We start from the raw sequence: 70628 nt of genomic DNA, 5'->3' as shown, positions 1-70628 counted from the left end.
TGAGGGATGGGAATCAGGCGATTGGGTGTGGATAGGTGAGAGTTACACAGTTTGGTGAGGGATGGGAATCAGGCGATTGGGTGTGGATAGGTGAGAGTTACACAGTTTGGTGAGGGATGGGAATCAGGCGATTGGGTCTTGATAGGTGAGAGTTACACAGTTTGGTGAGGGATGGGAATCAGGCGATTGGGTCTTGATAGGTGAGAGTATTGCAGTTGGGTGAGGGATGGGAACCAGACGATTGCGTGTGGATAGGTGAGAGTATTGCAGTTGGGTGAGGAATGGGAATCAGGCAATTGGGTATGGAAAAGTGAGGGTTAGGCAGTTAGGTTGAGGGTGAATGCTGGTTTGTTGACTACCATGAACCTCCCATGAATCTTTCTCAGATTGCTTTTTGAAAAAATTACTGTGGCTATAGAAATACTTCGGGGTTAATCATTAAACACCCTCAGATGCATAGAAAATCTTCATATGTCACTGGTTCAAATCCAAAAGTCCAAACTGAAAAATAAAATACTACTATATATAATTGACATACTGAAGTAAAATGAGGCTACATAAATTTTCTTGAGTGATCATAATTCAGTTCCATAAAACACAATTTCCATAATTTAGCACAAAATACCACTGTGAGAGAACGCAGGATGCACTATAAGAAACAATAGTATAATGATGTGTTATCTGTTTTTCATTGCATTTAGTAAAGACAAGGGAATATTATTCCATATCTATTGAGAGGATCTGACACTAAACTTGATACTGGGCTTTTAAAAATAGTGGAAACTGTCCCAGTCTTTTCAGGGTCTCAGGCTTGGCATAATATTTTACAGCCTGTGAAGTACATTTTTGAATCATTGCCACCTTTGGAAATATGTTCACCAACTTTACAATGGAAAAAAATAACACATTTTTTTGAAGAAATATGCCAGTCGCCAAACCCTTTGCAGAAAATGGAAGCTGAATGAAAATACATAGAACTGAGAAACCCTGAAAAATCTGCCAAGATGTACAACAGAAGATTTGGATCCTGATAACAAGTCGGTTATAGTATAAATCTGGTTGGCCCAGTTATAGAGTCATACAGTCATACAGTCATAGAGATGTACAGCATGGAAATAGACCCTTCGGTCTAATCCATCCATGCCAACCAGATATGCCAACCCAATCTAGTCCTACCTGCCAACACCCCGCCCATATCCCTCCAAACCCTTCCTATTCATATACAAATCCAAATGCTTCTTAAATGTTGTAATTGTACCAGCCTCCACCACTTCCTCTGGCAGCTCATTCCATACACGTACCAACCTCTGCGTGAAAAATTTGCCCCTTAGATCTTTTTTATATCTTTCCCCTCTCACCCTCAACCTATGCCCTCTAGTTCTGGATTACCCCACCCCAGGGAAAAGACTTGGTCTATTTATCCTATCCATGCCCCTCATGATTTTATAAATCTCTACAAGGTCACCCCTCAGCCTCCGATGCTCCAGGGAAAACAGCCCCAGTTGGTTCAGCGTCTCTTATAGTTCAAATCCTCCAACCCTGGCAACATCCTTGTAGTCATGATTTGGAGATGCCGGTGTTGAACTGGGGGGAACCACCTGATGAATGACCGGCGCTCTGAAAGCTAGTGCTTCCAATTAAATTTATTGGACTATAACTTGGTGTTGTGTGATTTTTAACTTTGAACATCCTTGTAAATCTTTTCTGAACGCTTTCAAGTTTCACAACATCTTTCTAATAGGAAGGAGACCAGAATTGCACACAATATTCCAACATTGGCCTAACCAATGTCCAGTACAGCCTCAACATGATCTCCCAACTCCTGTACTCAGTAATCTGACCAATAAAGGAAAGCAAACCAAACGCCTTCTTCACTATCCTATCTACCTGGGACTCTACTTTCAAGAGGATTTGAATCAGCACTCCAAGGTCTCTTTTTTTTCAGCAATACTCCCTAGGACCTTACCATTAAGTGTATAAGTCCTGCTAAGATTTGTTTCCCAAAATGCAGCACCTCACATTTATCTAAATTAAACTCCTCTGCCACTTCTCAGCCCATTGGCCCATCTGATCAAGATCCCCTTGTAACCTTCTTCACTGTCCACTACACCTCCAATTTTGGTGCCATCAGCAAACTTACTTAACTACACCACCTATGTGCACATCCAAATCATTTACATAAATGACAAAAAGTAGAGGATCCAGCACCGATCCTTGTGGCACTCCACTGGTCACAGCCCTCCAGTTTGGAAAAACAACCCTCCACCACCACTCTCTGTCTTCTACCTTTGAGCCAGTCCAGAAACCTAATGGCTAGTTCTCTCTGTATTCCATGAGATCTAACCTTGCTAATCAGTCTCCCTTGGGGAACCTTGTCGAACGCCTTACTGAAGTCCATATTGATCACATTTGCCGCTCTGCCCTCATCAATCCTCTTTGTTACTTCTTCAAAAAACTCAATCGAGTTTATGAGACATAATTCCCCACTCACAAAGCCATGTTGACTATCATTAATCAGTCCTTGCCTTTCCAAATACATGTACATCCTGTCCCTCAGGATTCCCTCTAACAATCTGCCCACCACTGAGGTCAGGCTCACAAGTCCATAGTTCCCTGGCTTGTCCTTCCCACCCTTCTTAAACAGTGGCACCACGTTAGCCAACCTTTAGTCTTCCGGCACCTCACCTGTGACTATCGATGATACACATATTTCAGTTAGAGGCCCAACAATCACTTCTCTAGCTTCCCACAGAGTTCTAGGGTACACCTGCTCAGGTCCTGGAGATTTATCCACTTTTATGAGTTTCAAGACATTCAGCACTTCCTCCTCTGTAATATTGATATTTTTCAAGGTGTCACCATCTATTTCCCTACAGTCTATATCTTCCATGTCCTTTTCCACAGTAAATACTGATGCAAAATACTTGTTTAGTATCTCCTCCATTTTCTATGGCTCCACACTAAGACCACCTTGCTGATATTTGAGGGGCCCTATTCTCTCCCTAGTTACTCTTTTGTCCTTAATGTATTTGTAAAAACCCTTTAGATTCTCCTTAAGTCTATTTGCCAAAGCTATCTCATGTCCCTGTTTTGCCCTCCTGATTTCCTTCTTAAGTATACCTCTACTGCCTTTATACTCTTCTGAGGATTCATTTGATCTATCCTGTCTATACCTGATATATGATTCCTTCTTCTTAATCAAACCCTCAATTTCTTTTGTCATCCAGCGTTCCCTATACCTACCAGCCTTCCCTTTCACCATGACAGGAATATACTTTGTCTGGACTCTCGTCATTTTATTTCTGAAGGCTTCCCATTTTCCAGCCGTCCCTTTACCTGCAAACATCTGGCTCCAATCACCTTTTGAAAGTTCTTGCCTATAACCGTCAAAATTGGCCTTTCTCCAATTTAGAACTTCAACTTTTAGATCTGGTCTATCCTTTTCCAACACTATATTAAATCTAATAAAATTATGGTCGCTGGCCCCAAAGTGCTCCCCCATTGACCTTCAGTCACCTGCCCTGCCTTATTTCCCAAGAGTAGGTCAAGGTTTGCACCTTGTCTAGTAGGTACATACTGAATCAGAAAATTGTCTTGTACACACTTAAGAAATTCCTCTCCATCTAAACCTTTAACACTGTGGCGGTCCCAGTCTATGTTTGGAAAGTTAAAATCCCCTACCATAACTACCCTATTATTCTCACAGATAGCTGAGATCTCCTTACAAGTTTGTTTCTCAATTTCCCTCTGACTATTAGGGGGTCTATAATACAATCCCAATAAGGGGATCATCCCTTTCTTATTTCTCAGTTCCACCCAAATAACTTCCCTGGATGTATTTCTGGGAAAATCTTCCCTCAGCACAGCTGTAATGCTATTCCTTATCAAAAACACCACTCTCCTCTTCTCATGCCTCACTTTCTATCCTTCCTGTAGCATTTGTATCCTGGAACATTAGGCTGCCAGTCCTGTACATCCCTGAGCCATGTTTCTGTAATTGCTGTGATATCCCAGTCCCATGTTCCCAACCATCTGCCTTCCCTGTTAGGCCCCTTGCATTGAAATAAATGCAGTTTAATTTATTAATCCTACCTTGTCCCTGCCTGCCCTGACTGTTTGACTCGCTTCTGTTCTCAACTGTACCAGTCTCAGATTGATCTCTTTCCTCACTATCTCCCTGGGTCCCACCACCCCCCATCCCCCCCCCCCCCACCCCCCACCTTTCTCTTTTAAATCCTCCCGAACAGCTCTAGCAAATTTCCCTGTGAGTATATTAGTCTCACTCTAATTTAGGTGCCATCCATTTTTCTTGTACAGGTAACTTCTACCCCAAAAGAGATTCCAATGATCCAAAAATGTGAATCCTTCTCCCATACACCAGCTCCTCAGCCATGCATTCATCTGCTCTATCCTCCTATTCCTGGCCTCACTAGCTCGTAGCACTGGGAGTAATCCAGTACCTGATCTTTTCCAGCCTGCCTTATAAGCTACCAAGAATGTCCATTCAATTGTAATGGGGATCTAGAAGCTGGTATGCACCATAGCATGAGGTTAATTGGCATCCAACCAGTAAGAATGGCACTCACAAGGAGTGTGAAGTGGCCAATACCCATAAAGGACCAATCACGCATCCTGAAGAAGGGCTTATGCCCAAAACGTCGATTCTCCTGCTCCTCAGATGCTGCCTGACCTGCTGCGCTTTTCCAGCACCACACTTTTCGACTCTGGTCTCCAGCATCTGCAGTCCTCACATTCTCCCAATCACACATCATGGCAGGCAAGAGCCAGACGCTGAAGGTCATGACCTTGCGCCTCTTGTGTCCCTTGTAAATAGATACCTTCCCATTGACCCACAAATATTGCATGGTTAGCACTGAAGCACATCGATCGCCAAATGTCCTGTGTTTATCCAATTGATTGCATTGTGCTGATCATTAGAGCCCATTTTAGGTGTCTTATGCATGGCTGATCTCCCCTTCACAATATTGTTTCTTAACAAATTAATGAATGCATTTGGTCGTTAACACTATAGAAACTTCCACATTTTATTCCAGATGCTAGCAATCTCCCCATTCTATTGAGACAAGTTCCCCTGAAGGCTCTGGCACTGAGGAAATTGGGGCATACAGACAGGAAGACTGAATAATTCACCAGCCATATTCAAGTAGTCATTAACTGAAGGCAACAATTTCATCCATTAACAGTGATCTCACAGTCCCTAGTTAACCATGAAATACATTCAGTCAACTTTCAGGTACGAGGAAATAGTTACCGCAAGATGTCAGCCAACTGGTTATCACGAGCTGCAACTTTGATGAGAGTCGAGTTGGTAATCACATGAATGATTGGGATTGGAAGGAAGTGGGTAAAATGCTTATGCTAAAATTGCAGCAGTGGAATCAAAACAGGATAGCAGGAGGAAGACCTGGCACAGGCAGGAGATGAGTAAACCTTGGGAGAGCTGGCACTGGGGGGCGTGAGGTGAAGATTGGGAAAGGGGGCACTGGGGAGAGTGGGGTGAAGATTGGGAGAGCTGGCACTCAGGGGGAGAGGAGTGAAGGGTGGGAGAGGGGCACTCGGGGGAGTAAGATGAAGAGTGGGAGAGGGGGCACAGGGAGTCAGGTGAGGAGTGGGAGAGGTGGCAAAGGGAGGAGTGAGGTGAAGAGTGGGAGAGGGTGAACTGGGGGAGTGAGGTGAAGAGTGGGACAGCTGGCACTGGGGGGAGTGAGGTGAAGAGTGGGAGAGCTGGCACTGGGGGGTGGGAGGTGAAGAGTGGGAGAGCTGGCACTGGGGGGAGTGAGGTGAAGAGTGGGAGAGGGGGCACTGGGGGGAGTGAGGTGAAGAGTGGGAGAGCTGGCACTGGGGGGTGGGAGGTGAAGAGTGGGAGACGGGGCACTGGGGGGAGTGCGGTAAAGAGTGAGAGAGGGGGCACTGGGGGGAGTGAGATGAAGAGTAGGATGGGGGCACTGGGGGGGAGTGCAGTGAAGAGTGAGAGAGCTGGCACTGGGGGGAGTGAGGTGAAGAGTGGGAGAGGGGGCACTGGGGGGAGTGAGGTGAAGAGTGGGAGAGCTGGCACTGGGGGGTGGGAGGTGAAGAGTGGGAGACGGGGCACTGGGGGGAGTGCGGTAAAGAGTGAGAGAGGGGGCACTGGGGGGAGTGAGATGAAGAGTAGGATGGGGGCACTGGGGGGGAGTGCAGTGAAGAGTGAGAGAGCTGGCACTGGGGGGAGTGAGGTGAAGAGTGGGAGATCTGGAACTGGGGGAGTGAGGTGAAGATAGGGAGTGGGGGCACTGGGGGGAGTGAGGTGAAGAGTGGGAGAGCTGGAACAGGGGAAGTGAGGTGAAGAGTAGGAGAGGAGGCACAGGGAGTAGTCAGGTGAAGAAAGGGAGTGGTGGCAAAGGGAGGAGTGAGGTGAAGAGTGGGAGAGGGGGCACTGGGGGGAGTGAGGTGAAGATTAGGAGAGGGGGAACTGGGGAGAATGAGGTGAAGAGTGGTAGCGGGGGCAGTGGGGGAGTGAGATGAAGTTTAGGAGAGGGGACACTCGGGGGAGTGCAATAAAGAGTGACAGAGCTGGCATTGGGGGGAGTGAGGTGAAGAGTGGGACATCTGGCACTGGGGGGAGAGGAGTGAAGGGTGAGGGGGGCACTGGGAGAAGTGAGGTGAAGAGTGGGAGAGCTGGAACAGGGGAAGTGAGGTGAAGAGTAGGAGAGGGAGCATAGGGAGGAGTGAGGTGAAGAGTGGGAGAGGGTGCACTGGGGGAGTGAGGTGAAGAGTGGGAGAGGGTGCACTGGGGGAGTGAGGTGAAGAGTGGGAGAGGGTGCACTGGGGGAGTGAGGTGAAGAGTGGGAGAGGGTGCACTGGGGGAGTGAGGTGAAGAGTGGGAGAGGGTGCACTGGGGGAGTGAGGTGAAGAGTGGGAGAGGGTGCACTGGGGGAGTGAGGTGAAGAACATAGAACATAGAACATAGAACATAGAACATAGAAGAATACAGCGCAGTACAGGCCCTTCGGCCCTCGATGTTGCGCCGATCAAAGCCCACCTAACCTACACTAACCCACTATCCTCCATATACCTATCCAATGCCCGCTTAAATACCCATAAAGAGGGAGAGTCCACTACTGCTACTGGCAGGGCATTCCATGAACTTACGACTCGCTGAGTGAAGAACCTACCCCTAACATCAGTCCTATATCTACCCCCCCTTAATTTAAAGCTATGCCCCCTTGTAATAGCTGACTCCATATGTGGAAAAAGGTTCTCACTGTCAACCCTATCTAACCCTCTAATCATCTTGTACACCTCTATCAAGTCACCCCTAAACCTTCTTTTCTCCAATGAAAACAACCCCAAGTGCCTCAGCCTTTCCTCATAGGATCTTCCTACCATACCAGGCAACATCCTGGTAAACTTCCTTTGCACCCGTTCCAGTGCCTCCACATCCTTCCTATAGTATGGCGACCAAAACTGCACACAATATTCCAGATGCGGCCACACCAGAGTCTTATACAACTGCAGCATGACCTCAGGACTCCGGAACTCAATTCCTCTACCAATAAAGCCCAGTACACCATATGCCTTCTTCACAGCACTATTTACCTGGGTGGCAACTTTCAAAGATCTGTGCACATGGACACCAAGATCCCTCTGCTCATCCACACTACCAAGTAGTCTACCATTAGCCCAGTAATCCATCTTTTTATTACTCTTACCAAAGTGAATCACCTCACACTTAGCTACATTGAACTCCATTTGCCACCTTTCTGCCCAGCTCTGCAGCTTGTCTATATCCTGCTGTAACCTGCCACATCCTTCCTCACTGTCTACAACTCCTCCGACTTTTGTATCATCCGCAAACTTGCTCACCCAACCTTCTAACCCTTCCTCCAGGTCATTTATAAAAATGACAAACAGCAATGGTCCCAAAACAGATCCTTGCGGAACACCGCTAGTGACGGCACTCCAAGATGAACCTTTGCCATCAACTACTACCCTCTGTCTTCTTCCAGCCAGCCAATTCCTAATCCAAACCTCCAACTCACCCTCAATGCCATATCTCTGTATTTTCTGCAGTAGCCTACCATGGGGGACCTTATCAAACGCCTTACTAAAATCCATATATACCACATCTACCGCTTTCCCCTCATCTACCTCCTTAGTCACCTTCTCAAAGGATTCAATAAGGTTTGTGAGGCACGACCTGCCCTTCACAAAACCATGCTGACTATCCCTGATCACATTATTCTTATCCAGATGTGCATAAATCCTATCTCTTACAATTCTCTCTAAGACTTTGCCCACAACAGAAGTGAGACTCACTGGCCTATAGTTACTAGACTCACTGGCCTATAGTTACTAGACTCACTGGCCTATAGTTACTAGCCTATAGTTACTAGTTACTAGCCTATAGTTACTAGTTACTAGCCTATAGTTACTAGTTACTAAGAGTGAGAGAGCTGGCACGGGGGGAGTGAGGTGAGGAGTGGGAGACAGGGCACTGGGGGGAGTGCGGTGAAGAGTGGGTGAGGGGGCACTGAGGAGAGTGAGATGAAGATTAGGAGATGGGGCATCGGGGGGAGTGAGATGAAGATTAGGAGAAGGGGCATCGGGGGGAGTGCAGTGAAGAGTGAGAGAGCTAGCACTGGAGGGATTGAGATGAAGAGTCGGAGAGCTGGCACTGGGAGGAGTGAGATGAAGAGTCGGAGAGCTGGCACTGGGAGGAGTGGGGTGAAGAGTGGGAGAGCTGGCATTGGGGGGATTAAGGAGAAGATTGGGAGGGGGGCACTGGGGGGAGTGAGGTGAAGAGAGGGACAGCTGGCACTGGGGTGAGTGAGGTGATGAGTGGCAGAGGGGCCACTGGGGGGAGTGAGGTGCAGGGTGGGAGAGCTGGCACTAGGGAGTGAGGTGAAGAGTGGGAGAGCAGGCACTGGGGTGAGTGAGGTGAAGAGTGGGAGAGCTGGCACTGGAGGTAGAGTGAGGTGAAGAGTGCGAAAGCTGGCACTGCGGGGGAGTGAGGTGAAGAGTAGGAGAGGGGGCACTGGGGGCAATGAGGTGAAGAATGGGAGAGGGGGCACTGGGTGGATTGAGGTGAAGAGTGTGAGAGAGGCACTGGGGGGAGTGAGATGAAGAGTAGGAGAGGGGTCATTGGGGGCAGTGAGGTGAAGATTGGGAGAGCTGGCTCTGGGGGGAGTGAGGTGAAGAGTGGCAGAGGCGTCATGGGGGGAGTGAGGTGAAGAGTGGGAGAGCTGGCACTGGGGGGAGTGAGGGGAAGAGTGGGAGAGCTGGTACTGGGGTGAGTGAGGTGAAGAGTAGAAGAGCTGGCACTGGGAGGAGTGAGGTGAAGTGTGGAAGAGGGCGCACTGGGGGGAGTGAGGTGAAGAGTGGGACAGCTGGCACTGTGGGGGAGTCAGTCGAAGAGTAGGAGAGCTGGCATTGGGGATGTGAGGGGAAGAGTGGGAGAGGTGGCACTGGGAGGAGAGAGGTGAAGAGTGGTAGAGGGGGCACTGGAGCTGTGAAGTGAAGAGTGGGTTTAGCTGGCACTGGGGAGAGTGAGGTGAAGAGTGGGAGAGGGGGCACTGGAGGGAGTGAGATGAAGATTGGGAGAGGGGGCACTGGGGGGAGAGGACTGAAGGGTGGAGAGGGGGCACTGGGGGGAGTGAGGTGAAGAGTGGGAGAGGGGACAAAGGGAGGAGTGAGGTGAAGATTGGGAGAGGACGCACTGGAGGGAGTGAGGTGAAGAGTTGGAGAGCTGTGACTGGGAGGTGTGAAGGCAAAAGTGGGACAGCTGGCACTGGGGGGAGTCAGGCGAAGAGTAGCAGAGCTGGCATTGGGGGGATATGAGGGGAAAAGTGGGAGAGGTGGTACTGGGAGGAGTGAGGTGAAGAGTGGTAGAGGGGGCACTAGGGGGAGTGAGATGAAGTTTAGGAGAGGGGACACTCGGGGGAGTGCGGAGAAGCGTGAGAGAGGGGGCACTGGGGGAGTGAGGTGAAGAGTGGGCGAGGGGGCACTGGGGGGAGTGAGATGAAAAGCAGGAGAGGGGGCACTGGGGGGAGTGAGATGAAGTTTAGGAGAGAGGACACTGGCGGAAGCGCAGTGAAGAGTGGGAGATCTGGAACTGGGGGAGTGAGGTTAAGATTGGGAGGGGGGCACTGGGGGGAGTGAGGTGAAGATTGGGAGAGCTGGCACTGAGGGGAGAGGAATGAAGAGTGGGAGAGGGTGCATTTTGAGGGAGTGAGATGAAGAGTAGGAGAGGGGACACTGGGGGGAGTGCGGAGAAGAGTGAGAGCTGGCACTGGGGGAGTGATGTGAAGAATGGGAGATGGGGCACTGGGGGAATTAAGGAGATGATTGGGAGGGGAATACTGGGGGGACTTAGGTGAAGTAAGGGAGAGCTGGCACTGGGATGAGTGAGGTGATGAGTGGCAGAGTGGCCACTGGGGGGAGTGAAGTGAAGAGTGGTAGAGCTGGCACTGGGGAGTGAGGTGAAGAGTGGGAGAGGGGGAACTGGGGGAGTGAGGTGAAGAGTGGGTGAGGGGGCACTGAGGGGAGTGAGGTGAAGAGTAAGAGAGGGGGCACTGGGTGGAGTGCGGTGAAGAATGAGAGAGCTGGCACTGGGGGTATTGCAATGAAGAGTCGGAGAGCTGGCACTGGGAGGAGTGAGTTGAAGAGGGGGAGAGCTGGCACTGGGAGGAATGAGTTGAAGAGGGGGAGAGCTGGCATTGGGGGGATTAAAATGAAGATTGGGAGAGCTGGCACTAGGGAGAGTGACGTGATGATTGGGAGAGGGGTCACTGGGGGAGTGAGGTGAAGATTTGGAGAGGGGTCACTGGGGGGAGTGAGGTGAAGATTGGGAGAGGGGTCACTGGGGGGAGTGAGGTGAAGATTGGGAGAGGGGTCACTGGGGGGAATGAGGTGAAGATTGGGAAGGGGGCACTGGGGGGAGTGAGGTGAAGAGTGGTAGAGGGCGCACGAGGGGAAGTGAGGTGAAGAGTAGGAGAGGGAGCATAGGGAGGAGTGAGGTGAAGAGTGGGAGAGGGTGCACTGGGGGAGTGAGGTGAAGAGTGGGAGAGGGGGCACTGGGGGGAGTGCGGTGAAGAGTGAGAGAGGGGGCACTGGGGGAGTGAGGTGAAGAGTGGGTGAGGGGTCACTGAGGGGAGTGAGGTGAAGAGTGGGTGAGGGGGCACTGAGGGGAGTGAGATGAAGATTAGGAGAGGGGGCATCGGGGGGAGTGCAGTGAAGAGTGAGAGAGCTGGCACTGGGGGATTGAGATGAAGAGTCGGAGAGCTGGCACTGGGAGGAGTGGGGTGAAGAGTGGGAGAGCAGGCACTGGGTGGAGTGAGGTGAAGAGTGGGAGGGGGCACTGGGGGGAGTGAGATGAAGAGTGGGAGAGGGGGCACTGTGTGGAGTGCGGTGAAGAGTGAGAGAGGGGGCACTGGGGGGAGTGAGGTGAAGATTGGGAGAGAGCGCACTTGGGGGAGTGAGGTGAAGAGTTGGAGAGCTGGCTCAGGGGGGAGTGACGTGAAGAGTGGCAGAGGCGTCATGGGGGGAGTGAGGTGAAGAGTGGGAGAGCTGGCACTGGGGGGAGTGAGGTGAAGAGTGGGAGAGCTGGCACTGGGGGGAGTGAGGTGAAGAGTGGCAGAGCTGGCACTGGGAGGAGTGAGGTGAAGAGTGGCAGAGCTGGCACTGGGGGGAGTGAGGTGAAGTGTGGGAGAGCTGGCACTGGGGGGAGTGAGGTGAAGAGTGGGAGAGCTGGTACTGGGGTGAGTGAGGTGAAAAGTGGCAGAGCTGGCACTGGGAGGAGTGAGGTGAAGAGTGGGAGAGGGCGCACTGGGGGGAGTGAGGTGAAGAGTGGGACAGCTGGCACTGTGGGGGAGTCAGGCGAAGAGTAGGAGAGCTGGCATTGGGGATGTGAGGGGAAGAGTGGGAGAGGTGGCACTGGGAGGAGAGAGGTTAAGAGTGGTAGAGGGGGCACTGGAGCTGTGAAGTGAAGAGTGGGTTTAGCTGGCACTGGGGTGAGTGAGGTGAAGAGTGGGAGAGGGGGCACTGGAGGGAGTGAGATGAAGATTGGGAGAGGGGGCACTGGGGGGAGAGGTGTGCAGGGTGGAGAGGGGGCACTGGGGGGATTGAGGTGAAGAGTGGGAGAGCTTGAACAGGGGAAGTGAGGTGAAGAGTAGGAGAGGGGGCACAGGGAGTAGTCAGGTGAAGAGTGGGAGAGGGGACAAAGGGAGGAGTGAGGTGAAGATTGGGAGAGGGCGCACTGGAGGGAGTGAGGTGAAGAGTTGGAGAACTTTGACTGGGAGGTGTGAAGTCAAGAGTAGGAGAGCTGGCATTGGGGGGATATGAGGGGAAGAGTGGGAGAGGTGGCACTGGGAGGAGTGAGGTGAAGAATGGGAGAGGGGGCACTGGGTGGATTGAGGTGAAGAGTGGGAGAGGGTGCACTGGGGGGAATGAGGTGAAGAATGGGAGAGGGGGCACTGGGTGGATTGAGGTGAAGAGTGGGAGAGGGTGCACTGGGGGGAATGAGGTGAAGTGTGGGAGAGGGGACACTGGGGGGAGTGAGGTGAAGAGTGTGAGGGGGTCACTGGGTGGAGTGAGGTGAAGAGTGGGAGTGGAGGCACTGGGGAGTGAGGTGAAGAGTGGGGGAGCTGGGTCTGGGGAGAGTGAGGTGAAGAGTGGCAGAGAGGACACTTGGGGGTGTGAAGTGAAGAGTAGGAGAGCTGCCACTGGGGGGTGAGGAATTAAGAGTGGGAGAGCTGGCACTGGGGTGTGAGGAGTGAAGAGTGGGAGAGCTGGAACAGGGGAAGTGAGGTGAAGAGTGGGAGAGCTGGCACTAGGGGGTGTGAGGTGAAGATTGGGAGAGGGTGCACTGGGGTGAGTGAGGTCAAAAGTGGGAGAGCTGTTACTGGGGTGAGTGAGGTGAAGAGTAGAAGAGCTGGCACTGGGAGGAGTGAGGTGAAGAGTGGGAGAGGTGGCACTGGGAAGAGTGAGGTGAAGAGTGGTAGAGGGGGCACTGGAGGTGTGAAGTGAAGAGTGGGAGAGCTGGCACTGGGGGGAGTGAGGTGAAGAGTGGGAGAGGGGGCACTGGAGGGAGTGAGATGAAGAGTAGGAGAGGGGCACTGGGGGAGTGAGGTGAAGAGTGGGAGAGCTGGAACAGGGGAAGTGAGGTGAAGAGTAGGAGAGGGGGCACAGGGAGTAGTCAGGTGAAGAGTGGGAGAGGGGACAAAGGGAGGAATGAGGTGAAGAGTGGGAGAGGGTGCACTGGGGGAGTGAGGTGAAGTTTAGGAGAGGGGACACTCGGGGGAGTGCGGAGAAGCGTGAGAGAGGGGGCACTGGGGGAGTGAGGTGAAAAGCAGGAGAGGGGGCACTGGGGGGAGTGAGATGAAAAGCAGGAGAGGGGGCACTGGGGGGAGTGAGATGAAGAGTAGGAGAGGGGACACTGGCGGGAGCGCAGTGAAGAGTGAGAGAGCTGGCACTGGGGGGAGTGAAGTGAAGAGTGGGAGATGGGGCACTGGGAGGATTAAGGAGATGATTGGGAGGGGAGTACTGGGGTGAGTGAGGTGAAGACAGGGAGAGCTGGCACTGGGGTGAGTGAGGTGATGAGTGGTAGAGTGGCCATAGGGGGGAGTGAAGTGAAGAGTGGTAGAGCTGGCACTGGGGAGTGAGGTGAAGAGTGGGAGAGCTGGCATTGTGGGGGAGTGAGGTTAAGAGTGGGAGAGCTGGCACTGGGGTGAATGAGGTGAAGAGTGGGAGAGCTGGCACTGGGGTGAGTGAGGTGAAACGTAGGAAAGCTGGCACTGGGGTGAGTGAGGTGAAGAGTGGGAGAGCTGGCACTGTGGGGGAGTGAGGAGAAGAGTGGGAGAGCTGGCCCTGGGGGGGAGTGAGGTGAAGAGTAGGAGAGGAGGCACTGGGGGGAATGAGGTGAAGAATGGGAGAGGGGGCACTGGGTGGATTGAGGTGAAGAGTGTTAGAGGGTGCACTGGGGGGAATGAGGTGAAGTGTGGGAGAGGGGACACTGGGGGGAGTGAGGTGAAGAGTGTGAGGGGGTCACTGGGTGGAGTGAGGTGAAGAGTGGGAGAGCTGGCTCTGGATGGAGTGAGGTGAAGAGTGGGAGAGCAGGCACTGGGAGGAGTGAGGTGAAGAGTGGGAGTGGAGGCACTGGGGAGTGAGGTGAAGAGTGGGAGAGCAGGCACTGGGAGGAGTGAGGTGAAGAGTGGGAGTGGAGGCACTGGGGAGTGAGGTGAAGAGTGGGGGAGCTGGGTCTGGGGAGAGTGAGGTGAAGAGTGGCAGAGAGGACACTTGGGGGTGTGAAGTGAAGAGTAGGAGAGCTGCCACTGGGGGGTGAGGAATTAAGAGTGGGAGAGCTGGCACTGGGGTGTGAGGAGTGAAGAGTGGGAGAGCTGGAACAGGGGAAGTGAGGTGAAGAGTGGGAGAGCTGGCACTAGGGGGTGTGAGGTGAAGAGTGGGAGAGGGGGCACTGGGGTGAGTGAGGTCAAAAGTGGGAGAGCTGTTACTGGGGTGAGTGAGGTGAAGAGTAGAAGAGCTGGCACTGGGAGGAGTGAGGTGAAGAGTGGGAGAGGTGGCACTGGGAGGAGTGAGGTGAAGAGTGGTAGAGGTGGCAAAGGGAGGAATGAGGTGAAGAGTGGGAGAGGGTGCACTGGGGGAGTGAGGTGAAGAGTAGGAGCGGGGGCACTGGGGGAATTAAGGAGATGATTGGGAGGGGAGTACTGGGGGGAGTTAGGTGAAGACAGGGAGAGCTGGCACTGGGGTGAGTGAGGTGATGAGTGGGAGAGCTGGCATTGTGGGGGAGTGAGGAGGTGTGGGAGAGCTGGCATTGTGGTGAGTGAGGTGAAACGTAGGAGAGCTGGCACTGGGGGGAATGTGGTGAAGAGGGGATAGCTGGCACTGGGGTGAGTGAGGTGAAGAGTGGGTGAGGGGGCACTGGGGGGGAGTGAGGAGGTGTGGGAGAGCTGGCATTGTGGTGAGTGAGGTGAAACGTAGGAGAGCTGGTACTGGGGTGAGTGAGGTGAAAAGTGGCAGAGCTGGCACTGGGAGGAGTGAGGTGAAGAGTGGGAGAGGGCGCACTGGGGGGAGTGAGGTGAAGAGTGGGACAGCTGGCACTGTGGGGGGGTCAGGCGAAGAGTAGGAGAGCTGGCATTGGGGATGTGAGGGGAAGAGTGGGAGAGGTGGCACTGGGAGGAGAGAGGTTAAGAGTGGTAGAGGGGGCACTGGAGCTGTGAAGTGAAGAGTGGGTTTAGCTGGCACTGGGGTGAGTGAGGTGAAGAGTGGGAGAGGGGGCACTGGAGGGAGTGAGATGAAGATTGGGAGAGGGGGCACTGGGGGGAGAGGTGTGCAGGGTGGAGAGGGGGCACTGGGGGGATTGAGGTGAAGAGTGGGAGAGCTTGAACAGGGGAAGTGAGGTGAAGAGTAGGAGAGGGGGCACAGGGAGTAGTCAGGTGAAGAGTGGGAGAGGGGACAAAGGGAGGAGTGAGGTGAAGATTGGGAGAGGGCGCACTGGAGGGAGTGAGGTGAAGAGTTGGAGAGCTTTGACTGGGAGGTGTGAAGTCAAGAGTAGGAGAGCTGGCATTGGGGGGATATGAGGGGAAGAGTGGGAGAGTTGGCACTGGGAGGAGTGAGGTGAAGAATGGGAGAGGGGGCACTGGGTGGATTGAGGTGAAGAGTGGGAGAGGGTGCACTGGGGGGAATGAGGTGAAGAATGGGAGAGGGGGCACTGGGTGGATTGAGGTGAAGAGTGGGAGAGGGTGCACTGGGGGGAATGAGGTGAAGTGTGGGAGAGGGGACACTGGGGGGAGTGAGGTGAAGAGTGTGAGGGGGTCACTGGGTGGAGTGAGGTGAAGAGTGGGAGTGGAGGCACTGGGGAGTGAGGTGAAGAGTGGGGGAGCTGGGTCTGGGGAGAGTGAGGTGAAGAGTGGCAGAGAGGACACTTGGGGGTGTGAAGTGAAGAGTAGGAGAGCTGCCACTGGGGGGTGAGGAATTAAGAGTGGGAGAGCTGGCACTGGGGTGTGAGGAGTGAAGAGTGGGAGAGCTGGAACAGGGGAAGTGAGGTGAAGAGTGGGAGAGCTGGCACTAGGGGGTGTGAGGTGAAGATTGGGAGAGGGCGCACTGGGGTGAGTGAGGTCAAAAGTGGGACAGCTGTTACTGGGGTGAGTGAGGTGAAGAGTAGAAGAGCTGGCACTGGGAGGAGTGAGGTGAAGAGTGGGAGAGGTGGCACTGGGAAGAGTGAGGTGAAGAGTGGTAGAGGGGGCACTGGAGGTGTGAAGTGAAGAGTGGGAGAGCTGGCACTGGGGGGAGTGAGGTGAAGAGTGGGAGAGGGGGCACTGGAGGGAGTGAGATGAAGAGTAGGAGAGGGGCACTGGGGGAGTGAGGTGAAGAGTGGGAGAGCTGGAACAGGGGAAGTGAGGTGAAGAGTAGGAGAGGGGGCACAGGGAGTAGTCAGGTGAAGAGTGGGAGAGGGGACAAAGGGAGGAATGAGGTGAAGAGTGGGAGAGGGTGCACTGGGGGAGTGAGGTGAAGTTTAGGAGAGGGGACACTCGGGGGAGTGCGGAGAAGCGTGAGAGAGGGGGCACTGGGGGAGTGAGGTGAAAAGCAGGAGAGGGGGCACTGGGGGGAGTGAGATGAAAAGCAGGAGAGGGGGCACTGGGGGGAGTGAGATGAAGAGTAGGAGAGGGGACACTGGCGGGAGCGCAGTGAAGAGTGAGAGAGCTGGCACTGGGGGGAGTGAAGTGAAGAGTGGGAGATGGGGCACTGGGGGGATTAAGGAGATGATTGGGAGGGGAGTACTGGGGTGAGTGAGGTGAAGACAGGGAGAGCTGGCACTGGGGTGAGTGAGGTGATGAGTGGTAGAGTGGCCACAGGGGGGAGTGAAGTGAAGAGTGGTAGAGCTGGCACTGGGGAGTGAGGTGAAGAGTGGGAGAGCTGGCATTGTGGGGGAGTGAGGTTAAGAGTGGGAGAGCTGGCACTGGGGTGAATGAGGTGAAGAGTGGGAGAGCTGGCACTGGGGTGAGTGAGGTGAAACGTAGGAAGGCTGGCACTGGGGTGAGTGAGGTGAAGAGTGGGAGAGCTGGCACTGTGGGGGAGTGAGGAGAAGAGTGGGAGAGCTGGCCCTGGGGGGGAGTGAGGTGAAGAGTAGGAGAGGGGGCACTGGGGGGAATGAGGTGAAGAATGGGAGAGGGGGCACTGGGTGGATTGAGGTGAAGAGTGTTAGAGGGTGCACTGGGGGGAATGAGGTGAAGTGTGGGAGAGGGGACACTGGGGGGAGTGAGGTGAAGAGTGTGAGGGGGTCACTGGGTGGAGTGAGGTGAAGAGTGGGAGAGCTGGCTCTGGATGGAGTGAGGTGAAGAGTGGGAGAGCAGGCACTGGGAGGAGTGAGGTGAAGAGTGGGAGTGGAGGCACTGGGGAGTGAGGTGAAGAGTAGGAGAGCTGCCACTGGGGGGTGAGGAATTAAGAGTGGGAGAGCTGGCACTGGGGTGTGAGGAGTGAAGAGTGGGAGAGCTGGAACAGGGGAAGTGAGGTGAAGAGTGGGAGAGCTGGCACTAGGGGGTGTGAGGTGAAGAGTGGGAGAGGGGGCACTGGGGTGAGTGAGGTCAAAAGTGGGAGAGCTGTTACTGGGGTGAGTGAGGTGAAGAGTAGAAGAGCTGGCACTGGGAGGAGTGAGGTGAAGAGTGGGAGAGGTGGCACTGGGAGGAGTGAGGTGAAGAGTGGTAGAGGTGGCAAAGGGAGGAATGAGGTGAAGAGTGGGAGAGGGTGCACTGGGGGAGTGAGGTGAAGAGTAGGAGCGGGGGCACTGGGGAAGTGCGGAGAAGAGTGAGAGAGGGGCCACTGGGGGAGTGATGTGAAGATTGGGAGATGGGGCACTGGGGGAATTAAGGAGATGATTGGGAGGGGAGTACTGGGGGGAGTTAGGTGAAGACAGGGAGAGCTGGCACTGGGGTGAGTGAGGTGATGAGTGGGAGAGCTGGCATTGTGGGGGAGTGAGGAGGTGTGGGAGAGCTGGCATTGTGGTGAGTGAGGTGAAACGTAGGAGAGCTGGCACTGGGGGGAATGTAGTGAAGAGGGGATAGCTGGCACTGGGGTGAGTGAGGTGAAGAGTGGGTGAGGGGGCACTGGGGGGGAGTGAGGAGGTGTGGGAGAGCTGGCATTGTGGTGAGTGAGGTGAAACGTAGGAGAGCTGGCACTGGGGGGAATGTGGTGAAGAGGGGATAGCTGGCACTGGGGTGAGTGAGGTGAAGAGTGGGTGAGGGGGCACTGGGGGGGGAGTGCGGTGAAGAGTGAGAGAGCTTGCACTGGGGGGATTGAGATGAAGAGTCGGAGAGCTGGCACTGGGGGAAGTGAGATGAACAGTGGGAGAGCTGGCATTGGGGGGATTAAGGAGAAGATTGGGAGGGGGGTACTGGGGGGAGTGAGGTGAAGACAGGGAGAGCTGGCACTGGGGTGAGTGAGGTGATGAGTGGCAGAGGGGCCACTGGGGGGAGTGAGGTGAAGAGTGGGAGAGCTGGCATTGGGGGGGGGGAGGGGTACTGGGGCGAGTGAGGTGAAGACAGGGAGAGCTGGCACTGGGGTGAGTGAGGTGATGAGTGGCAGAGGGGGCACTGGGGGGAGTGCGGTGAAGAGTGAGAGAGCTTGCACTGGGGGGATTGAGATGAAGTGTCGGAGAGCTGGCATTGGGAGGAGTGAGGTGAGGAGTGGGAGATCTGGCATTGGGGGGATTAAGGAGAAGATTGGGAGGGGGTACTGGGTGGAGTGAGGTGAAGACAGGGAGAGCTGGCACTGGGGAGAGTGAGATGATGAGTGGCAGAGGGGCCACTGGGGGGAGTGAGGTGAAGAGTGGGAGAGCTGGCACTTGGGGGAGTGAGGTGAAGATTGGGAGAGCTGGCACTGGGGGGAGTGAGGTATGGAGTGGGAGATCTGGAACTGGGGGAGTGAGGTGAAGATTGGGAGAGCTGGCACTTGGGGGAGAGGAGTGAATGGTGGGAGAAGGGGCACTGTGGGGAGTGAGGTGAAGAGTGGGAGAGCTAGAATAGGGGAAGTGAGGTGAAGAGCAGGAAAGGGGTACAGGGTGTAGTCAGGTGAAGAGTGGGAGAGCTAGCATTGGGGGGAGTGAGTTGAAGAGTGGGAGAGCTGGCACTGGGGATAGTGAGGTGAAGAGTGGGAGAGGGGGCACTTTGAGGGAGTGAGATGAAGAGTAGGACAGGAGGCCCTTGGGGGAGTGACATGAACAGTAGGAGGGGAGTCACTGGGGGGAGTGCGGTGAAGAGTGAGAGAGCTTGCACTGGGGGGATTGAGATGAAGAGTCGGAGAACTGGCACTGGGGGAGGTGAGATGAAGAGTTGGAGAACTGGCACTGGGGGAAGTGAGATGAAGAGTCGGAGAGCTGGCACTGGGAGGAGTGAGGTGAAGAGTGGGAGAGCTGGCACTGGGGTGAGTGAGGTGAAGAGTGGGAGAGCTGGCACTGAGAGGAGTGAGGTGAAGAGTGGGAGAGCTGGCACTTGGGTGAGTGAGGTGAAGAGTAGGAGAGCTGGCACTGGGGGGAATGAGGTGAAGAGTGGGACAGCTGGCACTGGGGGGAGTCAGGCGAAGAGTAGGAGAGCTGGCATTGGGGGGGATGTAATGGGAAGTGTGGGTGAGGTGGCACTGGGAGGAGTGAGGTGAAGAGTGGTAGAGGGGGCACTGGGGGGAGTGAGGTATAGAGTGGGAGATCTGGAACTGGGGGAGTGAGGTGAAGATTGGGAGATGGAGCACTGGGGGAGTGAGGTGAAGATTGGGAGATGGGGCACTTGGGGGAGTGAGGTGAAGATTGGGAGAGCTGGCACTGGGGGAGAGGAGTGAAGGGTGCGAGAGAGGGCACTGGGGGGAGAGGAGTGAAGGTTGGGAGAGGGGGCACTGGGGGGAGTGAGGTGAAGTGAGAGAGCTGGAACAGGGGAAGTGAGGTGAAGAGTATGAGAGGGGGCACAGGGAGTAGTCAGGTGAAGAGTGGGAGAGCTGGCACTGGGGGAAGTGAGGTGAAGAGTGGGAGAGGGGGCACTGGGGGGAGTGAGATGAAGAGTAGGAGAGGGGACACTGGGGGGAGTGAGATGAAGAGTAGGAGAGGGGACACTGGGGGGAGTGCGGAGAAGAGTGGGAGAGCTGGCACTGGGGGGAGTGATGTGAAGGTTGGGAGATGGGGCACTGGGGGAATTAAGGAGATGATTGGGAGGGGAGTACTGGGGGGAGTTAGGTGAAGACAGGGAGAGCTGGCACTGGGGTGAGTGAGGTGATGAGTGGCAGAGTGGCCACTGGGGGGAGTGAAGTGAAGAGTGGTAGAGCTGGCACTGGGGTGAGTGAGGTGAAGAGTGGGAGAGCTGGAATTGTGGGGGAGTGAGGAGGTGTGGGAGAGCTGGCATTGTGGTGAGTGAGGTGAAACGTAGGAGAGCTGGCACTGGGGGGAATGTGGTGAAGAGGGGTTAGCTGGCACTGGGGTGAGTGAGGTGAAGAGTGGGAGACCAGGCACTGGTGGGGAGTGAGGTGAAGAATAGGAGAGGGGGCACTGGGGGGAATGAGGTGAAGAATGGGAGAGGGGGCACTGGGTTGATTGAGCTGAAGAGTGTGAGAGGGGTCACTGGGGAGAGTGAGATGAAGAGTGGGAGAGGGCGCACTGGGGGGAGTGTGATGAAGAGTGGGAGAGCTGGCTCTGGGGGGAGTGAGGTGAAGCGTGGCAGAGGGGGCACTGTGGGTAGTGAGATGAAGAGTGGCAGAGAGGGTACTGTGGGGAGTGCAGTGAAGAGTGAGAGAGGGGGAACTGGGGGAGTGAGGTGAAGCGTGGGTGAGGGGGCACTGAGGGGAGTGAGATGAAGAGTAAGAGAAGGGGCACTGGGTGGAGTGCGGTGAAGAATGAGAGAGCTGGCACTGGGGGTATTGCGATGAAGAGTCGGAGAACTGGCACTGGGAGGAGTGAGTTGAAGAGGGGGAGAGCTGGCATTGGGGGGATTAAAATGAAGATTAGGAGAGCTGGCACTAGGGAGAGTGACGTGAAGATTAGGAGAGGGGTCACTGGGGGGAGTGAGGTGAAGATTTGGAGAGGGGTCACTGGGGGGAGTGAGGTGAAGATTGGGATGGGGGCACTGGGGGGAGTGAGGTGTAGATTTGGAGAGGGGTCACTGGGGGGAGTGAGGTGAAGAGTGGTAGAGGGCGCACGAGAGGGAGTGAGGTGAAGAGTGGGAGAGCTGGCTCTGGGGGGAGTGAGGTGAAGAGTGGGAGAGCTGGCACTGTGGGGTGAGGAGTGAAGAGTGAGAGAGCTGGCACTGGGGGAGTGAGGTGAAGATTGGGAGATGGGGCACGGGGGGATTAAGGAGAAGATTGGGAGGGGGGTACTGGGGGGAGTGAAGTGATGAGTGGTAGAGTGGCCACTGGGGGGAGTGAAGTGAAGAGTGGTAGAGCTGGCACTGGGGAGTGAGGTGAAAAGTGGGAGAGCTGGCATTGTGGGGGAGTGAGGTGAAAAGTGGGAGAGCTGGCACTGGGGGGGAGTGAGGTGAAGAGTGGGAGAGGGGGCACTTTGAGGGAGTGAGATGAAGAGTAGGACATGAGGCACTGGGGGGAGTGAGATGAAGATTGGGAGAGGGGTCACTGGGGGGAGTGAGGTGAAGATTGGGAGAGGGCGCACTGTGGAGAGTGAGGTGAAGAGTGGCAGAGGGGACACTGGGGGGAGTGAGGTGGCGAGTGGGAGAGCTGGCACTGGGCGAGTGAGGTGAAGAGTGGGAGAGGGTGCACTGGGGGGAGTGAGGTGAAGAGTGGGACAGCTGGCACTGGGGGGAGTCAGGCGAAGAGTAGGAGAGCTGGCATTGGGGGGATGTGAGGGGAAGTGTGGGTGAGGTGGCACTGAGAGGAGTCAGGTGAAGAGTGGTAGAGGGGCACTGGGGGGAGTGAGATGAAGTTTTGGAGAGGGGTCACTTGGGGGAGTGCAGTGAAGAGTGAGAGAGCTGGCACGTGGGGAGTGAGGTGTGGAGTGGGAGATCTGGAACTGGGGGAGTGAGGTGAAGATTGGGAGGGGGGTACTGGGGTGAGTGAGGTGAAGAGTGGGAGAGCTGACACTGTGGGGGAGTGAGGAGAAGTGTGGGAGAGCTGGCATTCGGGTGAGTGAGGTGAAGAGTGGGACAGCTGGAACTGGAGGGAGTGAGGTGAAGAGTGAGAGAGCTGGCCCTGGGGGGGGGGGGGGGGGGGGGAGTGAGGTGAAGAGTAGGAGAGGGGGCAGTAGGAGAAATGAGATGAAGAATGGGAGAGGGGGCACTGTGGGGAGTGCGATGAAGAGTGAAAGAGCTGGCACTGGGGGGAGTGAGGTGAAGAGTAGGAGAGCTGGCACTGGGGGAGTGAGATGAAGAGAGTGAGGTGAAGAGTGGGAGAGCTAGTACTGATGGGTGAGGAGTGAAGAGTAGGAGAGCTGGCACTGGGACGAGTGAGATGAAGAGTGGGAGAGGGCGCACTGGAGGGAGTGAGATGAAGAGTGGGAGGAGGGCACTGGGGTGAGTGAGGTGAAACTTAGGAGAGCTTGTGCTGGGGGGAGTGCGGTGAAGAGGGGAGAGCTGGCACTGGGGTGAGTGAGGTGAAGAGTGGGAGAGCAGGCACTGATGGGGAGTGAGGTGAAGAGTGGGAGAGCTGGCCCTGGGGGAGTGAGGTGAAGAGTGGGAGAGCAGGCACTGATGGGGAGTGAGGTGAAGAGTGGGAGAGCTGGCCCTGGGGGAGTGAGGTGAAGAATGGGAGATCTGGAACTGGGGGAAGTGAGATGAAGAGGGGTAGAGCTGGCACTGGGAGGCGTGAAGTGAAGAGTGGGAGAGCTGGCATTTGGGGGAGTGATGTGAAGATTGGGAGTGGGGGCACTGGGGGGCGTGAGGTGCAGAGTGGGAGAGGGAGTACTGGGAGAGTGAAGTGAAGCATGGGAGAGGGTGCACTGTGGGGAGTGAGGTGAAAAGCAGGACCGAGGGCACTGGGGGGAGTGCAGTGAAGAGTGAGAGAGCTGGCACTGGGGGGAATGAGATGAAGAGTGGGAGAGCTGCCACTGGGGGAAGTGAGGTGAAGAGTTGGAGTGGGGGCACCGGGGGAGTGAGGTGAAGATTGGGAGAGCTGGCACTCGGGGGAGAGGAGTGAAGATTGGGAGAGGGGGAACTGGGGAGTGAGGTGAAGATTTGGACGGGGGCACTGGGGGAGTGAGGTGAAGAGTGGGAGAGCTGGCACTGGGAGGAGTGAGGTGAAGAGTGGGAGAGGGGGCACTGGGGGGAGTGAGGTGAAGATTTGGAATGGGGGCACGGGGTAGTGAGGTGAAGATTGGGAGAGGGGAACTGGGGGAGTGAGGTGAAGAGTGGGAGTGCTTGCACTGGGGGAGTGAGGTGAAGAGTGGGAGTGCCGGCACTGGGGGGGAGTGAGGTGAAGAGTAGGAGAGGCGGCATGGAGGGCGTGAGGTGAAGAGTGAGAGAGGGCGGACTGTGGGGAGTGAGGTTAAAGTGTGGGAGAAGGGGTAGTGGGGGGGATGAGGTGAAGAGTGGGAGAGCTGGCACTGGGGGGAGTGGAGTGAAGAGTGGGAGAGCTGGCACTGGGGGGAGAGGAGTGAAGATTGGGAGAGGGGGCACTGGGGTGACAGAGGTGAAGACTAAGAGAGCAGGCACTGGGGGGAGTTTGGAGAAGAGTGAGAGAGCTGGCACTGGGGGAGGTGAGGTGAAGGGTTGGAGAGCTGCCACTGGGGGAAGTGAGATGAAGAGTGGCGAGCTGGCACTGGGGTGAGTGAGGTGAAGAGTTAGAGTGGGAGCACCGGGGGAGTGAGGTGAAGATTGGGAGAGCTGGCACTCTGGGGAGAGGTGTGAAGATTGGGAGAGGGGGAACTGGGGAGTGATGTGAAGATTTGGATGGGGCACTAGGGGGAGTGAGGTGAAGAGTGGGAGAGCTGGCACTGGGGGGCGTGAGGTGAAGAGTGGGAGAGGGGACACTGGGGGGAGTGAGGTGAAGAGTGGGAGAGGGGGCACTGGGGGGAGTGAGGTGAAGATTTGGAATGGGGGCACGGGGTAGTGAGGTGATGATTGGGAGAGGGGAACTGGGGGAGTGAGGTGAAGAGTGGGAGTGCTTGCACTGGGGGAGTGAGGTGAAGCGTGGCAAAGGGGGCATTGGGGGGAGTGAAGTGAAGAGTGGGAAAGCAGGCACTGGGTGAGGAGTGAAGAGTGGGAGTGCCGGCACTGGGGGGAGTGAGGTGAAGAGTAGGAGAGGGTGGACTGGGGGGAGTGAGGTGAAGAGTGGGAGAGGGTGGACTGGGGGGAGTGAGGTGAAGAGTGGGAGAGGGGGCACTGGGGGGAGTGAGGTGAAGATTTGGAATGGGGGCACGGGGTAGTGAGGTGAAGATTGGGAGAGGGGAACTGGGGGAGTGAGGTGAAGAGTGGGAGTGCTTGCACTGGGGGAGTGAGGTGAAGAGTGGCAAAGGGGGCATTGGGGGAAGTGAGGTGAAGAGTGGGAGAGCAGGCACTGGGTGAGGAGTGAAGAGTGGGAGTGCCGGCACTAGGGGGAGTGAGGTGAAGAGTAGGAGAGGCGGCATGGAGGGCGTGAGGTGAAGAGTGGGAGAGTGTGGACTGGGGGGAGTGAGGTTAAAGTGTGGGAGAAGGGGTAGTGGGGGGATGAGGTGAAGAGTAGGAGATCTGGCACTGGGGGGAGTGAGGTGAAGAGTTGGAGTGGGGGCACCGGGGGAGTGAGGTGAAAATTGGGAGAGCTGGCACTTGAGGGAGAGGAGTGAAGATTGGGAGGGGGGAACTGGGGAGTGGGGTGAAGATTGGGAGGGGGGAACTGGGGAGTGAGGTGAAGATTTAGAGGGGGGCACTAGGGGGAGTGAGGTGAAGAGTGGGAGAGCTGGCACTGGGAGGAGTGAGGTGAAGAGTGGGAGAGGGGGCACTGGGAGGAGTGAGGTGAAGATTGGGACGGGGAACTGGGGGAGTGAGGTGAAGAGTGGGAGTGCTTGTACTGGGGGAGTGAGGTGAAGAGTGGCAAAGGGGGCATTGGGGGGAGTGAGGTGAAGAGTGGGAGAGCAGGCACTGGGTGAGGAGTGAAGAGTGGGAAGTGCCGGCACTGGGGGGAGTGAGGTGAAGAGTAGGAGAGGCGGCATGGAGGGCGTGAGGTGAAGAGTGGGAGAGGGTGGACTGGGGAGAGTGAGGTTAAAGTGTGGGAGAAGGGGTAGTGGGGGGGATGAGGTGAAGAGTGGGAGAGCTGGCACTGGGGGGAGTGGAGTGAAGAGTGGGAGAGCTGGCACTGAGGGGAGAGGAGTGAAGATTGGGAGAGGGGGCACTGGGGTGACAGAGGTGAAGACTAGGAGAGCAGGCACTGGGGGGAGTTCGGAGAAGAGTGGGAGAGCTGGCACTGGGGTAAGTGAGGTGAAGAGTGGGAGAGCTGGCCCTGGGGGACGGAGGAGTGGAGAGTGGGAGAGCTGGCACTGGGTGGAGTGAGGTGAAGTGTGGGAGATCTGGAACTGGGATAAGTGAGGTGAACAGTGGGAGAGCTGGCATTTGGGGGAATGATGTGAAGATTGGGAGAGGGGGCACTGGGGGAGTAGTTGAAGATTGGGAGTGGGGGCACTGGGGGGCGTGAGGTGCAGAGTGGGAGAGAGGGTACTGGGAGAGTGAAGTGAAGCATGGCAGAGGGAGCACTGGGGGGAATGAGGTGAATATTGGGAGAGGTGACAGTGGGAGGGGTGAGGAGAAGAGTGGGAGGGGGGCACTGGGGGGAGTGAGATGAAGAGCAGGAGAGAGGGCACTGGGGGGAATGAGATGAAGAGTGGGAGAGCTACCACTGGGGGAAGTGAGGTGAAGAGTGGGTGCGGGGGCACCGGGGGAGTGAGGTGAAGATTGGGAGAGCTGGCACTGGGGGGAGAGGAGTGAAGATTGGGAGAGGGGGACCTGGGGGAGTGAGGTGAAGATTTGGAGGGGGGCACTAGGGGGATTGAGGTGAAGAGTGGGAGAGCTGGCACTGGGAGGAGTGAGGTGAAGAGTAGGAGAGGCAGCACGGGGGGCATGAGGTGAAGAGTGTGAGAGGGTAGACTGGGGGGAGTGAGGTTAAAGCGTGGGAGAAGGGGTAGTGGGGGGAGTGGAGTGAAGTGTGGGAGAGCTGGCACTGAGGGGAGTTAGGTGAAGCGTCGGAGAGCTGGCAGTGGGAGGAGTGAGATGAAGAGTAGGAGAGCTGGCACTGGGGGGGAGTGAGGTGAGGTGTGGGAGAGGGGGCACAGGGGGAGTGACGTGAAGAATGAGAGAGGGGGCACAGGGGAGTGAGGTGAAGAGTGGGAGAGGGGGCACTGGGGGGAGTGAGGTGAACAGTGGGAGAGCTAGCATTGGGGGAAGTGAGGTGAAGAGTAGGAGAGCTGGCATTGGGGGAAGTGAGGTGAAGAGTAGGAGAGCTGGCACTGGGAGGAGAAATGTGAAGAGTGGGAGAGGGGGCAGTGTGGGGAGTGAGGTGAAAATTGGGAGAGGGGGCACGGGGGGCGATGTAGAGTGAGAGAGCTGGCACTGGGGGGGGTGAGGTGAAGAGTGGGAGATCTGAAACTGGGGGAAGTGCGATGAAGAGGGGGAGAGCTGGCACTGGGAGGAGTAAGGTGAAGATTGGGAGTGGGGGCACTGGGGGGCGAGAGGTGCAGAGTGGGAGAGGGGGTACTGGGAGAGTGAAGTGAAGCATGGGAGAGGGTGCGGTGGGGGGAATGAGGTGAATATTGGGATAGGTGACAGTGGGAGGGGTGAGGAGAAGAGTGGGAGAGGGGGCACTGGGGGGATTGCGATGAAGACTAGGAGAGAGGGCTCTGGGGGGAGTGCAGTGAAGAGTGAGAGAGCTGGCACTGGGGGGAGTGAGGTGAAGAGTGGGAGAGCTCCACTGGGGGAAGTGAGATGAAGAGTGGCGAGCTGACACTGGGGGGGGAGTGAGGTGAAGAGTTGGAGAGGGGCTACCGGGGGAGTGAGGTGAAGATTGGGAGAGCTGGCACTGGAGGGAGAGGACTGAAGATTGGGAGAGGGGGACCTGGGGGAGTGAGGTGAAGATTTGGAGGGGGGCACTAGGGGGATTGAGGTGAAGAGTGGGAGAGCTGGTACTGGGGGGAGTTCGGTGAAGAGTGGGAGCGGGGGCACTGGGGAGTGAAGTGAAGATCTGGAGTGGGGAACAGGAAAGTGAGGTGAAGAGTGGGAGAGCTGGAACTGGGGGGTGAGGAGTGAAGAGTGGGAGTGCTGGCACTGTGGGGAGTGAGGTGAAGAGTGGTAGAGCTGGCACTGGGGGAAGTGAGGTGAAGAGTAGGAGAGGGTGGACTGGGGGGAGTGAGGTGAAGAGTGGGAGAGGGTGGACTGAGGGGAGTGAGGTTAAAGCGTGGGAGAAGAGGTAGTGGAGGGAGTGAGGTGAAGAGTGGGAGAGCTGGCACTGAGGGGAGAGGAGTGAAGAATGGGAGAGTGGGCACTGGGGTGACTGAGGTGAAGAGTAGGAGAGCAGGCACTGGGGGAAGTGAGGTGAAGCGTGGCAGGGCTGGTACTGGGAGGAGTGAGGTGAAGAGTGGGAGAGCTGGTGCTGGGGGGGAGTGAGGTGAAGAGTGGGAAGGGGCACAGGGTGAGTGAGGTGAACAGGGTGAGTGAGGTGAAGAGTGGGAGAGTTGGCACAGGGGGAGTGAGGTGAAGAGTGGGAGAGGGGGCACTGGGGGGAGTGAGGTGAACAGTGGGAGAGCTGGCACTGGGGGAAGTGAGGTGAAGAGTGGCAGATCTGGCACTGGGAGGAGTGAGGTGAAGATTGGGCGAGGGGGCAAAGGGGGGAGTGTGATGAAGAGTGGGAGAGGGGTCACTGGGGGTGAGGAGTGAAAAGTGTGAGAGGGGGCACTGGGGAGTGAGGAGTGAAGGGTGGGAGAGGGGACACTGGGGGGAGTGAGATGAAGAGTGGGAGAGCTGGCACTGGGGAGTGAGATGAAGAGTGGGAGAGCTGGCACTGGGGAGTGAGATGAAGAGTGGGAGAGCTGGCACTGTGGGGGAGTGAGGAGAAGTGTGGGAGAGCTGGCACTGGGGTGAGTGAGGTGAAACGTAGGAGAGCTGGCACTGGGGGGAATGTGGTGAAGAGGGGATAGCTGGCACTGGGAGGAGTGAGGTGAAGAGTAGGAGAGGGGGCACTGGGGTGAGTGAGGTGAAAACTGGGAGAGCTGGCACTGGGGTGAGTGAGGTGAAGAGTGGGAGAATTGTCATTGGGGGGGAGTGAGGTGAAGAGTAAGAGAGCTGGCCCTGGGGGGGAGTGAGGTGAAGTGTAGGAGAGGGGGCACTGGGAGAAATGAGATGAAGAATGGGAGAGGGGGCACTGGGGGGAGTGAGGGGAAGAGTGGGAGTGGGGCATTGGGGGGAGTGAGGTGAAGAGTGGGAGTGGGGCACTGGGGGGAGTGAGATGAAGACTAGGAGAGGGTGCACTGTGGGGAGTGCAATGAAGAGTGGGAGAGCTGGCACTGGGGGAGTGAGATGAAGATTGGGAGAGGGGTCACTGGCGGGAGTGAGGTGAAGAGTGGGAGAGCTGGCCTCTGGGGGGACTGAGGTGAAGATGGGGCACTGTGGGAGTGAGGTGAAGAGTGGCAGAGGGGACACTGGGGGGAGGGAGTTGGAGAGTGGGAGAGCTGGCACTGGGCGAGTGAGGTGTAGAGTGGGAGAGCTGGTACTAATGAGTGAGGAGTGAAGAGTAGGAGAGCTGGCACTGGGGTGAGTGAGGTCAAGAGTGGGAGAGGACACACTGGGGGGAGTGAGGTGAAGAGTGGGACAGCTGGCACTGGGAGGAATCAGGCGAAGAGTAGGAGAGCTGGCATTGGGGATGTGAGGGGACAAGTGGGAGTGGTGGCACTGGGAGGAGTGAGGTGAAGTGTGGTAGAGGGGGCACTGGGGGAGTGAGATGAAGTTTAGGAGAGGGGTCACTGGGGGGAGTGCAGTGAAGAGTGGGAGAGCTGGCACTTGGGTGACTGAGGTGAAGAGTAGGAGAGCTGGCACTGGGAGGAGTGAGGTGAAGAGTAGGAGAGCTGGCACTGGGGGGGAGTGAGGGGAAGAGTGGGAGAGGAGGCACTGGGGGAGTGAGGTGAAGAGTGGGAGAGCTGGCACTGTGGGGAGTGAGATGAAGAGTAGGAGAGGCGGCACGGGGGGGCATGAGGTGAAGAGTGGGAGAGGGTGGACTGGGGGGAGTGAGGTTAAAGCGTGGGAGAAGGGGTAGTGGGGGGAGTGGAGTGAAGTGTGGGAGAGCTGGCACTGAGGGGAGTTAGGTGAAGCGTCGGAGAGCTGGCACTGGGAGGAGTGAGATGAAGAGTACGAGAGCTGTCACTGGGGGAAGTGAGGTGAAGAGTGGGAGAGCTGGCGCTGGGGAGGAGTGAGGTGAAGAGTGGGAGAGGGGGCACAGGGGGAGTGAGGTGAAGAGTGGGAGATGTGGCACTGTGGGGAGTGAGGTGAAGAGTGGCAGAGGGGGCACTGGGGGGAGTGAGATGAAGACTAGGAGAGGGGTCACTGGGGGGAGTGCAGTGAAGAGTGAGAGAACTGGCACTGGGGGAGTGAGATGAAGATTGGGAGAGGGGTAACTGGGGGGAGTGAGATGAAGATTGGGAGAGGGGTCACGGGGTGGGAGTGAGGTGAAGATTGGGAGAGGGGTCACTGGGGGGAGTGAGGTGAAGATTGGGAGAGGGGTCACTGGGGGGAGTGAGGTGAAGATTGGGAGAGGGGTCACTGGGGGCAGTGAGGTGAAGATTGGGAGAGGGGTCACTGGGGGAGTGAGGTGATGAGTGGGAGAGGGCGCAATGGGGGGAGTGAGGTGAATAGTGGGAGAGCTGGCACTGGGGGGAATCAGGCGAAGGGTAGGAGAGCTGGCATTGTGTGGGATGTGAGGGGAACAGTGGGAGAGGTGGCACTGGGGTAGTGAGATGAAGTTTAAGAGAGGGGTCACTGGGGGAGTGCAATGAAGAGTGAGAGAGCTGGCACTGGGGGGAGTGAGGTGAAGAGTGTGAGATCTGGAACTGGGGGAGTGAGGTGAAGAGTGGGAGAGCACGCACTGGGGTGAGTGAGGTGAAGAGTGGGAGAGCAGGCACTGATGGGGAGTGAGGTGAAGAGTGGGAGAGCTGGCACTGGGGGAGTGACGTGAAGAGTGGGAGTGAGGTGAAGAGTGGGAGATCTGGAACTGGGGGAAGTGAGATGAAGAGGGGGAGAGCTGGCACTGGGAGGAGTGAGGTGAAGAGTGGGAGAGCTGGCATTTGGGGGAGTGATGTGAAGATTGGGAGTGGGGGCACTGGGGGACGTGAGGTGCAGAGTGGGAGAGGGGGTACTGGGAGAGTGAAGTGAAGCATGGGAGAGGGTGCACTGTGGGGAGTGAGGTGAATATTGGGAGAGGTGACACTGGGTGGGGTGAGGAGAAGAGTAGGAGAGGGGGCACTGGGGGGAGTGCAGTGAAGAGTGAGAGAGCTGGGCACTGGGGGAAGTGAGGTGAAGAGTGGGTGCGGGGGCACCGGGGGAGTGAGGTGAAGATTGGGAGAGCTGGCACTGGGGGGAGAGGAGTGAAGATTGGGAGGGGGGATCGGGGGAGTGAGGTGAAGATTTGGAGGGGGCACTAGGGGGATTGAGGTGAAGAGTGGGAGAGCTGGCACTGGGGGAGTGAGGTGAAGAGTAGGAGAGCTGGTACTGGGGGGAGTTCGGTGAAGAGTGGGAGAGCTGCCACTTGGGTGACTGAGGTGAAGAGTAGGAGAGCTGGCACTGGGAGGAGTGAGGTGAATAGTGGGAGCGGGGGAATGAGGTGAAGATTTGGAGTGGGGAACTGGAAAGTGAGGTGAAGAGTGGGAGAGCTGGAACTGGGGGGAGAGGAGTGAAGAGTGGGAGTGCCAACATTGGGGGGAGTGAAGTGAAGAGTGGGAGAGCTGGCACTGGGGGGAGTGAGATGAAGAGTAGGAGAGGCGGCACGGGGGGCATGAGGTGAAGAGTGTGAAAGGGTGTACTGGGGGGAGTGAGGTTAAAGCGTGGGAGAAGGGGTAGTGGGGGGAGTGGAGTGAAGTATGGGAGAGTTGGCACTGGGGGGAGTGAGATGAAGAGTACGAGAGCTGTCACTGGGGGAAGTGAGGTGAAGAGTGGGAGAGCTGGCGCTGGGGAGGAGTGAGATGAAGAGTGGGAGAGGGGGCACGGGGGAGTGAGGTGAAGAGTGGGAGAGGGGGCACTGGGGGAAGTGAGGTGAAGAGTGGCAGAGCTAGCACAGGGAGGAGAGATGTGAAGATTGGGAGAGGGGGCACGGGGGGAGTGCGATGAAGAGTAAGAGAGCTGGCACTGGGGGGAGTGAGGTGAAGCGTGGGAGATCTGAAACTGAGGGAGTGAGGTGTAGAGTGGGAGATCTGGAACTGGGGGAAGTGTGATGAAGGGGGGAGAGCTGGCACTGGGAGGAGTGAGGTGAAGAGTGAGAGAGCTGGCATTTGGGGGAGTGATGTGAAGATTGGGAGTGGGGGAACTGAGGGGCGTGAGGTGCAGAGTGGGAGAGGAGGCACTGGGGGAGTGAAGTGAAGCGTGGGAGAGGGTGCACTGTGGGGAGTGAGGTGAATATTTGGAGAGGTGACACTGGGAGGGGTGAGGAGAAGAGTGGGAGAGGGGGCACTGGGGGAGTGCAGTGAAGAGTGAGAGAGCTGGCACTGGGGGGAGTGAGATGAAGAGTGGCAAGCTGGCACTGGGGGGAGTGAGATGAAGAGTCGGAGAGCTGGCACAGGGAGGAGTGAGGTGAAGAGTGGGAGAGCTGGCACTGGGGGGAGAGGAGTGAAGATTGGGAGGGGGGATCGGGGGAGTGAGGTGAAGATTTGGAGGGGGCACTAGGGGGATTGAGGTGAAGAGTGGGAGAGCTGGCACTGGGGGAGTGAGGTGAAGAGTAGGAGAGCTGGTACTGTGGGGAGTTCGGTGAAGAGTGGGAGAGCTGCCACTTGGGTGACTGAGGTGAAGAGTAGGAGAGCTGGCACTGGGAGGAGTGAGGTGAATAGTGGGAGCGGGGGCACTGGGAGGAGTGAGGTGAAGATCTGGAGTGGGGAACAGGAAAGTGAGGTGAAGAGTGGGAGAGCTGGAACTGGGGGGTGAGGAGTGAAGAGTGGGAGTGCCGGCACTGTGGGGAGTGAGGTGAAGAGTGGGAGAGCTGGCACTGGGGGGAGTGAGATGAAGAGTAGGAGAGCTGGCACTGGAGGGAGAGGAGTGAAGATTGGGAGAGGGGGCACTGGGGTGACTGAGGTGAAGAGTAGGAGAGCAGGCACTGGGGGGAGTGAGGTGAAGCGTGGCAGGGCTGGTACTGGGAGGAGTGAGGTGAAGAGTGGGAGAGCTGGTGCTGGGGGGGAGTGAGGTGAAGAGTGGGAGAGGGGGCACTGTGGGGAGTGAGGTGAAGATTGGGAGAGGGGGCACAGGGGGGAGTGCGATGAAGAGTGAGAGAGCTGCCACTGGGGTGACTGAGGTGAAGAGTGGGAGAGCTGGCACTTGGGAGAGTGATGTGAAGATTGGGAGTGGGGGCACTGGGGGGTGTGAGGTGCAGAGTGGGAGAGGGGGCACTGTGGGGAGTGAGGTGAATATTGGAAGAGGTGACACTGGGAGGGGTGAGAAGAGTGGGGGGGGCACTGGGGGGAGTGAGATGAAGAGCAGGAGAGAGGGCACTGGGGAAAGTGAGATGAAGAGTCGGAGAGCTGGCACTGGGAGGAGAGGAGTGAAGATTGGAAGAGGGAGAACTGGGGGAGTGAGGTGAAGATTTGGAGGGGGGCACTAGGGGGATTGAGGTGAAGAGTGGGAGAGCTGCCACTGGGGTGACTGAGGTGAAGAGTAGGAGAGCTGGCACTGGGAGGAGTGAGGTGAAGAGTGGAAGAGCTGGCACTGGGGGGTGTGAAGTGAAGAGTGGGAAAGGAGTCACTGGGGGGAGTGAGGTGAAGAGTGAGAGAGCTGGCACTGGGGGGGTGTGAAGTGAAGAGTGGGAAAGGGGTCACTGGGGGGAGTGAGGTGAAGAGTGGGAGTGCCGGCACTGGGGGGAGTGAGGTGAAGAGTGGAAGAGCTGGCACTGGGGGGATTGCGATGAATAGTGAGAGAGCTGGCACTGGGGGAAGTGAGATGAAGAGTGGGAGAGCTGGCATTTGGGGAAGTGATGTGAAGAGTAGGAGAGGGGGCACTGGGGGGAGTGAGGTGCAGAGTGGGAGAGGGGGTACTGGGAGAGTGAAGCGAAGCATGGGAGAGGGTGCACTGGGGGGAATGAGGTGAATATTGGGAGAGGTGACACTGGGAGGGGTGAGGAGAAGAGTGGGAGAGGGGGCACTGGGGGGAGTGAGATGAAGAGTGGGAGAGCTGGGCACTGTGAGTAGTGAGGTGAAGAGTGGGATTGGGGGCACCAGGGGAGTGAGGTGAAGATTGGGAGAACTGGCACTGGGGGGAGAGGAGTGAAGATTGGGAGAGGGGGAACTCGGGGAGTGAGGTGAAAATTTGGAGTGGGGAACTGGAAAGTGAGGTGAAGAGTGGGAGAGCTGGAACTGAGGGCTGAGGAGTGAGGAGTGGGAGTGCCGGCACTGGGGGGAGTGGAGTGAAGAGTCGGAGAGCTGGCACTGGAAGGAGTGAGATGAAGAGTAGGAGAGCAGGCACTGGGGGGAGTGAGGTAGAGAGGGGGCACGGGGAAGTGAGGTGAAGAGTGGGAGAGGGGGCACAGGGGGATTGAGGTGAACATTTGGAGGGGGGCACTAGGGGGATTGAGTTGAAGAGTGGGAGAGCTGGCATTGGGAGGAGTGAGGTGAAAAGTAGGAGAGCTGTTACTGGGGGGAGTTTGGTGAAGAGTGAGAGAGCTGCCACTTGGGTGACTGAGGTGAAGAGTGGGAGAGCTGCCACTTGGGTGACTGAGGTGAAGAGTGGGAGAGCTGGCACTGGGGGGAGTGGAGTGAAGAGTGGCAGAGCTGGCACTGGGAGGAGTGAGGTGAAGAGTGGGAGAGGGAGCACTGTGGGGAGCGAAGTGAAGATTGAGAGAGGGAGCACAGGGGGAATGAGGTGATGAGTGGGAGCACTGGCACTGGGGGGGAGTGAGGTGAAGAGTGGGAGAGGAGGCACTGGAGGAGTAAGGTGAAGCGTGAGAGAGGGGGCACGGGTGGAGTGAGGTGAAGAGTAGGAGAGCTGGCACAGGGGGAGTGAGGTGAAGAGTGGGAGGAGGGCACTGGGGTGAGTGAGGTGAAGAGTAGGAGAGCTGGTATGGGGGTGAGTAGTGTAGAGTGGGAGGGGGGCACTGGGGTGAGTGAGGTGAAGAGTAGGAGAGCTGGTATGGGGGTGAGTAGTGTAGAGTGGGAGGGGGCACTGGGGGGAATGAGGTGAAGATTGGGACAGCTGGCACTGGGGGGAGTGAAGTGAAGTGTGGGAGAGCTGGCACTGGGAGGAGAGATTTGAACAGTGGGAGCGGGGGCATGGGAGGAATGAGGTGAAGAGTGGGAGAGCGGGCATTGGGGGTGGAGTGAAGAGTGGGAGAGCTGGCACTGGGGAGAGTGAGGTGAAGAGTGGGAGAGCGGGCACTGGGGGAGTGAGGTGAAGAGGAGGAGAGCTGGCACAGGGGGAGTGAGGTGAAGAGTGGGAGGAGGGCACTGGGGTGAGTGAGGTGAAGAGTAGGAGAGCTGGCACTGGGGGGTTGTGAGGGGAAGAGTGGGAGAGGTGGTACTGGGAGGAGTGAGGTGAAGAGTGGTACGGGGGCACCGGGGGGAGTGAGATGAAGTTTAGGAGAGGGGGCACTGGGGGGAGTGAGGTGAAGAGTGAGAGAGCTGGCATGGGGGGAGTGAGGTGAAGAGGAGATCTGGCATGGGGGTGAGTAGTGAAGAGTGGGAGGGGGCACTGGGAGGAGTGAGGTGAAGAGTCAGTGAGGGGGCAATGGGGGAGTGAGGTGAAGCATGGTAAAGGGTCACTGGGGGAGTGAGGTGAACAGTGAGAGAGGGGGCATTGGGGGGAGTGAGGTGCAGAGTGGGAGGGGGGCACTGAGGGGGAGTGAAGTGAAGTTTGGGAGAGGGTGCACTGTGGGGAGTGAGGTGAACTGTGGGAGAGGGGGCAATGGGGAAGTGAGGTGAAGCATGGTAAAGGGTCACTGGGGGAGTGAGGTGAACTGTGGGAGAGGGGGCAATGGGGGAGTGAGGTGAACTGTGGGAGAGGGGGCAATGGGGGAGTGAGGTGAATAGGGGGAGAGCTGGCGCAGGTAGGAGGAAATCAAAGGGAGAGTGTTGGCAAGGAAGCTGCTCGTAGTGGAAGACCAGCCACACCGAAGATAACTATGTGATGGCTGAGAGCTTCCTTCAGAAAACTTCACCCGCTTTCCCAGTGCTCTCCAGCTGCTTGGTTCTGCAATGAGATTCTCCGTCTCGTTAGTGACAGACTGCACTGCTTTCAGGCACTTACACCAATGAAAACGTGAAGCCCCTCATCCCCAAGATTCTATCTATTGCCTTGCAAGAAACGCTTGAAAATAAAAGCAAAGAGTCGTGGATGCCGGAAACCTGAAACAAACACAGGAAGTGCTGGAGAAATTCAACAGCTTCTGGGGAGAGAGCGAAATAGTGAATGTTTCGAATTCGAAGGGTGGCGGTGCTCCCAAAGCTAGTGCTTCCAAGTCAACCTGTTAGACTGTAACCTGGTGATGTGTGGTTTTTAACTTTGTCCACCCCAGTCCAACACCCGGCACCGCCACATTATCGACTGGAAATGTTTTGTTTCACTCTCGCTTGGCTCTCTCCTCCTACCTTTCTCCAGCACTCTCTCTGCCGCTGTTGTTGAGAATATGACTGAATCCCGGCGATTAGGGTAAGTCAACCTTCCAAAGATGTATCAGCTGAAAGAAAGGGGGTCTTACAGAAATGCTTGTCCCATCTACCAAAGTGTAATGCTCGTTTATTTCTCAGTGCAGACAGAAACCTCAAGTCACCATGATGCTCCGAGTTGGCAAATGCGTGCCCTGTCTGCAGTTTCTTGTGGTCGCTGGGTTGGGAGATTGTGTCCTTATGCTGGAATGAGTGAGAGTGACCGCTTGTGTGTGTGCGTGGGAGGCTGCCTCTTGTTCTTCGATCGCCTTTTGTAGTCGTCCCTGTTATCTGAAGGCACTGACATTTCGCCATTCCTGGCCACAGTTGCATAAACACACACACACATACACACATACAAAAGGGGGACGGCTCTCCGTGTTGCAATCTTCCCCGGCAATAACTTGCAAGACGCAGTCAGCTCAGGAGGCGCAGAGTGGAAGGGACGGTTCGGTTGGTGCAGAGCTGTCTTACACATTACACACATCAGAAAGGGGAGAGGGTGGGGAAACTCATCAGCTGTGTCTCAACTGGAACTGCACCCGATCATGGTGAGAAGGAACCGAGCCGACTGAGATATAGGTAAGCCACTGAAGAGAAAGAGCATTCACACTCTTAAAGATAGCATTGAAATTTGTTCCACCTCTGTAACAGAAACCGATAAATCGGCAGCATTCTCATTTACAACCTTTAATTGGCGATGTTTAGTCACAGGCATCAGACATTAACCTTCAGTTTGTTCATTGCTGGCAAAATTTACTCACATGAATCACGTTTACTTTTGTAGGTGAAATATGATCCACCCCAGGAGGTTGAAATTTTTAACTTAACTGGGAGGGTATGAAATATCACTGCCTATTCATGCGTTGTGCACAGTTTGAGTGTGAGAGGTGAATATGATAGTTCTGGGGAACTGCAGTGCACACTGCCTTCTGTATTATATGACGTGGAGGTGCCGGTGTTGGACTGGGGGGTACAAAGTTAAAAGTTACATAACACTAGGTTATAGTCCAACAGGTTTATTTGGAAATACCTGACGAAAGCTTGATATTTCCAAATAAATCTGTTGGACAATAACCTGGTGTGGTGCGATTTTTTAATTGTGTATCATACATTCTGTACAATACACTCACGGACAATCAGACCCGTGACCCATTTTGCAGGAAATCCTTGCAGAGCCGTCGAGTTCCAAGTGAAAGTCGGAAATCTCCGCTCGGGAAGAGCAGGGGACGCTAAGTATGGGTCAGGTCAACGGGACACCTCCCAGACAACCAGAAGTTGAAAAACAAAACATTTGTTCCCACTTGTTTCCGTAGGACATCGTTGTGTCAATGTTGTAGTCTTTTTACACAGAAGGGGAAAAGGGTGGGGGGGGCGTTTGAAAAGTACTGCAGAACGAATAGATGTAGTGCATAGTCAATTGGTACAGAGCCATGAATAAGATGATAATTGTTTACCTCTATTTGAGTCTTTATATTTTGGAAATCTCCTTCTTTACAAATTGCTTTTGCCCTTGATATTTTTTTCTTTTTCTTATTTTTGACTTGCCAGTCGAGTCTCCTGAAACCCACTGGTAGGTGGACTTCTAGCTTTCTATTCAGCTAAGCAGGGACCATGTGAACATCAAAGTTGATCCCTGTGCTCGGTGGAGCACGGAGTGGGGAACACCATGTAACCATATCAAAACGCTGTCAAGGAGAAAAGATGTGACTGGTTCAGTTATGATTTGGAGGCGCCGGTGTTGGACTGGGGTGGGCAAAGTTAAAAATCACACCACACCACGTTATAGTCCAGCAGGTTTAATTGGAAGCACTAGCTTTCGGAGCGACGCTCCTTCCTCGGGTGGTTGTGATTCAATTATAGTTAGCTTGACTTCAACCTATCCAGGTCAGATTTTACAATTTGCCAAAAAGAGAAACAAGATGCAGCTGGCCCAAGATATTCAACGAAATCTCAACAAGGGAGTGAGAAAAAAGTTGAACCGACTGGCAGTTTTTTTTTCGTTGACTCACTGTTTATTAAAGTGTTGCACGTCCAAATGGCCCAACCCTGGGGCACCTACTGGAATTCATTCACGTTTAAAGTACTTTCACAGAACTGACTTTGTTTTTTTGAAACTATCTAAAGCCAGGAATATGAAGTTGTTTTAGTGAACTGGAAATTCCATAACTGATTAGGTAATTAGTGTCTTCAAGCTCTCTTTTAAAATGGAATTATTCAATTTAAACCTGAGTCCACATTTTAGAAATTAATGTTATATTTGATGCTGCTTAACCTCCTGCTGGATGTAGCAGAGCTAACAACTTGCTTAAAATACAGAAAATGATTAACAATATTGCCCACTCTGGGAGAACCTTTTTCAGTTTGACGGCAGCCAACATATTAGGAGAGTTGAGGTTACATATTACAGCAGTATTACTGCTCCCCGATGCATGATGCTTTCAAAGGTGAACTCGGTTCCTACATTTTGCCCCTTTTCTTAGTCGCGCCCAACTTTAGCTCCTTCGGTCCTTTTAATTTCAGTTTCATCCATTCGAATTACATCTATTTTATTTGCGCTTTGTCCTCAGGTTTGGTCATGGTTTGCATTCTGCTCAACATTCATTTATTTACACTAAGTCCCATTAAGCCATCACCCCTGTGCCTGATGACCTAATTGTCCTGGCCGTTTCACAACTTCTTGATTTTAAAATTCTCATCATTGTTTCAAGTTCCTCGCAGCCTCACCCTTCCTCTTTTTGCAACTTCCTCTCGTCCTCTGAACCTCCAAGATGTACACATTCCTCCAATTTTGGAATAAAGACAGAAATTGCAGGAGAAATGCAACAGCAATAGTGGAAAGAAAGCAGAGTTAACGTTTTTGGGTCCAATGACCCTTCTGTAGGACTATTAGTGAAAAGGTGGTTGTACAGGTTGCAGAGGAGGGGTTGAGGCTGGCTGGCAGGGTAAAGGAGTAAGAAAATAGGCGGAAATGGAGCCCAGACAGGCAGGGCATGATGGTTAGGATGGATCATGATGAGCCAGGGAGAAATAAAATTTGATAATGGATACCATTACTGTGTGAAAATTGGTTGGCTGTGCTGAAATCAGCCCATGTGGTCAGGGAGCTGGGAGTGTTGGGTTTGGGGTAAGGATTTGGAGAAGTTGCACAGATTCTAAAATGATTGAACTTGATATTGAGTCCGGAAGGCAGCCTCAGTGGAAAATGAGGTGTTGTTCTCCCAGCTTGCACTCGGCTTTCCTGGAGCACTGCAGCAAGCCTGAGACTGAGATGTTGGCCAGGGAACACGGTGGGGTGTTGAAGTGGCAGGCAACTGGAAGCCCAGGGTCATTTTTGCGAGCAGAATGTAACTGTGCTGCCACGTGGTCACCCAGCCTGTGTTTCACCACCCAAACATGGAGGAGACCACACTGAGCAGCAAAAACAGCAGACAAGATTGAGTGAGGTGCAGGTAACTCGCTGCTTTACCTGGAAGATATGTCAGGGGCTTGGGAAGGTGAGGAGGGAACAAGTAAACGGGCAAGTGTTAGACTTTCTGTGATTGCATGGGAAGGTGAGGTGAGGCTGTGGGGGAGGGATTTTGGGAATGGAGAAGGAGTTGATTAGGGTATCCAGAGGGAATGGTCCCTGCAGAATGCTGACAAAGGAGGGGAAGGGAATATGTGTCAGGTGGACCAATTTTGATCTCTGAAACATTCCTGATTTTAATCACACCAGCATTTGTGACTATTCCTTCAGCTCCTCAGATTCTAATTCTAGAATTCCCTCCATTTGTTCCTTTTTACAAAAACCCATTAAAACCTAACCTTTGGCTAAGATTATTTCTCATTTGTCTTAATATCTCCTTTATATGACTTGATATCAAATCTTGTTCTATAACTCTGTGAATATTTTACTGTCTTCAAGGCACTTTATAAATACAAGTTGTTATAAACATCTGGTCAATTTCTGTCTAAGACTTTTTCTGCAAACAACTCAGATTAGGTACTTAGTAATACTAATGAGACCTGTATTGATTCTTCAGATTTACTGTCACCTGTCATTACATTACATTGTAATCCTGCACAGTTAAATTTCATTTCAACCACGCCTTAATCATGTCATGAGTTTGTTTCTTTGTATCAAATTTCATTTTCTGCTCAGGTGTGATACCATTTCTAACACTCTGTTTGAAGCTGTTTAAAATGTTTCTGACTCTACCTTGGAGTTTCTGTTGTCAGAGTTTTGGACTTACGTTCTCGATAATTTTTTTTAAAATCCATTTTATTCCTGCTTAGAGCTTTTTCTCCCGCCTCCCAGGTTACTGACTTCCACGAGTGATATGTTTATCTGGTTTCTGCACATGTCCAATGGTCTTTGTACAAATTGTTCACAAACCTGTGAAAGCAAATCAGAAATTTCTGCTTTGTATATTCCAACTTTCACAACAAGGTTCTGGCATCTTGTTCTTGGCTGTCGCTAATCTTTCATAATCGTAAGCATCACCTCCTCCTACGAGTCAACCCACCATCAGGAAACAGCCTGTCAGTGGGAGTGGTGATTACAAACCCCTCCCTTTGCTGCTGTTATCACCTTAACCTCATCTCATGCAAGTCCATCTTCTGTATCATGATTGATGAGAAATTGCCCTTGACACCCAGAAGAATATAATGTGATTCCTGGCAATGTCGATGCCCCATAGGAAACCCAAACCTGATGCAATACAGGAATTCTGAGGAAAAGGGAGAGTGGCATCCTTACAGTAGCAAGTGATCTGGAGTTAGCAGTAGAGGAGCTAATCATCTTGCAATATTCATGTTTTTGAAAGAAAAGGAATAAAATATATCTGCCTCCCCCACTCAGACTCATTTTCCTTTGTGGTGTAAGTTTTGCCTAACATTGGCTATGGTTCTGGTTGAAATAAAGCAGTGCCTTTTAAGTAACTTATTCAAGTTAACTCTGCTGGTTGGACATGGAAGAGGGAAAGGGCAGGTAATTGGTATTTATTTAGACTGCTGCAAAATTAAGTTGATACGGACACCGTGGGTCAACTGACTACATTATGCACTTAGATTTATGCAGTTAAGTGACTTGGCATGAGTTGCGATAAGTGAGTTATGTAAAAATAGACATCCAAGCCTACCGAATGAAAAGAAAACGAACAGTAAATTATATGAAAAGGTTCTTGTCATTCAGTTGCATTAATTTCTATTCATACCATTATTGTACAGAATACAATATTGAATGGCCCAGCATTTGCTACAGCATATTTTGCCTTAATTTTGGACTAAGCATTATTGTCGAAAATAATACACTAAACAGAAATGTTGGACTTGAAGATCAGATCCTCAGGCTGTGCCAAATGTCTCATCAACAAATGAAATCGATTTCCTGTTATGGAGACAAACAAAACAGGCTAGTTTCCCACAGCAGAGTTCTACCAAGAATGAGTGAGCACTTTCACTCATTAATCTGTTTTTGATTTGAGGATCGTGGTTGACCTAGGAATCTCTCTCTCCTTTTTACACACACCTTTAGAGACTGAAGACCTTAAAGACTCATTTAAGATCTTAGCTAAAAGAGATTTTTCGACCAATACAGCACTCAAGTAATGACCGAAAGCAGAATAGTGACGATGGCCTTCTCTTAAATTTGTTTCATTGACAGTGAAAAATTCACAAGCTGACAATTACACCTCAGCAAATCCCTATTGAAAACAATGTCTGTATAACACTGTATAACTAATACCGTATAATAAAAGCAAAGCGCTGTGAATGCTGGAGATCCAAAATATAAACAGAAACTCAGCAGGTCGGGCACCTTCTGCAGACAGAGAAGTAGACAGTCAACTGTCTCTTCTTTGCAACAACTCTGTGGATGATTGCTTACAAAATTTAAACACCATTGCATCTTATGGAAGCGATCATGACTAAACTTATGATAATGCTCTATTGTAATATTGGCTAACTACATACTTTTGAAAGGTTACTGAAATTCTAAAGAAGACAGTTTCCTTTTCACACTTTGGTGTTAACTATTAAGCAAATAAAGCACATGACTCAGGAAATGAAAGGCACAATACACAAAAATTTACAGTAACTCATTTCTCATTTCTTCGCCATTGTTAGGATTTTAAGTACTTAAAATCTTGAAATTCTGGTGAGGGCTCTTGAAGGTTGAATACACAGTTCTTGTCAAAGATATTAAAAGTAATTTCTGTTAAGAATTGAAGAGTAGTTGGCAAAGAAAATGGTCATCTCCAGTATAACGAACTACCACTTGTATGGTAAGTTGCTTTAAGTAGAGAGTAGAAAAGCTAGAAAGTAGAAATACAAGAAGATAAATCAAATCCAAGCATTGATTGAAATTACTCATCTTGGCAGTTTCAGATGAATTGTCAGTTGCAGAAATTTTTGAATCAGTTTGTTCAGATGAGTTATGCCACACCTCTCGAACAGGTGGGACTTGAGCCCACACCTCTTGGCTCTGAGGCAGGCACAGTACCATGTGCCACAAGATCCCTATTTGTCAATTGTCAGCTCACCTCTAGATGGGAAGGACAATCCTTCATTATTATCTGTTCATACCTCAACCTCCTCCTCTGCCACTTTGGAGGCTGAGCGGTGACTTTATAGAGGTTTATAAAATCATGAGGGGCATGGAAAGGGTAAATAGACAAAGTCTTTTTCCTGGGGTAAGGGAGTCCAGAACTAGTGGGCATGGGTTTAGGGTGAGAGGGTAAAGATATAAAAGAGACCTAAGGGACAACATCTTCACACAAGAGGGTGGTACATATATGAAATGAGCTGCCAGAGGAAATGGTGGAGGCTGGTATAATTACAGCACTTAAAAGGCATCTGGATAGGTATATGAATAGGAAGAGTTTAGAGGGATATGGGCCAAGTGCAGGCATATGAGATGAGATTAGGTTGGGATATCTGGTCAGCATGAATGAGTTGGACTGAAGGGTCTCTTTCAATGATATACATCTCTATGACTCTACTGAAAACAATCAATTAAAAATCACTGAAACAGGGATCTAAGCACTTGTGGTCAGATGACTCACCATCACTGAATAGACATTTTTGCTTTCACCTATTAATAGATATGGGAGCAATCTGGCAGTTGTTGTTGTTGCCTTCAATCTTCCAAACCGCATTGCATTAAAGAGGGGGGGGAGGAGGGGGTCCGCTTCTAACCTTGGTCACGTCTCGTACTCTGTTCTGCTTGACTCCACATGGCCGACTACAAATGTCTCTGGTTTCAGCCTTGTGGAACAATGACAGACAGAACAGAGGGAGGGGGGAGGCACAAAATGTAAAATAGTGAGGGAGAGGTAACATAATGACACAGAGTACCAAAGCCAATGTCTTATCCTGTGACAAATCATTGACAATCAAGTAAGAGTGTTGGAATCTTGAGTTGAAAGACATAAGTATAGGCCTCATTTTGTCTTGTTCGCTTGAGGGGAAACATTCAATGGAGATCGGTTTTGCTACAATTAGATGTAAATCAGAGGCCGAGTTAAATAGTTCACTTTCTCATATCAGATGCCTGAGATAGCTGTCAATCTAGGTCATCTGCCTTCTTTGAGAATAGTGCAATTATTGGAAGGAAATTGTTTCAAATGGTGAATGATTCTTTTAGTACATTAGATTATATCAAGTAAGCAACACTCTCTTGAGACACATTCAAAAGTTAGAAAATGTCACCCCTTTCTGCCACTGCACCCACATTCCTGTTGTCTAATTCTATATAATTGCAATTATTTTTACCAGTCATAACGACAAGAATTGAATTACGTTTTTGGTAAAAATGGGCAAATTTCAGATCATTTTGCTTATTTGAAACAATTTTATGTTGACCAGTCCTTTTAGTAAACACAAGCGCAACACAATAAAATAGTAACTACTCTCATATTCACATCATGTTGCAAGCCCTAATACTTATGAAGAAGGTGAGACTTTTACATTTTGCTACTTTAAATCTATTAGGGACTGTAATGGCTACTTTATTTCTCATCTGTCCATTTGTGTCCAGTGATGTGTGTGTTGTGTGTGATCAAGACAGATTGGGCAGACTGCCATTTTCCATATGTTCATGTCCTTTTCTAATAGAGTTCTGGATTTGATTGCTTTCTTCACCAATGGGGTTCTGCTTGTACTCTAGCAAGGAGCATTCTAAATCTTTATTCTGATTAGGAAAATAATAAGTAATCCATGCAGTCAGAATATGAGTTGCTAGCCAATTCTGTTGTGATCAGTATTCTTTTTTTAATCACTGCCAAATAAGGCTCAGAAAGTTTAACCTTGTGTTTGACTTTGAAGTTTCAGAATTGTACATAACCAAACTTCAGAACTATGAACACTCACTCTTACCAGTTAGTCAGTGTACAAGTGAATTTCAATGCTTAGCGTGTAGAGGCCTCGATTATACTTTTAACTTGTTATTTAAAATGGCGGAGTAATCATTCCAACGCACCGTCTGTTTAGTCAGATTGAAAAGCGATCTAGAAAGAATATCACAAATGACGATTTAAGTAATTGCTGCACATTGAAGATTATCCACATAAATAATGCCTTTGTTAGTGTATAAGTCGAGATATGCTTCCAAGATCATTTCAAATGCTAACCTGTAAATGCCACCATCCAGCAACGTTCATGAATTAGTGACTCTTCAGTGTTTTTCATAGTAAAAATTGATATAAATGACCATGCTGGAAAGTTGTGTTTTTCATTTCTGAACAAGGGAAAGTGAACCCAGTTTGTTTTATTTCTGCACGGGTATTATCTGGCGGAAGGGACAGGACACTTATGATAAAGTATTTTCAAACTTTTGATTACATGCAGTTACTTCCACAATAGTGTCAACCTGTGGTTGTATAAATTGATGCAGTTTACATGACTGAAATACAACAGTTTCCCAAATTTTTAAAATTATCTTTTAATTCTCTAAAGTGAGTAAAATCAATGTGATTATTCACCAAAAAAAACCGACACTGGGTCAAAATTGTGGAATTCCCTCCCTTAAGGCATTGTGGGACAACCCACAGCAGCTGGATTGCAGCGGTTCAAGAAAGCAGGTCATCACCACCTTTTCAAGGGCAACGAGGGACAGGCAATAAATGCTGGCCGAGCCAGTGACACCCACATCCCACAAGCGAATTAAAGAATTATCTTGCAATAGCTTGCATGTTTATTACTGCCATCTACTGGCACCTTTTAATATTCACCAAGGCTTTGATAACCTCGAGATCCTTCCCGAGCAGCTCAGGGTCTCTAAGGTTTTCAGTTTTTGTTTTAGATGTCCAGTGTCTGCAGCTTCATGTTTGTATCTTTTGAGCAGAGTTTAAGTATAGATGATGAGGCAAAAATCAGCAGAACAATGGAAAGCAAAAATGTTTTTTGTGCAGAATAATAGTCTGAAGAAAATCATAAAAAGAATTGATTTTTTTTTTCAGCAGATTAATCTTATAGTAAGAAAGGGAGCAGCAACCATCCATTCTGCCTGAAGGAGAGTTTGATTCATTTAAGAAGCCTGACAGCATTGTATGGTATGTCAGTAGACAATCCTGGCTGCAGGCACCTAAGTATAAGCCTCTCCTGACCTATGTGACATTCTGAGCACATCACATTTACACGTCTGACTGCATGCCATTTCCTGGAGGTTAACGCCTTTTGGCAGAGGTACCACCAAGCAGCCAGTGAGCTATAACACCAGGTTGGCACTAGTTGTGGCTTAGCAGTTAATACACTGAGCTCTCTCTCTAAATGTCAAGAATTCAAACTTATAAAAGCCAGAACCTGTCCACCATCTACAAGGCACAAATCGGGAATGTGATGGAAAATTCCCCACTTGCCTGGATAGGTGTAGCCCAAACAACACTCAAGAGACCAGCCAAGACAAAGCAGCTCATTTGATTGGCACTGCATCCATAAGCAACTAGTCCCTCCACCACTAACGCTCAGTACCATCAGTGTGTACTATCTACAAGATGCACTGCAGAAATTTGCCATAAATTCTTAGACATGACCTTTCACCTTGAAGGATAAGGGCAGCAGATACATGGGAACACCACCTCAAGTTCACCCTTCAAGCCACTCACCATCTTGACTTGGAAATATATTGCAATTCCTTCACTGTCACTGGGTCAAACTTCTGGAATTCCCTCCTCAAAAGTGTTGCAGATCTACCCACAGCACATAGTCTGCAGCGGTTCAAGAAGGCAGCTCACCACCACCTTCTCAAGGGCAACTGGGGTCAGGCAATAGATGTTAGCCAGCCAGCAATACCTGCATCCCATAAGAAAATGAACAAAAAGAGGCTGCTACTCCAGTGCAGGGTTGACACAATGTTGTGCCGTTGGAGGTGCCATATTTCAGATCATACTTCAAAAGAAGATTTATAGGACCCCACAACACTATATTTTGGAGAGGAGCAGATCAGTTGTTCTTGATAGCCCTGGCAATACTTATCCCTGAGCCAACATTGTTTAAACAACTGGCCGTGATCATAGAACCCAAAATTACTGACTTTATGTGCTACAACAGTGACTGCATTTCAAAAGTGCCTCATTGATTGCAAATCACCTGAATATTCCCATGAAAGGTGCTATAAAATTACGAGTTATGTTTGTTATCAATTCCCTGAAAGCCTCACAGAATAGAAAACACTAATCTGTAAAGTAAAATTTCCAGCTGAAGCCTTGTAAAATGTCAATGAATTACCACTGGGAGTAATTTGTGATAAATTTGGTAATATCACAATTCACAATTTGGTAATATCACAATTTGCATTTCCAGCGCCCCTCCCCCAAGTCCCTCCTCCCTACCTTTTATCTTAGCCTGCTGGACACACTTTCCTCATTCCTGAAGGAGGGCTTATGCCCAAAACGTCGATTCTCCTGTTCCTTGGATGCTGCCTGACCTGCTGCGCTTTTCCAGCGACACATTTTCAGCCAATATCACAATTCAACCTTGCCGCTATTCATTGGTAAAGGATTGCTTTTGTGATAAGTTATTGAATGTTTACATTTAATGACTGTTAATAACAAGAACTGGCTGCATGGCTAATAACGTAATTAATGACTTTTAATGTTGGGGAGAGTAGGTTCAAAACTTATCAGTCATTTGAGGTTTAATATAGAGGAATTTTAATGCTTCTCAAGATGGAGATTTTGTTTACAATAAAGTGAAGAGAATAAGGGGCACACATAAGGAACAAATTATCTTGTCTTCATCAATCATAATCATTATTACAGAGTCATATAGCATGTAAACATGTAAACAGACTCTTTGATTCATCCAGCCCATGCTGAACATAATCCCAAATTAAACTGATTCAACATATCTCCAAACCTTTCCCATTCATGTATCTATCCAAATGTCTTCTAAATATAGTAATTGTGTCAACAGCCACATCCATCTCTTTATGTAAAAAAATGTGCCCCTCAAGTCTTTTTAAAATCTCTCTCCTCTCACCTTAAAAATGCGCCACCTTGCCTTGAAATCCCCTATCCTGGTTAAAGGACACCAGGACTTTGTGTATAGTTTTATCCTTTAAATGTGCCACTGAGAAGGTAAGTTATAGGAAGATAGGCCACAAAGTATTAGAATATTTCAAATACAAGGAGCATTTCAATTCTGCTTTAAGAAAACAGATGGCCTTTTACAGCGATAGCAAAACCTTCCTTTTATCTTCTATTCACATTTTAATAAATGACAACATAGCATTTGTCTTCCTTAATCAATTACTGTTCCTGCATTCTAACTTTCTGTAATTTACGTACTGGGACACCCAGATCCCTCTGCATCTCCATGTTCTGCAATCTCTTTTAAAAGAGAGAGTAGGAGTGCAGGGAGAGGCAAGGATTTGTGGAGAACAGGGAGCGAAGAGAGTGCAGGGAGAGAAGGAACTTGGGGTGAGCATAGGAAGAACTGGAGCCGGGGGAGTGGAGGGAAAGCAGGAGCTCGGGTAGCATGAGGACAGCAAGAGCAGGGGGAGAGCTTTGATCACATATAGAGTAGGCCATTTAGGACTGTGATGAAGTGAAATCTCTTTCCCCCCCCCCAGACAGTGGCAGAGACATACAGCATGGAAACGGTGAGTCTGTGGATGAGGACAAAGCATTGACTGTTTTCAAGAAGAAGTTTTATACAGTTCTCAGAGCTAAAACGATCAAAATGTATGAGGAGAAAGTGGGAACTGAGTACTGACTTGAATGTTCAGCCATGATCATAATGAATAGGATCAAAGGGTTGAATGGCCTACTGCTGTTTCTACTTTCTATGTTTCGATGTTGAGGGACATTTTTAATGAAAGAAATAGAGGGGTAAGGCTGTTTCCCTTCAGACCTATGGCAGTGTTTCTTTCTCACTGTAACTCAAATACCAGTGGTTTATTTATCTCCAAAACCAAAGTCACATCACCCCCACAGACTCTGCATCGCCCAGAAAGCTGTGTGTATTCTTCACAAAAGCATCATTTCAGATAAAGTCAACCAAATGTCCTTTGCTTTGAAAACTGTTCTTTATGTTAACTAGAGATATATACATATGTCCAGCTGATAACATTCTGATTAATATTGCAGAGAACATTCTGTTTTAGCACGATAAATAATAATATACAAAAAGCGCTGGAGAAACTCAGCATCAAACTGAAGAAGACTCCATATCAGACTCCAATCATTGATTCTGTTTCTGAACCCACAGATACTACCAGACCTGCTGAGTTTCTCCAGCATTTTCAGTTCTTATTTCAGATTTCCAGTATCCATAGTATATTAATTTTGCACATCCTTGTAATATTGTTCTGTTTGCATGTGAGTGCAATGATCTGAAAGATGATGGAATATTATACATGCTGTCATTGTGTGTGTGTAAGCCAGAGATTTCAATCGACTGGTGCCATTATACTGTGACTCAAAGACTTACTCAATTCATTCAAGTCCATCACCCTTCTCAAAAAAACACCTCTTTCCAGGGATACAGGGAAAGAATATGACTTATTTGATAACTCTTTCTGTGCAGTGAGGTTCTAGCTGTCACAATCATGATAAACTTGGGGAGAAAAAGTGTTTTTAAAAAATTTATAATGGACCAAACATGTACACCAGAAAAATGTCTGAAACTCACTCTATAGCATCAATAATCCTGTAAGGATTAAGCATCCTGACAGCAGACACCAAATATTGGCATAGAATGGGAAATGTCACAGATAGTCAGTCAAACATTGTGACAACAACATGTGAGTTTTATAGACTTGAAGCATGTGCCTCATGTAAGAGTCTGAATAACAGAAACATAAACAATGGATTTATAGCAGCATCAGTTTATGTTGAGGTCTTGTAAACATGTTGTGCAACCAGAAAACATTTGAGTCAGTCAGATATTTTAGAAGTAAAAGCACTTGTTTGTCAAATAATAATGAAGGATACTGTGGACAGCAAGCACCTTACTGTTCAGCTGCAACATGGACTATTCAAGCTGGGAAGGGAAGAAGACCTTGTTACAGCCTTGCTTCAAACATGGACAGAAGAGCTGAATTCCAGAGGTGAGGTGAGAGTGACAGCTTTGACATTTCACCGAGTGTGGCATCAAGGAGCCCTGGAAAAACTGGACTCAGTGAGAATCAGGGGGCAAACTCTTTGGTGGGTAGACTCATATAGGAAGATGGTTGTGGTTGTTGGAGGTCAGTCATCCCAGCTCTGGGACATCTCTGCAGGGGTTCCTCAGGGTAGTGTCCTAGGCCCAACCACCTTCAACTAATTCGCCAATGACCTTCTCTCCATCAGAAGTGGGGATGTTCACAGATGATTGCACAATGTTCAGCACCATTCATGACTCCTCAGACACTGAAGTTGTCCATGTGCAAGTCAACAATATCCAGGCTTGAGCTGACCAATGGCAAGTAACATTCACGTCACACAAATGCCAGGCTATGACCATCACCAATAAGACACACTCTAACCACTGCCCCTTGGCATGGTGTGCCCAATGGTGCTCCCCCATTACCAACATCCTGGGAGTTATCATTGATCAGAAACTCAAATGGACTCACCACATAAACACAGTAGCTACAAGAGTAGTAGAGACACTCAAAATACTGTGACAGGTAACTCACCTCCTGATTCTTCAAAGCCTGTCCACCATCAGAAAGGCACAAGTCAGGAGTGTGATGGAATACTCTTCACTTACCTGGATGAGTGCAGCACTCAAGAAGCTTGACACCATCCAGGACAAAGTAGCCCACTTGATTGGCACCACATCCACAATTATCCACTCCTTCCATCACTGACGCTCAGTAGTAGCAGTGTGTACTATCTACAAAAAGCACTGTAGAAATTCACCAAATATCCTCAGACAGCACCTTTCAAATCCATCTCGAAGGACAAGGGTAGCACATATATAGGACCACCACCAACTTCAAATTCCGCTCTAAGCCACTCACGATCCTGACTTGGAAATATAGTGTTGTTCCTTCAGTGTCACTGGGTCAAAGTCCTGGAATTCCCTCTCTGAGGCATTTGTGAGTCAACCCCCAGCAGGTAGACTGCAGTGGTTCAAGAAGGCAGTTCACTACCAACACCTCAAGGACAGCTAGGGATGGGCAATAAATGCCGGCCCAGCCAGCAACATCCACGTCCCCACAAAATGAACGCATTTTTAAAATTAGTTCTATGGGATGCATAAGGTCCACAGCCATGTCATTCAAGTCATGCTGGGTGACCCTCCCAACCTGCAGCTAGGAGATGTCAGGGAAAACTGCAGCTCTCAGTCTCTGATTGAGAGTTTGGAGTGAAACAGACATTCTCATTTTCTGATCAGTGTGGGTATGTCATTTCAAGAACTGAATCAGTGAAGATCACAACCACGTGCAAAAGAGATGCTGGCTTTCTGAAACAACTATGCATCGATGCAGTAATTACTTTGGAATTACTTAACGTCATATAGCACAGAAACAAATTCCTCAGCACTAAAGCTCTGTGTCAGTGTTTTTGCTCCACACCCAAGTGCTCTCACCTTATAGCAAGTCACATTACCAACACTTCCTTTTATTCTTCTCCCTAAATATACTTATCTAGTGTTCCCTTCAACGCATCAATCATTCCATGCTATAGAATCTAATCTGCAGCTTTGCATGAACAAAGAAAGTTCTTCATTCACCAGAGGGCTCTGTCAATAAAACATCCGGATTTGTTTTTCTGAATTCTAGTGACAAAGGCCAAAGATTTTCTTGTATGATGAAGCAGTATGAAGGAGCCACTCCTTTTTAGTTAAAGAGAGGCATCATTCTTTTGGTAGTGTGATCAAAGTCTCTCAGTTATCTTCAGTGTAACCTCGCAGCTTGTCAAACATTTACTCAAGTTTTATTAAGTATGAGCAGCCGCTGGAAACAAATCGGGAAAACCGAATCCAATGGAACAAAATTTGTACAGAACGTCGGGACTTTGGATAAATAGGAAGGTGCTAATTATTAATAAGTAATTTGGAAACAAATCAACCTGTGGTGGTTTTCTGAGATTCAGATAGTTGGATAGAGAATATTCACTCATTTTCACACCATCAAAGGAGTGGATTGATTGTAAACCAGGTCAGTTCTGACTTTCTTCATGAACTGATTCACAAGTTGTGTCTGCATGGTGAGTAGTACATTAAGGTTGCATTTGAATCTATCAAATGGTATTGACTTTCACTAATGCAAAGTGGTATATCTGCAAGCACTCCAGCTATATTTGCAATGAAATCTGACAATCCACTATCGTATTTTAGCAATAACCAAAGGAGAAGACACCGACTTCATAACCATTTCAAGAAGGCAGTACAACTACCGGTTTTGTTTCGGTCAATCACCCTTTGTTACATTGTATGTTCCTTCTTTAGATATTGAAAGTTTCAAGCCAGTTTAGCAAGTATTAACCAAAAGGACAGTCTGTTTTGACAGCTTTTTAAAATTTTTAATGTGACTCATAACTTAAAAAAAAACTTAGGCATTCAAAGAGACAGAGTGTACAGAACAGCAGTAGAGTGAGGATAAATAGAAAAATTCATTACTCTCTTCCCTGTTGCAACTAAGATTTTAGACATCCTTTTTCTTTTTATCTCAGCAGCACATGTGCAGGACATTTGTTAAAGGATCAGGAATTGGTTACTGGTCCTCGTCCAACTCGCATTTTGATTTAGCCCCATCTTCCTCTCCCTATCTCTCTCTCGCCTTTGGTGGTCTGCATTGCCCTTAGCTGACTTTGCATGTAAATTAATCAATTAGAACATGCAGAGTTTTTTTTTTAACTGTTGGAGATTAATAAGTGAAATGGCCACTGGTGATTTGGCAATGGAAAAAATCATGCAGTTGTGTGTAATAGCACTTCCGGGTATAAAAAAAGAATGAAGTGGTTACTGGGTGTTTTTGTTGTGCTGTGGTAGTGTCCATACCTCTGGGCCGGGAGACCCAAGTTCAAGTCCTGCTAGTTCCAGAGACGTGTAAGAATATCTCCGAAGAGGTTGATTAATAAATGTCTGAAGTGGTTACTTTACAAATGCTACCTGCTCCGAGAGGTATGTTGTAACATCTCTGAACAGGTTGATTAGAATATATTGGAAGTACAAGCTTTCAGAGCGCTGCTCCTTCATCAGGTAGCGAGTGACCAGCTATCTAACGAAGCTATGTACCTCCAAATAAACTTGTTGGCCTTTAACCTGGTGTTGTGTGATTTTTAACTTTGACAATCCCAATCCAACACTGGCACCTCCGAATCATAAAAAATATCGGAACAGTCGGTTGTCTAATGTGCTCAATCTTTTTCTCCTGGTACTTGCTTCAAGCCTCTGCTATATGTCACTTGGAGCATGGCACAGGAAGCTTAGCAGAGCCTGCTTTTTGTGGCTGTTGATAGCAGGAGACTGCCTCTCTTTTCTCTCAGACAGAACCATGTATTCTATTTCACATTCACAAGAACTATGAGGCAAATCCTGTTTTGTAGATCTCATTCAAAAGGCGGCACTTCTCTCTGTGCGGTATTTGATGGGTTTGACTGCACAGAGAGTTGAGGTAAAACTGTGCATCCCAGTTTTGTAATGGGGCTCAAATCCATCACTTTCTGATTCTGAAGCAAGAGTGTATGACTGGAGCCAAACTGCCCAGTGGTTGGCTGACTGTGGATTTTTGCCTCATTTATATTATGAGCCACTGCAGTAACCTTTCAGTGGTACAGCACAAGAGCAACATGCAGTTTACAGAAACTGTAAAATTAAACAAAACATCCCAAGGTGCTTCTTCAAAGCATTACAAGGTCCAGTAACCCTTCCTCAGAACTGATGGTAGCTGGGAAAATGTTGGTTTAAATGCAGAACATAGGGAGGGGTAAAGGTAGGAAGCTAGGACATCACAGGATGGGACAGCTCAGTGATCACAGGATGAGTCAGCTTAGAAATCACTGGATGGGTCGGCTCAGAGATCACTGGATGGGTCGGCTCAGAGATCACAGGATGGGTCAGCTCAGAGATCACTGGATGGGTCGGCTCAGAAATCACAGGATGGGTCGGCTCAGAGATCACTGGATGGGTCAGCTCAGAGATCACTGGATGGGTCAGCTCAGAGATCACAGGATGAGTCAGCTCAGAGATCACTGGATGGGTCAGCTCAGAGATCACAGGATGGGGCAGCTCAGAGATCACTGGAGGGGTCAGCTCAGTGATCACTGGATGGGTCAGCTCAGAGATCACTGGATGGGTCAGCTCAGAGATCACTGGAGGGGTCAGCTCAGAGATCACAGGATGAGTCAGCTCAGAGATCACTGGATGGGTCAGCTCAGAGATCACAGGATGAGTCAGCTCAGAGATCACTGGATGGGTCAGCTCAGAGATCACAGGATGGGGCAGCTCAGAGATCACTGGAGGGGTCAGCTCAGTGATCACTGGATGGGTCGGCTCAGAGATCACAGGATGGGGCAGCTCAGAGATCACTGGAGGGGTCAGCTCAGTGATCACTGGATGGGTCAGCTCAGAGATCACTGGATGGGTCAGCTCAGAGATCACTGGATGGGTCAGCTCAGAGATCACTGGATGGGTCAGCTCAGACATCACTGAATTTGTCAACTGAATATCACTGGGTCAGCTCAAATACTAAGGCATGTATCAGCTGGGATATCTCTGGATGGATCAGGTGGGTCTTTCAGCTGGCATAACACCAGCTATATCAGTTAGGATATCAATGGGAATGTCAGCTGGATCTATCAGCTGGGATATCACCAGAGGTACTAATTGGTATATCGGGAAGTGTGCCAGCTGGGAAACCACCTACTTCTTTCTCCTGTTACCTCTTACCATCACTTACTCAAGTTTTCTTTTGTCCTGTCCATAATCTCCTGCGTCCCTTTCATTTTTCTCTCTTTGGGCTCCCATCTTCACCTATCTGCTCACCTTTCATCTTAGTGCCCCTCGCCGACTTCACCTTTGGCATAAAAATAACTGTTTTTTTTCGAGCAGCTAACAGTTCTGATGAAGAGTCACTGGACTCTGCTTTCCTCCCACAGATGCGATCAGACCTGTTGAGTTTCACCAGCAATTTCTGTTCTTGTTTCAGAATTCCAAAACTGTCATGGAGAAAAGATATAAGGTTGCAAAATACCATCGAGAAAACATAAAAATGATACTAGAATTTGCTTCATTGAAATGCATATTTTCCATATTTATTTTCAAGTGATCTGCTTCTCTTTTTTTCTGTTTATGATGTCTTGTACATGCTATTTTCTTGTCATGGAACATGCCTGAGAATTTCCCATAACCATTTATGGAAAGAAATTAATGTTTAGATGCTGTGATTGTAATCACATTGTATGTGCTGGTCTGCAGCCCATATTTGACAGTACAGTGGACAGATTGCTCAGTTACACTATGAACCTGTGCAAGCTCCTTAAGTGATAGAGCCCCAAGCCACCCATATACCAGAAGGATTGACATGATGATGTAAACATCTTTGAAAAAATGTTTGGATTTGAAGGATAAGCATTGGATTTTGTTGTGAAGTTAAACAACTTTTATGAGGGAAAACAAGCAGATTTATTTTTGTTGTTGTTCTTGGTGAATGGACAAGCCCACCCAAGGCTGCATTTTTAACCCATGAGCAAGTATCCTGATGCCATTAATGGTTAACCATACAGTGTGATACTGAAGTCATGTGGTCACTGAGGCATTTGCATTGCATGACTTAAGGAGTGAATCACGTTGGCTTCTTACAACAATTCTGCAGCTTCCTTTAGTCTACATTGTCTTCTGGCAGCCCGCAAGCGATCAGATTTTTCAGAATTCAAGGAGATGAGAGATAGGAGCGGACAGAGATTATGTGGCTTATTGAGCAGACTCCAACATTCACATGGCTGATCTGAGACTTCAACTTCACTTTTCCACCTTCTCCAAACCCCGAAATACCCCTTGATTCTCCAAGACGCTAAAAATCAGACAGGTGTAACCTTAGGTATATTCAATGGTGCTCCTACCATTAGCACTGGCATGAGCAAGATGCCACCCCCTCATCTAACAACTGCCCTGCAAGCCCTTTCATAATCCTGAAACTTTCAATGGGATCATGTCACATTCTTCTAAGCTCCAGAGAGTATAAACTCAATTTATTGAGCCTGAGAGGAAGACAAAGAGTGGGTGGGCATTGTGGTGTGTAAATAGATGGGTAAATCAAACAATTGAGGGTACTACTACCAGCACCATGAGATCAATTTGCTGTTGCACCTTAAGGTGATTGGGCACCCTGTGCTTGACAACATTAGACTGAGATACGCAGGAAAACATACATGAAGAACCCATTTGGTGCTAGGTTTACATCTCCTACTTAACTTAATTTGGAGTCAGATTAGAAATCCCCTCCCTGCTCTATGCTGATTGTTAAGGACCAGACCAGACCCCCTCAAAATATTTTAAGAAGGCAGCCCAGACCCTACATTTTCTTATTTTAAATTTTCTTTATGTTAAAGAAGGGAAGTGCTGTGTTCCAGATGTGATGCAACTAGTCAAACTACTCGACATTAAGCAAAATGCAATTCATTTAAATACTATGGTTCAAATATAAACAAAAGAAAGAGGAATTTAGAATAACTTAACTATTGGAAAATTTAACCGAGTGATAGATACAGTACCTTTTACTGTTCCATTGCAGAAACATCCCATAAACTCATCCCTTGGCACAAAAGGCAAATTCAGACACAGTTCTGACATGCAGTTCTCCAATCTAGGAGGAAACAACATCAAGAGAGAGTTCAGAGAAAATAGCAACCAGGACTCATTCACTGAAGCTTCTAACTCTCCCAAAATCCCAAACTGCTTCTGACTGCTATTGCTAAAAAAACCCCCAGAAAACCTGGTCTGTGAGAGCTGGCCACACCCATTCAGGCTTTCTTACATTTGGTAAACTCAGACGTCTCGACAGGTCTGTAACCTGTTGCTTCTGCATTTGCAGGCTCTGGGAGGTCATCTGATATATTACCATGCACCTGTTTTGCACTTCTAAATCCTCTTTCTATTCACTGCCTAAGTCGCAGGGGACAGGCACCTTTAAGTAACTCCAACTTCCAGGGTCATCCCCTAACTCTTCATTATTTTTTTGTCAAGCTTGATGCCGTATCTTTAATCCTTGAAGTGCAACTGTTGCTGCATTTTGCAAATGTTGAATCGCCTCACCTCCAGGCATTAAATGCAAGGCCACTAACCATAACACTACTGTTTTGAACTTCCTGAAGGTGCTGAGAAGGTACTTTTAAAGCTATGCTTTGCAGTTAATCATTATTTTTTTAAAAAGTTATATCCGCATACATTTAACCAGCCAAAATTCCTTGCATCTCATGTGTTGAGGTTATGTACAGTTTAACTATGGGGAGGAAATTTATTATCTGATATCACTTGACAAATAGTCAACCTTTTTTGTATCAATTATCCCACTGCAATTTTAATGCAAGTACAGCTAACCTGCCAAACATTTCCATCAGAATAGCAGTGAGAAAAATTTGATAGAAACTGGAGCAATAATATTTTTATAAGGCTGGATGGACTGAATATTTTGTGTTTCTTCTTGTTACTGTAAATATACATGGAACTACAGAGTACACAGATCTTGTATTGGTTTGATGTTGTTGCTTGAAAAACTTACTATTCTTGGATGGGTCCGTCTGAATCCCAATGGTTACACAATTTCTTTATAAAAAGTCCACTTCCCCAGATGGTTCTTAAATCAGTTCACCTGAGCACACAAAACATATTAGAAGAGTACTTTTAAAAAAAGAAACAACACTGAATTCCTACAGTGTGTTAAACATTAATTCCACGTTTCATTGAATGAATCACCACAGCTGCAGCTTCAAATTAAAAAAGAAAATCACAGTCAGTTTGCCCCCTACATCACTCACCGCTATCTCAAATCTGTGTCGGGGTCTGTTAGAGGTCTTTAACACATGCAAGTAATGCTCAGGAATTGGAGACAAACAGAACAATTCATAAAAGCACAATTTGCTTAATTATGATTCATTTAAGATGGCAGAAGTAGAAAAGATGCAGCAAGCATATCTTAGTTTGCTGTTCAAATGAATTTGCTTTTTTCAGAAAACTTGAAATATTAGAGACTCTTCCCACACCATTAGAATAAGATGTACTGCCCCGTAATCCCATTTATTCAGGTATCTGCCTAAACTCTTAATGTCTCTCATCGTTCCTCTCCAACCTTTTAAAGGGTCCAGGGATCCTGCACTCTGTGGCCAAATATAGGTCAGACGTGATGCTAACACACCCCGGTGTTCATTATTTGGCTCTCATTGAAGCAGATTGAGGCTTCCCTTTAGGGCATAACATCATTGAATAAATCCATCTGATTTGTTCAAACAATTTAGTGGCGGAGCAATGGCAGTGCCAATATTCGGCACCAGGGCCCAGATTTTAGGTTTTAAATTAGGCATCATCAATCAAGGTCGAAAAGAAGATAGGGCCACAACTCCACACGGAGCTGGATTTAATGTCCACCTGGCTGGTAGCAACTTCCAGGGATCTACATGACAGATGACCACCTCCACGTGCTACCAATTAGGGATGGCAGCTCTTCAGTATCAGGACACCATCAGGTGCCGTAGCCACCATTGGTACTGCAGGCAACCCAGCAGGATGAATATTACTGGAGCCCCAGAACCCACCTAAGAGAGGGGTGGGCCTCATCCAGTTCAGTAATGCAGGCCTGAGCAAGGTAGAGGGTGTTGGTGATCTGTCTTGAAGACTGGAATAGTTTCTCCCTTGCTGCTGGCTGTTTCATGACCAGCAAAGAGTCCAATGCCAGTACACAGGCAGGCCTGCCTGGGTATAACACAGCCTTCTCCACGTATAGCATGACTCTTGCCAACTGCAGTGGGCTGGGGCACACCAACCAAGAAAGCTAAACACAGTTGAGAATAAAAAGAGAAGACACAGAGTGCAGTAATGTTGACATGGCCCAAATTACACTCATGGAAAAAATGCAGTAATGCATCCAAACCTGGAGAAAAATGTGTTGGAAAATTATCCCTGTCATGTTTTTGGACTGAGATTTAAATTCCAATGATCTTTTGTAAACTCAGACCTGCTGTTGAATGTGCCAACTTAAATAGATTGCTCGAAATTTTTAATACTGTTCATTTCAAAACTTTATCAGAGTGGATACTGAGAGAGAGAGAGAGAGAGAGAGAGAGAGAGACAATGAAGGATTCATGGGGACATGGAGGGTGAATTGGAGGTATGAAGGAGAGGACAAATGGGCTGGTATAGGGATAAATGGAGGTGAGGAGGGTGAGGGTGGTGTGGAGTTGACAAAAGAACTCAGCTAACTCAGATTGGCCTTCTGCTGAGCACACTTCTCTGAACACAACTTTCATTTCAGAGACATGCCCCTCTCTGCCAATATCTCCAGGAGTGAAAAATAGGAAAGTATCAAAAGCTCAAGTTTCCAAATGTGGGAAATGGCCCAATTGGCTTATCTCAAAAAGGCCAAGATGGAAATCCAGCGTATAGAGACAGATGGAAAGTACAGATAGCAATCTGTCTACAGAACAGAAAACAGAGAGTAATGGTTAAGTATAGCATAGAAAGAAATGAGAATCAATGTTCCACAGCGATTGATGCTGGGCCCATTGTTCTTCACTGTTTAGGCTGACGATTTCGAGTGAGGAATTGAAATGTCAAAATTAGCAGGTAATGACAAGAGAATTGGAGTTCCAGTGTAAACGATATACTATGTGGTAGGACACTGCAGCTACTGAGCTAAAGCTGGTACCTGCAATACAATTGCAACAGAAGACAGCAGTTTCATGAAAATAAAACTTGGATCAAAAACAGATAAAACATTTTGAAACTTATGCAACCCATCTTGAATTTATCATATATTTCACATCTGGTCTGGAAATTTTCCATTCCTTCACTCTCCTCTCGAGTAATAGCATACATTGGTTCCTATGTTATCATCTGCCTTGGTGGTTATACAGACGTTAAATCACTTCAGCATGGAAACAGACCCTATGGTCCAACCCGTCCATGCCGACCAGATATCCTAAATTAATCTAGTTCTATTGGCCAGCATTTGGCTCTTATCCCTGTAAAACTTTACTGTTCATCCAATGCCTTTTAAATGTTGAGATTGTACCAGCCTTCACCACTTCCTCTGGCAGCTCATTCCATACACACACCATCCTCTGTTTGAAAAAGTTGCCCCTTAGGTCCTTTTTAAATCTTTCCCCTCTCACCCTAAATTTATGCCTTCCAGTTTTGGACTCCGCTACCCCAGGAAAAAGACTTTGGCTAGTCACCCTATCTGTATCCCTCAAAATTTTATAAACTTCTAAAGTCACCCCTCATTCTCCGATGCTCCAGGGAAAATAGCCCCAGCCTCCTCACCCTCTCCCTACAGCTTAAACCCTCCAAACCCTGGCAGCATCCTTGTCAATCTTTTCTGAACTCTTTCAAGTTTCACAACATCCTTCCTATAGCAGGGAGACCAGAATTGAGTGCAGTATTCCAAAAGTGGCCTAACCAATGTCGTGTGCATATGCAACATGACTTCCCAACTCCTGTACTCAAAAAGCACTGACCAAAAAAAGAAAGCATACTAAACACCTTCTTCACTATCCTATCTACCTGCGACTCTACTTTCAAGGAGCTATGAACCTGCACTCCAAGGTCTCTTTGTTCAGCAACACTCCCTAGGACCTTCCCATAAACTGTATAAGCCCTGCCCTGATTTGCCTTTCCAAAATGAATACTTGATATTTACTTAAAGTTTTTGCATCAATGCCACAAAACTGAGCGAACATTGTAAGAACCAAGTGCCCTGTTGAATAAAGGGTTAAATAATCACACTTGATTCGCTGCAAAGAAAAATCTTTTGTGTCATCTGGTTAGGCATAAGATTAGTCAGCATGTATTCCTGATGCTAATGCTGACTCCGGACTGACCCCAGCTCAGAATGACCGTGTACAGACATTAAAGAATCAGGCTAAAGAGGCCAGACGTTCAAAAGTTTAACAATAGTCATTACACAGGATCGCACAAATTAAAAAATTAAGAAGATTTATTTGATGTAATTGTTGAAATACAGATTACAGGAAAATTGTAAACAGAGGTGTGACCACTGATAGTCCAGATTGTTGAACTGAAAACTGTCAGGCACTAAATCAACAAAGTGTAGGTACCTAAAATAGCAGAAATTACAATAGCAAATTAAGAAACTATACGTGACAGCTAAACAAATATGTCTGTTGCAATTTCGCCCAGTCTTTACCTTGTGACAGAGGATCTTGCTGTAAGTTGTTTCCTGAACGTGCGACGAACACCATATTGTGGCTGGATCATTCGAGCCAAATTGGCCTAAGATTAATTTTACAGAACATCTCTCATCTAACTGGAGGTTCTGGCTTGAGGCCAGTAGTTAAATGGGCTTGAGTGAATGTTTATACAGGGATAAAAATGTGTTGCTGGAAAAGTGCAGCAGGTCAGGCAGCATCCAAGGAGCAGGAGAATCGATGTTTTGGGCATGAGCCCTTCTTCAGGAATGAGGAAAGTGTGTCCAGCAGGCTAAGATAAAAGGTAGGGAGGAGGGACTTGGGGGAGGGGCTTTGGAAATGCAATAGGTGGAAGGAGGTTAAGGTGAGGTTGATAGGCCGGAGTGGGGGTGGGGAGGGAGAGGTCAGGAAGAAGATTGCAGGTTAGGAAGGTGGTGCTGAGTTCAAGGGTTGGGACTGAGACAAGGTGGGGGGAGGGGAAATGAGGAAATTGGAGAAATCTGAGTTCATCCCTTGTGGTTGGAGGGTTCCTAGGTGGAAGATGAGGCACTCTTCCTCCAGCCGTCATGTTGCTATGGTCTGACGATGGAGGAGTCCAAGGACCTGCATGTCCTTGGTGGAGTGGGAGGGGGAGTTGAAGTGTTGAGCTACGGGGTGGTTGGGTTGGTTGGTCCAGGTGTCCCAGAGGTGTTCTCTGAAACGTTCCACAAGTAGGCGGCCTGTCTCCCCAATATAGAGGAGGCCACATTGGGTGCAGCGGATGCAGTAAATGATGTGTGTGGAGGTGTAGGTGAATTTGTGGGGGATATGGAAGGATCCCTTGGGGCCTTGGGGGAAGTAAGGGGGGAGGTGTGGGCGCAAGTTTTGCATTTCTTGCGGTTGCAAGGGAAGGTGCCGGGAGTGGAGGTGGGTTGGTGGGGGATGTGGACCTGACGAGGGAGTCATGGAGGGAGTGGTCTTTTCGGAACGCTAATAGGGGAGGGGAGGGAAATATATCCCTGGTGGTGGGGTCTGTTTGGAGGTGGCGGAAATGACGATGGATGATATGATGTATATAGAGGTTGGTGGGGTGGTAGGTGAGGAGCAGTGGGGTTCTGTCCTGGTGGTGAATGGAGGGGCGGGGCTGAAGGGTGGAGGAGTGGGAAGTGGAGGAGATGCGGTGCAGCGTATCGTCAATCACGTCTGGGGGGAAATTGCGGTCTTTGAAGAAGGAGGCCATCTGGGTTGTACTGGTCCTCCTGGGAGCAGATGCAGCGGAGACAAAAGAATTGGGAATATGGGATGGCGTTTTTACAGGGGGCAGGGTGGGAGGAGGTGTAGTCTAGGTAGCTGTGGGAGTCGGTCGGTTTATAGTAAATGTCCGTGTTGATTCGGTCGCCCGAGATAGAAATGGAGAGGTCTAGGAAGGGGAGGGAGGAGTCTGAGATGGTCCAGGTGAATTTGAGGTCAGGGTGGAAAGTGTTGGTTAAGTGGATGAACTGTTCAACCTCCTCGTGGGACCGTGAGGCAGCGCCGATACACTCATCGATGTAGCGGAGGAAAAGGTGGTGCCAGTGTAGCTGCGGAAGATGGACTGTTCCACATATCCGGCGAAGAGGCAGGCATAGCTGGGGCCCATGCGGGTGCCCATGGCTACTCCTTTGGTTTGGAGGAAGTGGGAGGATTGGAAAGAGAAGTTGTTCAGAGTGAGGACGGTGTCAGTGGAAGGGTACTGGTTGGTTCGGCGGGAAAGGAAGAAGCGGAGAGCTTTGAGTCCTTCGTGATGGGGGATGGAGGTGTACAGGGACTGGATGTCCATGGTGAAGATAAGGCGTTGGGGACCGGGGAAGCGAAAAGCATGGAGGAGGTGGAGGGCGTGGGTGGTGTCCCGAAAGTAGGTGGGGAGTTCTTGGACTAAGGGGGACAGGACCATACAAATGGTTTATGGAGCTGGTAAATACAAAAACAATGAGCCTCATTGAGAAGTCAAGTTGACACATGCCTGCTTGTGCACATATGTGTCTGATCTTCAACCTCTGACAAATTCATCTTATTGAAAGTGCCACTCATTTGCCAAATTGACCCCAGCATATTCAAAACCAGCAACAAATGACAAGTCACTTTTCAAATGAAAAATATAAGTAATGTGTATGTCACCACCTCTCTCAGTAGGAGCGCTAACAAGTTTACACTTAGCGCATCTCAGAATGCTCCCTCCAGCAAGTGAACTTTAATTAACCGCAAGAAATCACAAAAGTAATAGCCTCTACTTGAGTGATTGAAATTCTCTCAATTCTCCTGTAAACTAACCTATTTGTTATCAATTCTCCCATCTTTCAAAAGCCTACAACTTTGACCTCCCCTTCTTCTATCTCTTCATCAAGTTCCATCTCAGTGTGAGATAATGAATTTTGAAGAAGAGTCATTATTGAAGTCAAAACATTAACTCTCTTTCCCTTTCTACAGTCACTGCCAGATTAGCTGAGTCTCTGCAGCACTCTTTTTGTGTGAGATTGCACCACTCTCTTCTACAGCATTTTGGGATATTTTGGGTCTACAGAGGTGCTCCACAATTGCAATTGCGTGCAATTACAAGCATCATATCCCTTGAAGTTAAAAAGTGGCTACAAAGTCATAATAGAATGGGCTAGATAAGAACAGTAAAAACAATATATTATATTACGAAAACAATATATTATATTCAATTGCGAGATATGTTCCCAAAGAGATAGGTTTCCAACGTTCACAGTCATGCTGTACCTTAGGGTAAATGCAGAGGTTTGGTGAGACAGATGCCTTTGGTTTAATTGTTTCTCATCATTTTTTTTTTGTCCAGTGCAGACTCTGAAGACATTTCCTTCCAACAAACAGCTTCCAAAATGGCTGAAGGAACAAATCCGATCCCAGCAAACTATTCGTGGAACATGTCCTGCCCGTTGATTGATGATTTCCGGAATCAAGTGTATTCGACAGTGTACTCCCTGGTCTTTGTGGTGGGCTTGTCAGGAAATGCCTTTGCTCTGTTTGTACTGGTGAAAACCTTCAAGCAACGAACAGCCTTCAATGTCTATATGCTCAACCTGGCAGTGTCGGACATGCTGTGTGTTTGCACCTTGCCCTTGCGTGTGGTTTACTACGCTTTCAAGGGCAGGTGGATCTTTGGGGACTTTTTGTGCAGAATCAGCTCTTACTCTCTCTATGTCAATCTGTACTGCAGTATTTTCTTCATGACCGCCATGAGCTTCAATCGTTTCCTGGCCATTGTGTTCCCTGTTAAGAACCTGAAAATAGTCAATGTTAAGAAGGCCAAGATAGTTTGTGCTGTGATATGGATTTTTGTCACTGTTACCAGCAGTCCGTTCCTTTTGTCAGGCTCTCACAAAGAAGGAAACAAAACAAAGTGCTTTGAACCACCGGCTGGTAAGCGTAAACAAGGCCTGAAAAGCCTGTTGATAATGAACTATATTTCGCTGGTTTTAGGCTTCATCCTGCCATTTCTCATCATTCTTGTCTGTTACACCTTCATTGTGAGGGCACTATTGAAGAGCACAGCAGCCATTCACAAGAAGAAAGCATCGCGCCAAAGAGCAGTGCATTTGATCATCATTGTGCTGGGTGCTTTCCTGATCAGCTTTATGCCCTATCACATCCAACGTACAGTGCACCTGCATTCCCTGCTGCAAAGCAACAGGAACTGTGATGACATTGTTTACATGCAAAAGTCTGTGGTGGTCACACTCTGTCTGGCAGCTGCCAATACCTGCTTTGATCCACTCTTGTACTTCTTCTCTGGAGAGAACTTTAGACGGAGACTGACAAGTTCCTTCACGAGAAAGTCATCCGTATCCAGCAATCAGCTGTCAAACAAGAGGAAACGCTCATTAATGCGCGTTGAACAAGACAAATCAGATGAAGATTCTTTCAGCCCTGCTCGGGCAAATGGAAGCATGAGCAAGTAAATCTAAAGCTGTCGTGATGCAGAATACACAGAAAGGAACTGAGCCTTTCAAGTGTACCGTTGCCTGGGTAGTGTTGTTATCACACAAAGCATATATAAACCAAAATTCACATAAATGCAGAGATTCAAACTATAGAAATCGAATGTAAAGCACACTTTCTGATTATAGAGTTCTTGTAGGTTTTTCAAAACTGTGCAGTAATTCATTGCAGTGTTCAAAAGATGGCTCATCACCATGAGAGAGCCTGTTTTGTTGTGCTTGGTTTACAAACATATATAATTATGAAATCTATCTGAAAGGCATTTGATGATGAGTGAAGTGGATAGTTTGTGTATAAATCACTGATCAAGTTATCATAGCTTTGCGATGGACCTGATTTGTTTTCGGTTATGTGATTTAGATATCCATGTTAGGGTAATGAACACAGTGTCCAAATACTTCAACGTTATTTCTTCGGAAAAAGGTTGAAAGGGGATAAAATCCAATTCTTTAAACTTCTGAGAAGTCTCTGAGAGACTCAAAGCTACCTAGGATGCTGAGGATGAATTAGAGGGCATTTGTTTAAGGTTCACAAACCTCCACGTAGGATGCGAAGAGTTAGTTCTTATCTTTGAACCAAGAAAACTGAACCATTGAAAAAACCTTTTGGATACATCTGGGGAGGTCCCCAGTTGACAGTGTGTTTCAACATTACAGGGTTAATTGTGAATGATTGGAGCTCAGATGGACATGTGAAAGATTATGATCCCATTAGGTATCAACAATTAAAGTCAGTCAGTAGATACTACACACAGCAAAAAGTTCCCAAATTGAATCATTTTTCTGTGTTAAAGTTTCTGATCTCAGCCAAGGTAGTCATTGAATGTTAACAATTGACATCAGCTGCCTATTCATCAACGTCTGCTGGGATGTACATATTCAGTCACTACTTTAATGCTCCCTTAAAAAGTCAGAACTCTGCTGACACTTTGACTTGAATTGTCTCCAGTCAGGTGGCTGTTGGAGAACATCAGTCACCCATTCAGATGAGCAGGAACATAGTATAATATGCTTGAGAGAGAGAAGTGACATGATAAAGAATAACAGAGATTAAGAAAAGGACATTAATAATTGCCAGAAGAAGTGCCTTGGATTTTCAAATGCTTTTTCTCCTTCAGTGCTTTCTTGGCATTTTAAAAACCAAGATCTATTTTGTTGAGATGCAAAATTTAAGTTTAGTGATAATCAGGTATTAAGTGTATGATTTCATCACAATGTGTGTGACAGTTTTATTTATTTTTCATAAAGAAGATAAATCTTGTTTAACCATGCATTCACATAAATTTACTGCCAAAACAGATGGATTAAAGTAGATTTGTAAGTTACTTCCCATGTTTTGTATTTCAGTGGGAAGTTATGCTTATTGAAATAAAAATTTTCCAAATTAAAGTCTTTGCAGGACAAAATCAATGGAGACAGTATAGGATTGGGGAGTGGGAATTTATGACAATATTTTGAATGTTTTTTTATGTAACACTTTTCAGCATGGAAAAGTGGCATTGACTTTTTTTCAGACTTTTTAATGTGCCTTTAAGTATTATGTTTAAGTTAAGGTAGCTGCTTAACTATGAATAGAGTAGAGAAAGTGAGGACTACAGCTGCTGAAGATCATAGTTGAGAGTGTGGTGATCGAAAGAACAGCAGGTCAGGCAGCATCCAAGGAGCAGGAGAAATTATGTTTCAGGCATAAGCCCTTCATCAGGAAACCATTCCTAATGAAGGGCTTATGCCCGAAACATCATTTATCCTGCTCCTCAGATGCTGCCTGACCTGCTGTGCTTTTCCAGCACCACACACTCGACCATGAATGGAGTAGAAAAGGTCATGTGTGCCACCCCATCTAGACACGATTCAGTCCACATAGAACACCAAACCACCCTCCATCATTTAGTCTCCTACTGAAACAACCAGTGCCTAATCCAAGAAGCAGTGTACCACGGTTGGCACAGTGGCCCAGTGGTTAGCACTGCTACCTCACAGCGCCAGGGACCCAGGTTCGATTCCAGCCTTGGGTGACTGTCTGTGTGGAGTTTGCACAGTCTCCCCGTATCTGCGTGGGTTTGCTCCAGTTTCCTCCCACAGTCCAAAGATGTATAGGTTAGGTGAAGTGGCCATGCTAAATTGCGAGGTAAAAAACAAGGACTGCAGATGCTGGAACCCTCTATTCCTGATGAAGGGCTTTTGCCCGAAATGTCGACTTTTCCTGCTCCTTGGATGCTGCCTGACCTGCTGTGCTTTTCCAGCACCACTCTAATCGAGACCATGCTAACTTGTTCATGGAGTTAGGTGCATTAGTCAGAGAGAAATGGGTCTGGGTGGGTTACTCTTTGGAGGGTCGGTGTGGACTTGTTGGGTTGAAGGGCCTGTTTCTGCACTGTAAGGAATCTAATCTATAGTCCTGTCCAATATCTGAAGGAAAGTTAGGTGTGATCCAGAAGTTACTCATTAATATAGCTCCTCTTTATTCCCAGGCCTACCATTTTAACCCAGGCAGCAGTCTACCTTTCGGAATTTGTCCAGCTCTTTTCTAAAGACCTGTGGGTAGTGGAACCTAAATGTGGAAATTGCTATTGCTTACCCTTCCGCTGGAACTTGCACAAATGGTTAACGCAACTTCAAAACATATGTTTCCATATGATCATAGTAAACATTAGTTATGGTGCCGAGATAGTATAGTATTTCTGTCTCTGGGCCAGAAGGCCAGGTATAAGTCTCACCAGCCCCAGATACATGTCTTAGGGTTTGGGGCACAGTGGTAGTGCTTCTTCTTCTGGACCGGAAGGTCTGGGTTCAACTCCCACCCGCCCTTAGACAAGTGGCATAGTATGTTTAAACAGAATGATTAAAGTAACTATGATCAAGCCTCCATTTGTGCACGAAATAAAGTGATTTAGGATCTTGTGGTGCAGAGATCAGATTCAATTCTAACCTGGCCCGGAAAGAATCTTAACATGTCCAAACACGTTGATTTAAATAACGGAACCATCCTTCAACAAGGTAATAATTCATGTGAGCAAACAGAAAGCCAGTCAGTGAGAGAATTAGGTACTGAGAGCTGCTTTATAAATGTGCTCACATTGCCAAAGATCTCTCGATTGAGGCCCACGTGCACTTTCATTCCAGCCTATGCAGCTGAGAAACATCAGCCAAGCTGCACTTAGGTTTCTTCCTCACTGACTTGTTTCTTTAAAGCCATCCGGGTCTGGAGGTTCCAAGATGATTAATACCAGCACGGATGAATAAATCTTAAACACCAAGATCTGTTAGTAATTACATTTCACCATTGAAACAAATTAGTCAGAATATTGATTCATAGATTTTTTTCATGATTGAGTTCCATGTTAAGCAACACAGGCTGTGAAAAGAAAACATTTGGGTACTTTTATCTTAGTGTAACACACTATTCAAAAGAAAAGTACAGCAGTAGGTATCGAAAAAATGACTTGGGGAACAAAAATACACTGACTTATATTGATGTAGCAAGCAAAGTTGAACTTCAAATAAGGAGCTGGCACATTTATACTTGGAACAGTTAGGTAATGTGAGGCTGCTAGACTTTTTAACTCTACTCATCACAACGTTGAATGGATTCACAGAATCTGTCACCGAACCACAGCAACTGAAGCAACACTTATTAAGGCATGCTTAAAAAAAAGTCATAATTATTGCCTCCACAAGCCCACCTGTCAGGAAACTGATGAGATTGAGTGCAAAACTGGTTTGACGTCAAACAGGGAATACTTTTGAGCCATCCACCCACCCCAATGGTTTGCCCATCTAGCAGGTTAGGTTAAAATTATCCCTCATGTTTCTTGATGTGGATGTCTTTGATTTTTTGGGGAAGGATCGTACAAGTCAGGGATTCAACATAGAATTTACATTGGATGAAACACCATACAAAATTCAGACGGATTATTGTTTTATCTCTATCAGCACAAAATATCACTTTGCGTTCTTTGTGGTGATACATCTGCATGAAGGTGAGTGACATAGATGTGGAAGTGCCAGTGTTAGACTGGGGTGGACTAGGTCAAATGTCACATGACACCAGGTTATCGTCCAACAGATTTATTTGAAATCATAAGCTTTCGAAGCGTTGCTCCTTCATCTGACTTCACCTGACAAAGGAGCAACACTCTGAAAGCTTGTGATTTCAATTATACCCCTGTTGGACTGTAACCTGGCATTGTGTGACTTCTGTCAATGTGCAGAAGATAGCCATTTCAGGTTGACTATTTACAGAGGAAGTAATTAGGAAAACTGAAGACTAAAAGAAGTGATTGCAAAGGAATTTGTTTTTGAAATAACGATGTAACAGTTTTTCCGTTATGTCACTTTGTAATCTCATTATATATTTCTGTTTTGTTATCTTGTGTTAATGTTAATTTGATATCAAGATTTTTTTGATTGGTGCCATATTGAAAAAACACCAGTCATAATTTTGTTATACCAACTTAGACAAGAAGTTTCTATTTTTATATTTCTTAAGTATCCTTATATGTGCACAATTTGTTATTATGAAACAAGAAGTAAGTTTCACAATGTATATGCATTTTGCAGTCAGTTACCTTAACTAATAAGGAAAATAATAAAAGCTGTTTTATCTCCATATTTGAATCAGTCTGCAATCTTCAACTCTTCCCAACTGACCATCTAGCTGGATTTCTTTTTATTTGTTCATAAGATGAAAAATCCATTGGTATCATAGACCAGCATTTATTGTCTGTGCTGTTTGACTTGACTAAATCTATCCAATAATATCAACTCCACTGTCACAATTTAGTTTAGTTTACATTACAGTGTGGAAACAGGCCCTTCGGCCCAACAAGTCCACACCGACCTGCCAAAGCGCAACCCACCCATACCCCTACATTTACCCCTTCACCTAACACTACGGGCAATTTAGCATGGCCAACTCACCTGACCTGCACATCTTTGGACTGTGGGAAGAAACCGGAGCACCCGGAAGAAACCCACGCAGACACTGGGAGAACGTGCAAACTCCACATAGTCAGTTGCCTGAGGTGGGAATTGTACCGGGTCGCAGGCGCTGTGAGGCAGCAGTGCTAACCACTGTGCCACCGTGCCGCCCACAACACTTTAGATTACTTACAGTGTGGAAACAGGCCCTTTGGCCCAACAAGCCCACACTGGCTCTCCGAAGAGTGACCCATCCCCCTACATCTAACACTACAGGCAATTTAATTTCTGATGTGGTTGACAGAATCAATGCTTTTGAAACAGACCTTTCCCACACCGAAGGCACGTCGATTTCACATCACTCAATGCATCGAGATGCAGTATCAGCTGCAGCACAGTGATAAACCTCTCACCTCTGGATCAGGAGGTTAGGTGTTCAAAGCCTCTTCCAGAGACTTAGACGCAAAATCTAGGCTGACGTGTTCAGCGTAGCACTGTTGGAATGCTGTCTTTCAGCAGAGATGGTAACAACGACCCCATCTGCTCTCTTAACCAGATGGAAAGGGTGCTACAGCATTACTTTGAAGAAGAGTAAAGGGGTTCTTCCCCATGTCCAGCTTAATTTTAATTCTTCAAACTACACAACAGACAGTACGTGTGCTCATAGGCATGAGCGCCCCTTAAGGTAAGGCTGCAGAAAATCGAGATTGCAGTGGGAGGTGGTGGGGAAGGTGGTCTGGAATGTAGGGCTCAAGATGGGACATATCCACGGAAGTGGTCTTCTTCACTGCTGCTCTCAGTACTCCTCAGAGAGAGCTTTCAGGTATGACAGCTCACTGCTTAGAAGTCACTGCATCTGTCTTGCACCTCACTGATCTTAAATGGTAAAGGCCCTGCTGTCAGCCTTCACCACAGCTGATGCAACTGTACCTATAGCAGTGGCTGGAGCAACACCAGCAGAATCTGCCTTGTCCACTTGATGGCAGCAGATTCTCCAATCTGTCTGAACTTACTTACGGAATATAAGAACATAGGAACAGGAGTAATCCACTCAGCCCACAGCACCTGCCCTACCATTCCATACAGTCATGGCTGGTCAAATACCTCAGTACCTTTTAGCCACTCAATCTGCATAACTTCATAACACCAATGCAGAAATCTATCAATCTACACTGTCAATGTACTCAA

The 70628-nt window shown here is 49.3% G+C and overlaps 1 protein-coding gene across 4 annotated transcripts; it reads left to right on the top strand.

Annotated features, from left to right (window-relative positions):
* Positions 1-35412: 35412 nt before the first annotated feature.
* Positions 35413-66184, top strand: LOC140495710 (cysteinyl leukotriene receptor 1-like). 4 transcript variants are annotated; one of them, XM_072594719.1, is made up of 2 exons: positions 35413-35774; positions 63364-66184. In XM_072594719.1, exon 2 carries the CDS (start codon positions 63402-63404, stop codon positions 64479-64481), a length of 1080 nt encoding a protein of 359 aa, XP_072450820.1. In that variant the 5' UTR covers positions 35413-35774; positions 63364-63401; the 3' UTR covers positions 64482-66184. The 4 variants fall into 4 exon arrangements, with proteins under 4 accessions (XP_072450820.1, XP_072450816.1, XP_072450817.1 ...); XM_072594715.1 differs by having other exon boundaries at positions 63359-66184; XM_072594716.1 differs by lacking the exon at positions 35413-35774 and adding an exon at positions 36196-36352.
* The last annotated feature ends 4444 nt before the right edge of the window (positions 66185-70628 follow it).

Source organism: Chiloscyllium punctatum, chromosome 25, assembly GCF_047496795.1.
Source record: "Chiloscyllium punctatum isolate Juve2018m chromosome 25, sChiPun1.3, whole genome shotgun sequence".
NCBI classification, from domain to species: Eukaryota; Metazoa; Chordata; class Chondrichthyes; order Orectolobiformes; family Hemiscylliidae; genus Chiloscyllium; species Chiloscyllium punctatum.
This window is presented reverse-complemented; position numbering and strand designations above follow the sequence as displayed.

Bases quoted from the DNA above. Each gene is read 5' to 3' on its own strand.
- LOC140495710 (XM_072594715.1), top strand. From the start codon at position 35,752: ATGACTGAATCCCGGCGATTAGG. The intron at 35,775-63,358 runs GTAAGTCAACCT...TTTTTTGTCCAG, and splicing joins ACTGAATCCCGGCGATTAGG to TGCAGACTCTGAAGACATTT.